We start from the raw sequence: 71,758 nt of genomic DNA, 5'->3' as shown, positions 1-71,758 counted from the left end.
CAGGTATGAAAGCCACGTTAAAACATATTAATAAAATAAACATGACACTGCACTGAGGTTATCTTCTTTCTTGAGTGTATTATAACTCATGACAAACAACATCATTGTTGTCATTGCAGGTAATTTAACAGCAGCTTTGCCTTTCATAAAACTGAAGTTTTTTCTTCTCTGAGTCAAGGTCTTATTTGATTTTTCTTGCATATATAAACCATTTAAACAGTACGAATTTTTTTATCTAATAGAGCTTTCCACATCAAAAGGAAAAAGTACAATCCTTTCTGCCAAGACTACACTCTAGCTGCTCTCCGTTCATTGTAGTTGCTTGCGTCCAACTGAAGGGAGTTTTATAGGTATAGATAGTCTGTAAGAATATTCTCATGGCTCTTTAACTGTAAGAGCACTGATCTCTTCTCAGAGACTGGCTGGCTGGGCTTCATATTTGTCACCTGAAACAGCACTGCCATCAACCCAAGCATGACTGAGTACCACATCTGAAGGACTTCGATTCATCATTCAAAGATCTGGCAAAATAACCACATGCTATTGGCTCAGAGGTGTTACTGATGTTAACATAAAACACAGGTTGGCCATATGATCATGGGGTAACTCTAGTTGGAAAGAACCACAGGGAGGTCTCTAGCCCAGCCTTCTGCAAAAGCAGAGCCAGCTGAGATCAGACTAGACTACTCAGGGCTTGGTCCAGTTGAGTTTTCAAAATCTCCAATGATGGAGCCTACCCACTCCAATTCTTTACTGTCCCCATGGTGTTCCTTATATCCATTCAGCTCACCTCCCCACAGGTACTGTGGGTCTGCAGTTGGCTCCCTCTGAAACTCTCTCTCCTCCAACCTGAGCAAGCCCTAGTCCGCCAGCCTCTTCTCACTGGGCAAATGCCCCTGCATGGCCAGTTTGGTAGCTCTCCCTTGGACTCCAGCTTGTTAACATCTTTTCTGTATTGGCTGCGAGCTCGAAGGAGAAACAAACCTAGATGTAGTATCCAGATTTGATCAACCAAGTGCTGAACAAGAGGAATAATCATCTCCTGGGTCAGGCTATGCTACTGTTAATGCAGCCCAGAATGCTGTTGCCCCTCTTTGTTGCTCCTCAGCTTGCCCAGCTTGCTCCTCAGCCAGTCAGTACCCAGTTTGTATCATTGCACGAGTTTAGTCCGTCTCAAGGTTATTTGTTGGGTTTTTTTTCATCCTTAAATGTATGGTGGCTCAGCCTTTGCTTGACTAGAATGTCTAAAAAAATCTTAAAAAAAAAAAAAAAGAAACAACAAAAAAACCCAACCAAACAAAAAAATCCGAACAGCAAAACCTCCTATTAATTATCCAGTTAGATCAATCAATAGTGCTGTTTGCATAAGAATAATTTTTATATGTAGCATTTATTCTGAAAAATAACCATTTATGCTAGAATTCCAGTGAATGTAGACTTCAGTGGAAATTCTCCTGCTTCAGACAGACATTCAGGTGCACCTCGAGCTGCTTTAGTAGGAAGTGCTTCCACACCTTCAGCCCACGTGGAAACCAAAGCTGTTCCAATATTCATTGCCTTGAGAACTGATAAGCAAGAATGCAGTATCTCTTTGATTCCATACCCCAAGAGGCCACACAGAGTGGCAAGGGGCGTTTTATTTTGCCTTTATTCCATATTAACCATACCATATTGTAGGCAGTTATAAGTACCTCTTAACATCTTGTCTTAGAGAACTATCAGCTGGTCTGTAGCACTTCAGCTGTGTGGACAGTTTGTCTTGTCCATAACCCTAAGCCATGGAGGAGCCTTAGTCATCCACCCCTTATACAGAGACACCATGCAAAACCACTTGCTTTTTGTATGGCCACGAGTAGGTTACTCCAGAGAAAAATCTTTAATAAAATTCCTTCTCTATACTTTGTATTAAACAGGGTTACTAAAGTCCCTTATTTGTCACCTTTCTAGTGGGAAGAAGCCTATGACCTGATTCAGAAATGACCCCTCAGTGCTGTTACTGCAAGGCTGTGGAACTCAAAGCTGAATGGCTTCTCCCCACCCTTCCCTTACTTAGGCGCTTACTTTCTTCCCCCACGCTTCCCTTACCTAATTAGACAGTTATGTCTTAGAAGACCCTAGACAGCTAAAATCATTTTTTTAGTCTCACAACCTGCTGCTCCTGGAGTGCATAGGGATGTTGGGGCCTGTCGTGGAAGTACACCTGACCCAGTGGGGTTCCCAGCAGGAGCTGTGTCTCTGCATCTCAAGGGCGGCAGGGAGTGCGCTGGAAAACAGTCAGCTCACTCCAGGGAACTTTTCCTCTTACAGAAGGGAATTGCATGGTCCTTGACCCATGGTGCCATTTTACAGACAAGAGTGTTAGTGATTCCTCTCACAGGGCGACCACATGTTAAAATTTAATAAGCTGCATCTGAAACCCAGATATGTTTGCAGATTGGCAAGTTATGAAGGCAGCTATAATCATCAATATAAACAGGCTTTCAAACAACTCAGTAATTAATGATTAAATATCATTAATAAGTAATTCACAAGGCACTTGTAGAAGGAACAGGCAGAAAGGGGTATCCTAATGCTCAGCAGGCCCTTTGTCATGAGCAAGAGATTCTGGCTCACTATATTTAGATCTCAGATGCATGCTTAAGCTGCCATATGCCATGACTAGGGTTGGAAACTTCCAGAAATAATTTCTAAGTACAAAGGATATGTGCATTTAATCAGTTCCTCAACATCTGTTTCATAACATTGCATAACATTTCTGTGTGGTTGAACAGTTTCATTTCTCTCTTTGCAGTAATTGATCAAGTTAATAACTTCGACAAGTTAATAACTTTGTTTTCTTCTTACCATACCCTGTTTTGAGTGCTTTGTTTTGACTCCTGTGACTAAGCAACTAATATTATGATTCTGCTTTGCCCCAGGAAAGTAACCAAGATCTGTAATTCCAGCTTTTGATGAGATTTGTGCAAGATGTTTGCAGGAGTCTCTGAGAGAACTCTGCATCAGAATTGACTTTTCTATTAAGTTAGTCATATTTCACTTAATCATTCCAAATACTCAAAATTAAAGTGCCACTCATTTGTTTACCAAAGGCCAGGTCCTTTGATGAGAACCAGCAGCTCTTCGCAGATATCAGAGCCAGAAGCCACAGGGCAGGCAGGAATGGAAAGGGACTCAGCAGAAATCTTCCTTTTCCAAGGGAGACAAATGCAGGCAGGCAGCTTGAAGAGAACCAGTCCCCAGGGAACCAGAGCTCACTTACAGATGCTTGCATCTGAAGTAATATTACCTTGTCTTTTGCAAAGCCAAGAATAATGTCAGAATCTAACGCAGGAAGATGTAACAAAAACCATGCTGTCAGAAGATCAACTGTTTCATAGAATATAATCACTTCAGTACTATCAAACGGTAACAAGTAGTTGAGAAGGCTGTTTCAGATTAAATTTGCATGTCATGCTTATTAACTTCATTAGTCACAAAATCTCTGTAGGATCTGCATGCAGTTTGACATCCCATCTGAATATCATCGGCTGTACAAACAGGGAGACAGGCTTTCAAGACCCTGACAGATTATGACTGCCCCTTCTTTCTGTCAGTGTCTGCTAACATTAAAGAGATAAAACACAAGATTGAGTTTCGCTTGCCAGCAAAGCCCCATGAGACACTTTCTGTTATCTCAAAGTGTGACCCTTACAAAGCAGAAGCAGCACAGTAGTTACAGACCAGTATTAAAGCGGGTCCAGCGGATTCTCCAGCTGTATACCTCCAAAACAGTCTTTCACACCAGCTCTATTTCAAATCCTCCTCTCCTCTTTCCTGCATCTTTATCACATCCTCTCTCCCCTGTATCGTCAAAAAAGAACAAGTCTAAGCATACCTCTGCAGGTTTGCAATGTGGATTACAGTATATGCTTTGGCTATAGCATCAAAAGTGTTTTTGTACACTTTTAGGTCACTTATCTGAGGGTTGCTAAAGAGCATGCGCATTAAAGAACATGATGGCATTTCAGTCAAGTTAAAGGATGGAAATTTATTTAACAAAAAAAAAAAATCTAAAACAAACAAACAAACAAAACCCCAAAACAAAAAACAAACAACCAAAAAAAAAACCCCAAGACAAACATGGTTTGTATATTGCATAATTCAGCTTCAGAATTTGTGCCCAAGCAATTAGAGAAATTCAAGAAGCTAGATGACTATGAATAGCCAGAACTTCCTTTAGTTACTTATTTAGTTAGAGCCATTAAATATTTTACACTATTACATTCTTCATTTCAAGGTTTAAGCTAAATCTAAAATTCAAAATGGTACTTAATAATGTACATCAGCACTTCAAATAGCTTCCAGTAAATCATTTGTACTGGTTAGATCCCAGGATGAAATATTGAATATTATGGATTTTTGGTATCATTAGCTCAGGCTTCAGGAATGCCATGATTTTCTATACATCAAAACATATGCACGATGTGGAAGCCAGAGGTATTCATTATTGCAATTTTCCATGTAGGAATATAGTTCACAGAAGTAAAAGAACTTTCACCTGCATGAAAATAAGGAGCAGGACAGAAGACAGAGGAGTTAGTTTTCAAACCTCTACTCTAAACATTTCTTAAAAGCGACTCAAAAGCACAGTGATGTGATGCACTTTCATACAGAAAATAATTTACATGACTGAGGGTCTGTTTCCAGCATGGTTTATGCACAACTTGTGCTGAAATCAGACTTCTGCAGCTGTCCCTAAACAGGACCACATTTCATTGTGTTTCGCTACACACAGAGTAAACTATCCCTCTTAGTTCTTAGGTGCTCTCTTTACTTTTTCTGCCTGTTACCTTCTAACATCAAATTAAAATACAGTTCCATTATTAATTGCCCCATGCTATGACAACATTTCTGTCTATCTTGTCATTTTAAAAGGGAAGATATTCAGAAAATACACTGTGATTGTGTTCCAAACATCACTACTCTTAAGGCTTTCCGAAGTTACCTGCAAGAGCAGAGAAAATGTGAATCTTTCCTACCTGCACATTGGAAGAGGAGCAGCAAGATGTTGTGGTATCCTGACAGAGAAGTGTTCAGGCTTTTTCAGCTCAACAGAACAGCATAGTTTGCATGGTGAACCCTGCCCTAAACAACTCATTCAAAATACTTGATTCTTGTCACCCTAATGAGATGAATCTGTGTTTCAGTTCAGCTGGTCACTCTGCAACAGTACTGGATTACAGCTGTGGCACAATGTAATGGGTACATCTGCTATTCAGGATCAAATGGTATTCAGGTGTGGTTAGAAGTGACTGTGGAACAGTTGCTAACCAAACTTAACTTACAGAGGCTTTATTTCTCCAAAGAGTAATGTAGACTTTATCCACTAGAGTTACAGTTCAAAACTCAAAGCCTAAGGCTTGTGAAAAATTATGAGTCCACTTAAAGAAGGATGGTAAGTGCTACTAGACAAACCATAATGCCAAGACATTATTTCTAGCAGCATCTAGAAATGCTTCTGCTGCCAGTTGTCTGCAATGCTAAGAAGAATAAGAACTTAACGTAGCAATACATCCTAAAGAACATGATGATCACAACATAGTATTTTTATGATAGGTAGGATAAACACAGTAAGAAGGATAAACGTACATCTCTTGAAAATGAGAGAGGGGAGGGGTAGATTTACCGGTGCTTTGAAGACAGCTTCAAAAAATGAATTCCAAGTCTGTTGGAATGGTTTGTTCAGCAGGCATAAATCATATTTTTTCTTCACCTTTTATAACTTTCAAGGAGCCACAGCTGGCTTCTGAAGATTTAAAATTGGTCCGTTCCCTGAGAATTGAAGCCCTTCAAAGTTAAGGTGTATGGACCTAAAGCTTTGATTTCATCTGGCTCAGATCAGCTGTTGCAGTACAGGTTTAATTAGTATGTGTGTTCCTAAGGGAAATAAAGTCCTCTATAGTTCTTATTTCACTGAAAACTGCATGCCAGATGCAATGGAAATCCATATGATCTGTGCCTAAAATAGGAAAGGAAAATAAAATAATAATTCTTATTACAACAGAAGTTTCAATGGGATCCTGGAAATCTCTGCTCTTTTGTGATTAATAAAAAATTAGGTATGTGCACTCATTTTCATAAAAATAACTAGTTACTTTTCCCTCATTTAAAATTTTCTTTAAGGGCTGAGGTTTGGCAAGGGCCTGAGCCAGACAGCTACGCACAGCATACATAAGCTTCCAGGACACTGTCATGAAGATCAAAGGTCCTGTTTCAGACTTTGTCAGCTGGCTCCATATTTCCATTTTGACTTGTACCGCATATAGCGCAGAAGTATTCCCAGGTCCCCTGAGTAAGTCAGACCATCCAGCTCATGGTCTCAGGGCTTGCAAATCCTAAGCAAATAAGGCACTATCAGGCTACTTTGCCTTGTTTGAGAGCACAAGGAGGCAGAGAAGTCTCATCTTTGTTGGTGACATGGACAGTGGGATCTAGTGCACCCTCAGCAATGATGGTGCTGATGACACCAAGCTATGTGGTGTGGTCATCATGCTGTAGGGAAGGGATGCCATCCAGAGGGACCTTGACATGCTTGAGAGTTAGGTTTGTGCAAATCTAATGAAGTTCAAGAACACCAAGTACGAAGTCCTACACCTGAGTCAGGGCAAACACAAACAGAGGCTGGGTGGAGAGTGGATTGAGATCACCCCTGAGGAGAAAGACTTAGGGTGTTTGTGGACAAGAAGGTTGACATGACCCAGCAATGTGCTCTTGGAAACCAGAAAGCCAACTGTATCCTGGGCTGCATCGAAAGGAGTGTTGCCACCAGGTCAAGGAGGTGATTCTCCCCCTCTATTCTGCTCTGGTGAGACCCCACCTGGACTACTCTGCCCAGCTCTGAGGCCTCCAGCATAAGAAGGACATAAACCTGCTGGAGTGTGTTCAGAAGAGGACCACAATATAACTAGAGGGCTGGAGCACCTCTCCAATGAAGACAGACTGAGACTGTTGGGGGTTTTCAGCCTGGAGAAAAGAAGGCTCTGAGGAGACCTTATAGCAGCTTCCAGTACCAAAAGGAGGCTTATGTATAAGGAAGCCAGAGAGGGACACTTCACAAGGGATGTAGCAATAGGACAAGGGGGAATGGCTTCAAACCGAGAGTAGGTTTAGATGGCATATCTGGAAAAAATTCTTTACCGTAAGGGTGGTGAGGCCCTGGAACAGGTTGCCTAGGGAAGTTGTGAATGCCCCATCCGTGGAAGTGCTCAAGACCAGCTGCACAGAAACCCTCAAATAGGAAAATATCCAACAAAAAAAGCCAAACAAGAAGATCCAGGGCATTGATTCTCCAGGTGTGGGTAACTTTACTCAAGCAGACAAAGACCATTCTAAAAACCTGTTGCAATTCTGCATCTGTAACCGCTAGTACTGTCTAACAACAAAAGTTAAACATAATTCAGAAGCCATTTCTCAGTACTCATGTCCATCACCCAATACTGAAAATAAGAGAAATTATCATAGTTAATATCAATTAATTTAAGGCCACTTATGCAAATATTATTAGGATTTTAGTAGAAGCACAGGATGAAAAAAGAAATAATTAGAGGATGCAGAAAACAGAGGAGGTAGTAGTCCAAGGATGCAACAAAAAGCAAGGAAAAAGTCCCAGAGCTCAGGAAGTTTAAAAAAATACAAACCCCACATCTAGACCGTTGGATCAGGAGTGGTGCCATGGCTTGGCAAGAGGGCTCACTGCCACTGTTAAACAAAGTAAAAATATATTCAGTCCTCTATCTGTAAATCATCAGCTTCTGATCAGTTTCTGCCCTTTTCCATGTACCTTTGCTAGCAGCTGCCTCTTATAGCTCCTTTGTTACGTTAATTACACCTTTCTGGTGCATGACCGTGTAAGCGAGACTCCAAGGTGCTCAGCTGGATCTAAATCCCCATCCTTACAGCGTTGCTCACTGCTAGAAAAATTGGAGTGAAAGGGCTTAGTTGATAACAGACAGCATTTGGATGTTGGATGTCTCCTTCATTCATCAGTTCCCTCAAGTGTTGAAAACTACATGTAGGGACTTTGTCCCAGATATATCAGAGTTGTCACTCATTATTTTATTCCTTTTCCATTATTTCAGAAAAAAAATATTTTTAAAAATTTTCAATGCAGATGTGACTATACCTGCAGAGGAACAGCAGTTCACAAGATTACCTCAGAAGTGACAGATGAATGATGGACAACTGTGATGCTCATTGCTCAAGGTAAAGGATTGCCATAGTAACTACAGCACACAAGGTAGGAAAAATAGGAAAAATATCCATTCTATTTTGGCCATTAACTTTACAGACAAAAGTTTGGTTCATACTTTATAAGCAGGCTTGTAGCATGAGGAATGAGATTTCCAGTTTGTTAGAAATTCAAAAAATCTTTTAAGTTTTCCTACCTAACTGGAATGAAGACTCTAGATTTGTCAAATTCCTGCATAAAGGAAGTGGTGTTTCAAAAAGTACAAAAACGTTCTTGCTGAATTTTCTGAAATCAGACTGAACAAGGAGTCATCTTGAGCCCCTGAGACTTTGCTCTGCCACATGGGAGATCCCTCCAGGCAGCCTCTCCTGGAGTGGTGAGATCAAAAACCTGTTTTGGTTCTGGAAATTTCTGCCTTTCTTTGGAGAGCTGAAGTCACTTCTGCAGAGCCATGATCTGCAACTCCATCTAAGAGTCACATTCATTTCTCAAAAAATCTCCATCCGCCTACAAGTTTATTTGAGCTCTAGCAATGTAGTTTAAAAAAAACCTGTTAAGGAGTTATGAGCTGTAACTATATGAATCCTTCTCTCTGCAGGATGGAATGTTATAAATAGAGTAGGAAATTTATAAAAGTATCATGTCTCACCCAAGTCCTTTAGCTGGCTAAATTCCATGTCCACAGAGAGGGTTTCTTCTTTCGTCTTTGACTCTTTCAGTGTGGAGCTGAAATTTAGCTCTTTCACTCTTTGTTCACATCAGTTGACAAGCTCCAAGTTGGCCAGAGCCAACGTGATCATATTTTGCTAAAAAAGCTTCCTCTCCACAGCAGTCAGGATGCTGATCACCTCATCAGTTTATCTTGATAGGCCAGAGGTGTCACAACTGCACTTCCCATCTGTCTAACTGTTCCTTCCCAAATAGAAAGGTTTATTGTACCTGGAAGTATTTTATCTGTTCTTTCTGGGGAACCTCCAAAACTCAAAGCTCTTCAGTCCTGTGAAGGCCTCTGCTTCAGTACTAGCCTTAACTACTTTTGCAAAACTCCAGGTCATTCACATGTCATTTCCTTCCTTTAGATCTTCATTGATTGCTGCAATCAGTCCCATTTTTTGTCCCACCTCATCTCAACAGGAATATCCCAAGAATATTCTAGTTCAATTTCTTTGCCACCTGTCTCCCCATCAATTTTCCTTAGCTACCCCTTTCTCCTTGTTCCCTTGGCCATTGTCTCATTGGCAGGTGTTGTGGGCTGCTGCTTACCAAGACCATCTTCAGACATAGCAATTGCTCCCTCCTGTGCTTCCCATCTCTTGGTGACAAAGATGGGGACTGCACTGGGGCCTGTCCAACCTTTCCGTACTGTGCTTGGAAAGTATATATTCCTGCACACTTTCCAGGGAGACAAAGACAGCTCTTGGAGTCAGACTTCCCAGCAACGGGGCTGTGTGAGGAAGGGCATGCACATGTCTGCACATTCTGCCCAACATATTTGCATGTGTGACCAAATGAGGGAAGAGGAAAATGGCTCTGTAGCCAAAGCACTGGGAGCCAGCTATTCTGAATCCCAAATCAAACCAATCCCAAACCAAATCTTTTCTCCTCCCAGGTCATTTCCCACTCTCTCAGAGGCTGTATGCTTCCTACACAAGCTACATTTTTGCCCTTGGACATGTGGATCTGCTGCCCATGCAGAGGCTGAATGCAGATGAGTTGAACACCTTGCAGTCCATAGGCAATAAGGGTATAACACATCTAAACATAGGATACTCACCCTAGAGAATAGATACGTTTTAAAACACAAAAATACCTGACTGCTGACTGCTGCAAACACTTTTTTATGTTGCCAAATTAAAGCAGCCATGGGAGCCTTGCATAGAGGCTTCTGGCAAGGCACGAGTCCAGACAGTCACTCCACGCTTCACAATACTGTGGGGACTGTCTGCCTCAGAGACCAGGATGCAAATGATCATAGGACACAGGTCAGCTCTTGCGCCAGGGCTGGTGGTGAGGAGCTGGCATGGAGTCCTTGGCTAGAGCCACACTTATTCGCCAAAGCCAGCTCAGATTAGATGCAAACTTAAACACTGAGGTGATGTCTATACAGCTGGGCAGATATGCTCACAGCCAGCTGCACATTCTCTACTGGCCAAAACAAACTAGGTAGAGCCTATCCCATGGGTACACTCTTTTAGACAGACCACTCCCACACTGGTAAGGCCACCTGGAACCCCTCTGAGTCTGTAAGGCTTCAAGGATATCCATACAAGTTGAGACTAGGGCAGATAACCCAGAGAAGGACAGCCTAGATTGTGATCTGGCCTTTAAGACAATGACCAAAAAGGGACAGCACAGTGTCTTAGCCTTGAGGTGCTCTGCAGAATTTGCAGCACACAGAAATGAGCACCAGGCCCCCAGACTCACTGCACATCGCCTTGAAAGTCTCTGTCGTCACAACATGTACAATTGTGGCTGCAACAGCCTACCCCAAAAAGGCAAAAGCAAAGGAAAAATAAATCACTCCCAGGATCCTCTCTCAGCCTCCACATCCACTAGCTTCCTCATTACCCAGATCCACCATTGCCAAGGGATTTCCTTGGGAGGTAGCCCTCCATAAGGGCTGAGAATATTATAGATGTTTCCTCATCCATCCACCAAAGGTAAATCTATCTGTTGGGATACCTTAGGAGATGATGAAATCAGGCAGTAAGAAACCCAGCATGCCCAGGTGTCTGCTTGGCAGAGATGCGGGGATCATCAGTTTGGTAGCTGGCAACCCCGCTGCACGCACAAGCCGCTGAGTGCACTGACCCTTTGCCAGGCACACTGCTCTGCAGACATCCCTGAGGGTCCCCATTCCCATTTTCTTTCCAGGTAGCAGCCATCTTGACTCCCTTCTGCTGCAGGAGAGAGTTCCCAGTATTGCAGATATGCCATCTGCTCCTCTGCCCCATTCCCCAGGCACATGCAGGAGGTAATGGGCAGCTTACTACCCTCCTCCATGGGGAAGCAGTGAAGAGAGCTTTGCTTTCCAACAGAGACCATCCACTCTGACCTGATAGCATCAAGGTGGGCTTACGAACAGGAACAGGTAGTTTCTGTATGCAGCCTGAGCCCCATGCACAGACTACAAGTGCTGTGTCCTTAAGCAAAAGGGTTCATGCTAAGAAAAGAGGTTAGTACAAGCTTAGGAACAAAACCTGGTCCTAGCAGCGTGCCCTGGGTTTGCCTCCATCCTGCTTGGGTGGCCAAAGGGCAGCACTGTGTTCCAGTGGGACCCTCTAAAAAAATAGCTCCTCTTTTCTTCAGGTATAAGAGATCCCAGTATTGACTCAGAAAAACAACTCATTGTGTCAGGTCTTCCTCTGACAGCATGAGTTTCTAGGAGCACATCACCCACAAAATCCTTGCCGTGTGTCATGCTAGCTGGTCTGGCAAAGAGAGACGACAGGGCTGACCAGCTGGCCACAGCACCATCCCTGCACACAGCAGTGGCAGCCTGGGACATGCTCATGAAGGTGTCTTAAAGAGCAAACACCAGACACGGCCTCTAATTCCTGCTCTGGTGCTCCCACCAGTGCTGGGACACTGGTGAAACTGCACCTCATAGACAAACAGGCCCAACTGAGGACTGAGTTAAAATAACACTTGATTTAAGTGTTTGTAGAAACTAAGTCTCCACATGCATTTAGATGATACAGTATACGTTTTTCTGCAGAATCAGAAAGATTTAAGTTTTTTAAAAAAAGTTAAAATATTGAAATAAGCTTTACGATATTCATTTTGGCCAGAAGATGAGTTGCCATAAGTTATTCAAAACGAACATGTGTGAGGAAAGGGAGCATATGCACCCAGGAAAAAAAAAAGGCATAGATAAAATCTTCATGATCTCATTTGGACCATCTTATGTGAATTACTGCCCTGGAAACTGGAAAGTCTTTGCTACTGAATATAGGAGGAAAACATAATTTGCCAAAAAAACCTACTGAAAGATGAAATAAAATTTCTTAAGCTAAAATTACTCAGATGTTAGAGAATTTGCATCCATTGCCTATTTTGGTAATAACTATATAGCTGACTAAAGCTTAAACAAACACTGAAGAAAACATAATATTTCTTTAAATATTCTCTTTCATGAAAAAGGGGGTTTGTTTCTATTTGGATTCCCAGATAAACATTTGCCATTGCTTAGCAAACATCTTTTCAGCTGCTTTTGAACAGCTAGGCATATCCGAGGAATTTATGTCAAGTTATACTTGTCCAAGTTTGCCTATGAAATATCTTCCCTCTCCATATGTCTAGTCACAAGAACTGCAATTTGCTTACATGTCCTCCACATTTTCTCACAGGACTAGCTTACCTGCAGAGGTTAGTTTCGTTGTAGGCTCCCAGAATCTGTCCCCTGCACTGAGACATTGGTGATTGCCACAGCACATGCAAAGAAAAGCCTTGTAGACTCTAGTCCTTGGGAACAGGAGATTAAGTCCATTACCGGAGCAGCCAAATCAGAGAAACAGCAAAGGTCACAGCAGACAGGCCCTTGATGGGTATCAGAGTCTAAGTGGGGACTGGTAGATGGTTAAGGCCACTTATGAGATGGGATCAATATCCTAATTTTTTTCCAAAGTGATTTCACCAAATATAAACAGGAGTATCTCCTCCTCTCAGTCTCAGACATTCTACAGAAGAAAGAAGGTTGTCAGTCTTTAGCTGTTGTAATTCAGTCACATATGACTCTTGATTGATCTCACAGCCTGAATCATTTCTGGTGACTATAACAGACTTTGTGATAGAGAAATTAAAAAAAAAAAAAAAAAAAAGTTAAAATCTAAAATTCCAGGAAATACTATATTCTCATTTAATTTCATGTTGCAAGATTGGTGAAGGAAGGATTTTCTTTTTTTTTCCCACATTGTGATGATCATTTAAAATAATCAATCCAACAAACAAGGAATCATCAAAATCCCATTAAGGTGGAATTCTCTTGCTTTGGGAGCCACCATGATATCTCAGTGATTTTGCTAACTTACTCCACTCTCTACTCCACATGCGGCATGAGCATGTCAAATTTCAGCTCCATCAAAATTTTAAACAGCAAAGAACCCCATCTAGGCAGCATTGCCTATATCATACTATACCATCCAAAATGAAACCTGAATTACAGATTGCTAAACTTTTCACTTTTCTGGGTAAAGATTTTCCCATTTCATCTCTTCTCTCATCACGGAGGTCATTTATGTCTTCCTGGTGTCTCCTCTGCAAGACTGGAAAATAACTAACTCCTATTGCAATCAGTTCGTTTTCTTCATACTCTGTGAATGGAGACTCCTGAGGGCTGCCGACAAGCCAATGTGTCTGCTCACAGCAGAGGCACTCCTGAAGGGGGCATTTCTGGCCGTGCTCATATCCTTCAGGTCCTTCTGCACAGTACCCTTCTGTAATGACGTCCTGTCTCCCTTCAGCCACAGTCTCACACCTTATTTTCTGATGTTCACCCTTCCAACCCAAGACCAAAACCTCTGTGGGGAGACGGCACAGACAGAAACAGCAGAAGTTCCTCCGCTCACCCTCCCGGCTACAGCTGACCCAAACTTGGCTACTAACCTCCATCCATCCTGGGGGATGTGATTAAAGCCAGATACCCTGCCAAGCACGTTGCCTACCTTGAACTGCACTAGCCACTTCCAGTCTGCTTTCCTCTGTCCTCTTTCCAGTCAGCAACAGGACCCTGCCATGGGCTTTTTCAGGAGGGATTTGCTGGCAAGGCACAGCTTGCATGGATAATTTAGGTACTTCTTTAATCAAAAGGGCTCACAAGTCCACTGACCTCCAGAACAGGCTGAAAACCTACTTTTTCCTCCCTCTGGGGAGCACAGTACAGCCTGGGAGCCTGTGGGCTGATGAGGTATTTCTGGGCTTCAGCTTTCCAGCAATTCACTTTCATTCAGAGATTGTCATCACTATGAACTCTGCATTTTGCTTTCTCTTCTTGCTGTTTATATTGGGTTTTGTGCTATCCAAAGAATCAGTGACCTGATTTTTGAGAGGCAGTGACCTCTCACGGCACTTGTGTTGCCTAGCACCACAGAAAATGTAGCCACTGAAGTCTGTGAGTTTTATTTACAAAAAGTGTATTCAATCTAAAAGTATACATAATAACTACTTCTGGAGTTCTCTGGCATCCATGTGGCTATGAAATGCTCCTTGCACCTGGAACATGTGAAAGTCTGATTTCAAAAGAAGTTACTACTCACGTATGGACTAGGTTGCTGTAACAGACTGCCCAATGAATTGCTTCCAGTCCACACTTCAGCTAAAAATAAAAGATGTCTGGAACAAATTTTTCTTCCACTTGATGTAGATTACTAAGTAGATGTGCTGAGGGATTATGCCTCTCTCTACAGGACCCACCTGAGCCCAGGTGGAGCATATTTTGAGTCTTGAGAATGACACCAAAGATTTAAATAGCGTATTATTCTTTAATTTGTTGTAGGACCTCTGAAGACCACCAAACTACATCACTCTCTCCTATTCTGGGATGCCTGTCTCCAGGTGAGACAGGCTCAGAGCCTTTGAGTGTTAAGTAGAGAGATAATCAATGTAGAACTAGAAGAGACAGGAAACTTCTGAGTGTGAAGTTTACTTATCCTTATCAAAAATGCCTTACACAAACCAGACCTTTGCCCAGAGCTCTGTCTCAATTCATAGTAAGCCCTTAAGAAAGGATATGTGCAGCTAATGGAAAACAAATGTCTGTTTTGGCAGGGCCTGCGGCTAATGTCAGTTATTTTCCCCCTCTTGCTAAAGAAATAAAAAAATTGTCAAAATGAAACAGGCTGACTGAAATGTTCTGGTTTTCTCTTAACCATTTGAGTGCTTCTCTGATACACAACATATGTGACAGAACTTATCTTTATGGTTCATGAAGAGGAAAAAGATGCTGAAGGAATCATGTTCATTTTCATTAAAACATATAATGTCCTCGGGAAGGAAGTTCAAAGTTGAAAACACAGATATGCTTCATGGCTTGATAGATCTCAGTAAGGACTGTTTTAATTAGAGTGTAACTTCTAGGCTTTGTTTTGCTGGAGTCTGGCCAAAAGCAGAACAAGAGCACCAAACAATCTTTAAACTGTTTTCTAAAGAAAACAAAAACCTAGAGAGGGCAGAATTATTAGCTGTGGCCTAATACCTCAAAGCAAATTAATATAAAGTATAGTTATTGTTCATTTCTCAGGAAAGAACATTGCTGTCAACACAAGCATAGAAACCAACAGAAAATAATTCATCATCAGGATTATGGTCACTAACTCATATAAACCATACCAAACCACAACCCAGAACACAATTAAGAGTCTGACTTTAACTCAGTAATGACATGAATTCCAGGTCACTGAATAGTCTATGGAATGTTGGCTCATACCATGGTTGAGAAATCAGTAATATGGAAATACCAGGGCTGGTAGGAGATTCCATGAATTTTACCTTTCTTAGGCCTGAAGGGTCTGATTCCCCAAAGCCTTGGCTCACCTGGGACAGCAGACTCCAAAGGCTGCAAGGGTGTACAGGAGAAGAATCACTCCACCACCATGCTCCCTTTCTTTAGGCAACTGCTTGAAACATGATTACAGGGAGACCAGACCAGACTTGGTTTCACCCAGTGGGGCAATTGTGGTCTTCAGCTTTTCCCCAAATAACTGAGGAGGCTCACGTAATCATAAAAAGCCTCAGTGATGCAATGGACAGATGCTGCTGAGTAAATCCATTCTCTCGTGTCTTTGTGTCATGACTGTGTCTTATGATGATGTTGAAGACAGTTATAGCATCTTGTCATTTAGACAGAAAGCACTGTTTCTGGAAATAAGTAGTCAATAGAGGTTGCCTGAAGTCTGAGCACGTATTCTCCTGCCCATGTAATGACATAGGAGATGCTAGTCCAAAATCTGAAACGTGGATGTAGGGTCTTGGCATTACCAGGGTGTTAACATCAGTAAAAGAAGCACGGAGAAAGGGTGCAACCATAATCATAGAATCATAGAATTGTAGAACGGCTTGTGTTGGAACAGACTTTAAAGACCATCTAGTTCCAACACCCCTGCTGTGGACAGGGACACCTTTCACTGGACCAAGTTGCTCAGAGCTCCATCCAACCTGGCCGTATACACCTTCAGGAATGGGGCAACCACAACCTCTCTGGGCAACCTGTTCCTGTGCTTCACCACCCTCACAGTTAAGAATTTTTTCCCGATTTCTCATCTAAACCTATTCCCTTTCAGTTTGAAACTATTTCCCCCTGTCCTGTCACTACATGGTCTTATAAATAGTCTCTCTCCATCTTTCTTGCAGGCTCCCTTCAGGTACTGGAAGGCCACAATTAGGTCACCCCCAAACCTTCTCTTCTCCAGGCTGAACTAACCCAAGTCTCTCAGCCTTCCCTCACAGAAGAGGTGCTCCATCTCTCTGATCATCCTGGTGGCCCTCCTCTGGAGTTGCTCCAACAGATCAATGTCCTTTCTGTGCTGGGGACCCCAGAGCTGGATGCAGCGCTCAGGTGGGGTCTAACCAGAGTGGAGTAGAGGGGCAGAATCAACTCCCATGACCTGCTGCAGCTCAGAACACAATTGGCTTTCTGGACTACAAGTGCACATTGCCGGCTCGTGTCCAACCTCTCATCCACTAGCACCCCCAAGTCCTTCTCGTCAGGGCTGCTCTTGATCTGTCCATTCCCTAGCTTGTATTGATGATACTGGGAGTTGACCTGACCCAGTTGCAGCACCTTGCACTCGGTTTTGTCAGACTTCATGAGATTCCCATGGGTCCATTTCTCAAGCTTGGCCAGGGTAATGCAGGCACAGTCACAGAACCACTGGTTTGTAACACTGGGAGAAAGCCACCAGAGATTTTTCTGGGGAAGGTGCTGGGAAATGTGGTTTGCTACTGTAAGAAGAGAAATAGTCATCTGGTTTTTGACTACTTTCATGTTAAAACCAATGACCCTTGTTGGCTCATTAAACATAAGGGGATTTCACCTGAGAAAGCAGCAAGGCAAGTAGACATTGTAGCTTTCCACATTCTGTTTCCAAGAAACAGAAGCAGCCAGGAGCTTTTAAGTTGATATGGAAGTTGCCAACATGAGCCTTGCTGGAGTGACATACCTTAGGCAGCCATTCCTCTACCTTTAATACAAGGAGTAATCCTCTGTAAAATAATAGCTCACAGTCAACAATGGCCAAATCAATTTTCTTGAAATTTCTCTGTCTGCTTTGCTTGTCTCTTTGCTCTGACCTTTCATCTTTTTCCTTCAGCCCAAATGCCTTTATGCATCAGACTTTCCTGATTCCACAGACTGAGGCTTTGTTTACCCTTTACTGCAAAGTCTAACACCCTGGTCTTCAGGTTTAATAGCCACTACCTCCTTGCTCTGTCCTTGAGCTCATGTCTCTCCTGGTCTCCCTGCTTCTGTCTTCATTACAAATTCAACCTCAGCCTGCCTGTATGCCGGTCTTCCCTGCACATATGCCAGAGAAGAGCTGCCAATAAATGACGGAGGTAAGAGGCATTACATCCACAAAGAAACTAAAGACCTCAGTCAAAGGCCACCACCCGGGTAATGAATTGGACCCCCCAGAAAACTTTGCTACAATAGGAATTTTGCAACCTTTTTGTAACCTGTAGAGATTCAGGAAGTAGAGTTCAGATTGTCTCAGCTCAAATAAGGAAAACATCTGCTAGTTTAAGAGGACTGTTTGCTAAGAGGCTTATTTCTCTCAGTTAGTTATCCAGCCACATAAATTGTTGGGAAGATTAACAGAAGAGTGTTTCCATCTTGAAGATGCTAACAATAGAAGATATAAAAAAATAAATAATATTCCAGGCTAGGAGCTCTCTGCATTTAGATTCAGTTTGTCTCAGTATAGCGTGGGGTGGATCTTTAATGCCTTCAACACAGCTTGAAGATAGGTTTTGTTTAGGAACTGTCCTTATCTCAGATATTATCAATCATAGAGAATCAGTCCAGAAAAGGCTGATGCAGAGAGAAGAGGCTCAATAAACCACCACCTCATCATTTGGTAATTGCAAAGGACACAATCATCTTACAAGCCATTAAAGACTGTTCCAAGAGCCTGTCACCATCCTGTAGCAAAGAACAAAGACAACAGAGACCATCTAGGGACTGGCCACAGAAAAGTAAGCAAAGTCACTGTGAAGGAATTGTATCCTGTATGACACATAGATGCTACCCTTGGGTGCAGAAGTGGACCCACTTATTTTTCCTTGCTGGATTTTAAAAGGAAAAATGACAAGTGAACCCAGGAGATAGGGGAAAGCCTATAGCACAGGGTCTGAGTCAACAGAAAAGATTGTGGTTGCAACAGCTTGTAGAACACAAAGATCACCTTGGAATAGGTGAGAGATCTCTCCAACCATCTTTGCTGCATCTAAATTGCAATGTGTTGTGTGATAAAAAAAACCAAACAACAGAGAAGCATAATCGGTAAGGATGGGATTTCCATCAACAAAAGCAAAATAAGACTGTGCAAAACCAGATGTGCAGGCTTTTGTAGTGCTCTGCCATGACAAGAAGTTCATTTGCAGCTTTTACAGGATCCCAGAAAAACTGCATACACTTAGTGGAAATGGGAGAGGATTTCTCTGGTCACCTGAATGCAATGAAACTTTTCTGGAATTTTAAAAGTCCCTTATGGCCCCTCCTGTTTTCTTTTTTTTGTATCTCAAAACTCCTGCATATGGTTTGGGCCACATTATGACACAAGAACACAAAAAAGACCCCACATAAAAACCATGAAAGAATGGTGGTCTGGTACGATAAAAATCTAAGACCTAGCAGATAAATATGTCACTCGTGAGAAGCATCTGAATATAGATTACCTTGGCACAGATTTCTTACGGCAGTCTTATGTTCAGGACAGGTTTTCTTTCCCTGCTAGGGTTCTATATCTTCAGGTGTACTAAGGGGCAATTTGCAACCTTGTCTGGAAAAGCTGTAGCACTTTGATTTTAGAGTCACATAAAGATCTCGGCATGAGCAGAAGCAGCCAGATAGCATTGTTAAGAGCTAAAGTTGTTTTTGTAGGAAGAAAGGAACCAATAGATTTCTCAAGGGAGCAAGTAGACTTGAGAAGAAATGGTCCCTCCTTCCCCTGACGTTATTTGTAGAACTAGAAATTACTCCTGGCAATTGCTCCTCTGGTGTTTTCTAGCAATCATGGGCTACTTCATAAAAAAAGCCTCAAACACAGAAATTGGGAAATAGAGACCCTGACAGCCGTTGAAACTCTCATGAATTAATGCTGTACCTATCCCAGGGTCTTCCATGCATTCTCCCTTGGACTGGGCATATGCTTTACATTAAATAGGATTGTAGAACTTAGTGATTCAGAAAACTTCATGATTTCTTTTTCCTCTAATCATTTTGCCTCGGAAACCCGACAATATATCCATAATCCAATGGGAAGTAATTGGAATTCAGATTGGAGTTTTAACTTCTTGCAATAACGTTTTTCAGGGATTTAGCTCTGCAACCAACATCTCTGTTCAGCTGGCTTGCAATGGATTTGCAAAGTGGTAACACCAAGACCTCTTCTGGCTCAGCAATGACCAAAATTTGATTACCTCAATGGTTTGATTTTCCTGGAAACTGCTGGAGCTTCTTAGGAAACAAGAAGATTCTCAGGAGCTTATGCTTTCCAGTCACCATCTTCCTGAGCTTCTGTGAGTCTTCCTGAAGTACCTGGCAAGTCAGTGCTTTCAGAAGGTGTTCTGCAGGGTTCAAGGCTGTAAGCGGTGTAACCCCACCATGAAGTACATAGTAGTGTGGGCACAAGGCAAAACTGCTCCCAACCCTGACTGACAGGACTGCTAAGAGCAGTGCCCTCAGTAGCACCTGTGGCTATATCTGACTACCTCTTCTGTTTACAACAGCCAAGTTTTTCAGTGGCAAACACTGGAGGTGACAGAGCTTTTGCTCAGAGAAGAAAAATAATGGGAAGGAATAGGTCAGTAAGTGTTTTGACTAAGCTAGCAACTCTATTCTTGTCAAAGATAAGACACAGGAACTTTTTCTAGGGGGAAAGCAGATGACAAAAAACCTGCACACCTCTTCATTCTTATAATCTGGAAAGTTTTATGGAAAAGACAAAAATCATTTTTTTCATGTTGCTGAAGCCAAAAAGTCTTTGTTCTTTTACTCCCCTGTCAAAGAGAGGACAGAATATGTCAAAAGATCTTTCTATGTTGTCTTCTGTTTACCACATCTTTCCCTGCCTTTCTGTCTGTGGTCATATGGAATCCTGCTAATCCATCTTTTTGCATGGAGGTTAAGAGATCATTTATAATGGTGCGCTTAGAGCAGATCTTTTGCTCTTTCAGAATTTTTCCAGCAGACCATTCACTATAGTCCTCTGAAAAAGATGTATGAAGTAATCTCTCCATGTTAGTGTTACATTATTTATGCTTCATTCCAGCTATCTCCTTGTTTCCTGTGGACAACATGTTGATTTATTCCTGCCGTCAGACACCCTCCACCGACTGTATTTCCAGTAAAAACTGAAAGGGAGATTTAGCTGCCTACTCCCCAGATGTGCAGTGGCTCCAGCTCTATGGCATCTGTGTAAACATCAGCAATAAACTTCAGACTTTGAGATTAAATATGGAGAGTTTTCCTTTTACCCTACATTCAGGTGCCTTGCATCAAAATCTTTTAGAGGCATCACTGGCATTTTTTGTTATGAAAGCATTTTTCATACTATTCATAAAGGAAATATGTCCCCAGGAACCCATCCAGTACTGGGAAACATCAAACCATAAGACAACCCCTACATTAAGGCTGTGATGTTCCCGTCAGGGAATATGCCAAGGAAGAGCACAGCTCTGAGCTACTCAGGTATTAAACAGGGCTGCCAAGGTCTTCTTGAGCTGTGGAGGTGTTGCTGCTGCAACAGAAATGAGGATGTTATAAGAGGCGTTATCCTAGGTTATTTAATAATGGCGAGTTAAGCATGCTATTTAACTAATGGGGATAACTTATATGTAGGAAAAAAATAAAAAAAAGAAGTATCACCAACTTGCTGCTTATCAACATAGTGATTAATTCCCTGAAATCAGTGATCTGTTTGAGTATTTTATAGGAGTAAAAGCAATGCTTCTGTTTACAAATATACTACAGAAATGGCCTAAAGGAAGGGCACCAGTAGAGCGTAGCTGCCTCAGTGAGAAGGAAGTGCATAGTCTGGAAAGCTCCTTTTCACATGAAACAGGTTCAGTTCATTGGCCCAATGAAATTTTTTTGTTCTGCTCATTCAACTTGTACAAAACACACCATTGAACTTGGGCCCACAACCTGCTGAGGGGTAGAAGAGGGTCTGTCAGAACAGAAGTGATCAGCACTTTGTGTCTGCCAGCAGGGTTGGACGAGGGCAGATCAGCCTGGTTCACACTGATCTCATCCTTTTCTCAATTGTGGTTTACTGCAATAGTAGATTTTGACCTGCAGGACTCTGACAAGGAAAGGGCCTCTGTTATCTGCCACATCATTCACTTTTGACTAGGTTTACAACTGCAGGCAAAGGGGGCTTTGGCTGGGGGCCGCACTGGTTTTCCTGATGCTTGAGTGCTGACTTCTCAAACATGGCAACATTTTAAATATATTTTAATATAAGAGCTGGAGCAGTTTCTCATTAAAATCCGCTGAAATTACCCCTTTTCAATGATGAATTTAATCCTTGATTATTAATACTCACCAATGAAATGCAGAAGATTGATGTTATTTCCCCGAGTTAGTAATGCTGCTTGAAGAAGAAAGCACTAGGCTAACAGACAACAGACAGACTGTAGACTTAGTTCGTGTGGCTGTTTTTTCAGTTCAGCAACAGCTGATTTCAATCACTTCTAAACAAACTTCTGAAGTATTTTGTGCAACCAGCTAATGCCTCTATAAATATCTTCTGTTAAACTATGGACAAATTAATTTCCAGATTGAAAAGCTAACCAGGGTTTTTCGAGGGGGCTGTTCCCATCATTTGTCTATGACAAATAATTATCAATAAGAGACAAAATGCTGTTTTGGAGCTTACCCAGCTGAATCCTACCATGTGTTCTCTGTAGCTATAGAATACAGAACCACAGTGTCCTATATAGATTTGTAGCTCTGGAAAACTCTAGCAGCTTTATAATTAAACTGCCTGCCTTGTCAGGGTGTACTTTCTAAGTCAAACCTTGAAACCAAGAATGCCCCAAACTTCAAGTTAAGAAGAGGGGAGTCTTTTGACCTTACTTCCCTTAGAGTGGAGCCCAAGATCCCAAGCAGTGCATGTCTCCTTGGGCCAGAACATGTCCTTGGCCAGCAGACTGTCCTACAGAAGGAGGTGCTCCCCACCCTCATCCCACCAAAATTCATTGGAAATTACACAGGATAATGCCCTTCTGAGTTAATCTCAGCTTCGTGGAGCAGCCCAGAGAGCTTCTGGTCTAAAACACAGGCTTCTGGGACTACTGGACATGCTTGTCCCTCAGATGTTTTCTATGTGTCTGTGTGCCCATCCCACGTGTCATGCCAGCACCAGCTGAGCTGTGGGCAGGAATTGCCCTTCGAAGCACAAAACAGGCAACCCAAGGAAGACGGGGAGTCAGGACTTAAGTGGCTGATGCAGGGCAAGGCTCAGAGCCCAGCTCAGCGGCAAACAGCCACGGTCAGGGATCTGTCACCCTTCACAGCCTGAAACCTGATGCTTGTATTATCCCCACAGGAAGATTACCACTGGGAAAGGGAAAATGATGTAACACAGGCAACATCCTCCTGCACTGCTTCACATTTCACCCTGGCCATCTCTCTCCCCTCCTGTGGCAACAGACATAACAGCATAGGTTGGGCTTTCTGACTCAAACACATATTTCTTGACAGCTTTTGTTGTAAGCAGGACCTTAAAATTATTTTCACAGAAGCCAATGTGGCTGTGAGTGTCGTTATATGTTATATTTGAATGAAAGCTATGTCTTTCTTTGGTAAACAAAATCTCCTTACAAATCCTGACGTGAACTACTGCAAGGAAGCTGGTGCATTGCACATATTAACCAAGGTGGAGAGAGCCTGCAAAACCTCAGCTCTGAACAAATGCCTCCTTTCATATTTTCACCTAGGAACTGTGGGTTTGCCATAGAACATGGCTCCTGACAAAGGAATTCATCCTTTAAAAAACCCAAACCATTACTGGGGCTAAGGTATAAGACAAAATGAAAGCATTTATATTTCTGTCTATCATAAATTCAAAATACATGGTGTTTTGAAAGTGCCATATCAAAATATAAAGGAATTGTTGAAATCTTGATTTATCCTACAGTTAAACACAGCTTTGGAACATCTGTCTGTCAATGACTGTATCATTATAAGCAGATGCTGTCTTCAAAGACTTAGACAATATAGGGGGAGGAGATATTTCTTTTTCTCTCTCTCCTTCGTGTTTGTGTATATGTACACCCATATACAGCAATCCAGAGAAATTGCACTTGAAGAAAAACATGGAGCTATGCCACAGCACACTGGTATAATAAATATATATATGTCTACAGCCATCCATTACACATGAGCACTATGGCATAGTTTCATAACTTTATCACCATGCAATTCTCCTTGATTATACTGACAGTCCTTGTAAGTTCCAAAGAGTTTGGCCTCCTTTATATCCTGCAGCTGAAAAACCTTGGCAAGCAATAACTAAGCAGTGAGCTTCAATTTTCTCCTATATATACCTCACTTAAAAAAAAATGGCATAATATCCAGATATAAAAAAATAGCATAGCAGCAGTGAAAGCTACATTTTGCTGGCAATCAGAGAGAGGTAGCAAAAATACAGTCTGTGTATTTATCACCTTCTGTTTTCTTCTGTAAGACAATCCTCCTAGTAAGATAATAAATAAAATATATCCCTGAACCTCCTTCTTTTCAAGCAGAAAATTATTGTACACTTGAAAGCTGCTGTGCACCGCTAATAACTAGAATTTGCTAATATTATCATTATCACAGAGTTATCTGAGGAATGCAGTGACTACCAAGCAGCAAGGAACACATCTGGAGTATGTCTACATAAAGAGTCCAAAAATCACATACCTTGATGCTTTGTGTCCAGAAGAAACCTTAACTGTTGTTTATTAAGCAACCTTTTATGAAAGGCACAGTTAAATGCTTCACTTATGAGGTCCTCACCAAGCTGTGATTTGTGGGTGACACCTAGCACCCAGGTGGTATTTACATCACCACAAGTAGTTAGGGGCCCTGATAAAGACTGCTGGCACCACATGCAAGAAAACTGAGTTTGGAGTTTGATATTGTGACTCAGATTTGGTACAATGGGAAAGTAGAAGACTATTTACACAAGAAGGGAAAAAAACTACCCAGACAGGATCTCAAAATCACCTACCAATGAGACAAAGAAATAATTGCTATTGCTGGCAAGGGGCAAACTGACTCACACTTCATTCGTGTGGCTGCACTCTCTTCTGCAGGATCAGGGTTTCCCATGAGAAGTAACTGAGTAAAGGAATAGCTAAATACAGGCCAAGAGTTTCTGGTGAATTATTATGTCTCTCTCCTTCATTAATGAACCTGCTCTCTCCGAATGACATAGATACACTTTTTTCAATGTAACCTGATTTAGTATTATTACTGTGTTTTTCACTATGCTGCCATTAGACAAGGCATTTTGTTTAAAAAAAAAAGCCACTTCCTCAGTTGTACAGAGAACTTGAATACTCATCATTAATACAAGTGCACAGGCAAAATTATTAATTTATCACTGAAAGGCAATTTAAAGATTGACTTGATTACTTTCTGTATAAAAGTACATAAAATGCACTTTTTTGTTTCCTCTCATAGAAAGGAAGGGCACAGGTCAGTGGGGTCTTCTGTGAAGCCAAGTGTATATGCATGTGGAATATTCTCCTCTGCACCCATTTTTATGGATATCCTACCCAGCCAACATTTTTCAAATTAAACCTTTAATATATTGAGTGTCATTCTTCCAACATTCCTGGAAAATGGCTTTTCTCTTCATATAGGCTTTTCATCTATAGGCTTTTTGCACTCCATGAGCCTGCATAATACAAAATTCCGCGTACAGATGTCTTCTGCTGTCTGAACTGCCCTAGCCTCTTGAGCAAAAGGAAGGCACCAGAAGCCAGGCTGGTGTTGAGCTAAGAGAAGCTAGTTCTTGTTGAGACTCTTCAAATATTGACCAAATTTATGCATAACGGAACACTACAATTTTAATAATCATTTCCTAGAAAAGCATTTCCATTTTATTCCAATTCAGTGCAACAGGCACCTTTAAACCCCCTAAAAGTCTATGCAATGAAACAGTAACATTATTGCTTCCGTCTGAGTAATTTTTCCTGTCCACAATGAAAAGTAGTCTTGCTAAAAAGCCATCCAAGAGGTTCCAATTACTTCATCTTCTACACAGAAAGGTTAAAAACCACCTACCAAATTCTGATGTTTTTCAGCCAGCTATTACTATCACTTTGTCTGTTTATAACACCAACATAAAAACCAGAAATTCCTGTTTTCGAGACTCACTATGACACCTATAAAACTGGACAGGCTGAAAGATTAAAATGAAAGCCTAAAAAAAGATACAGTATAAATGGTCTATCCAAAAATACTTTAAAGGTGGTTTCATAAATTGTCAACACATCCACATTTTTTAAAAAATGATGAAAAGGTAAGTAGCTAAAAGAATTTGATTTATACTGCATGGTATTATTCTGAAGCCAAAAATGGATATTACTCATAAAAACAAGAATAAAAGGTACTTCCATACTTTTAAAGTAGTGTTTTATCTATAGTCATCCATCCTTCCAAAAGCAAGTTATACCGTAACACATTGTGCTGAGAGACATTAAACCTAGAAAACCTATCAAATGGCTACAATGTATTTTTTTTAAATCAGTTATTATGCTCTGCAGAGAGCAGTGAAAAATAATGACTTCAAATCAAATACCTGGCCCATGCAGTTAACGACATTTGTCTGTGTGCTGGCTTTGTACAAAGTAAAGAGAACAAACAAAAAGAATACAACAAACAACAACAACAACACAAAAATAACCCCCCAAAAAATTCTCAGTTGAACAGATCCTGAAGCAAAATTGCAGATCTAGACACTGTGAGAGTTTGCAAAAAAACCCTGGTCTAATCAACACTGATGAAATAAAATTTCACCTTTCAGTGAGTTCAAGTCACTAGAAAAAAAAACAACAAACAAAAATGAAGTTTGTATCAGTTTTACATCCATCCAAAACACTCTATGGCTATGAAACATGACCATGTAGGAGACAGTGCGAATCCATGTCTTGATTTTGTTACTGCTTTCCATGGGAGATGTTCTCCTGCATCCTGTGCCAGATGGACCTCAAATACCACTGCATGTCAACAGCTCAATTTGATGTGTTCGGCACAACAGACAGGTGTATGTTTGTCGGACAAGAATTAAAAAAATATTGGTCTGCTGGAGCCCAAGCTTGTTTTGAAAGAGTCAGACAAAGCAACTGTTCCCTAGGGTCAGACATTTCCTTCCAAATCACTGGGAGACAGCAAAGGGGCAATGTCAAAAACCCCATGTCAATAATCACCCTTTAGACAAGATCAATGTTTGAAGGAATTTCAGCCAGTGGGCTGGAATCTCTCCTCTAGACAAATTGCAAAAGGTAATTGCAAATAATGTGGGGGTTTTAGGCAAAAGCAACCATCATTACCCTAAAATCACTAAGGCAATACAGAAAGGGCTAAATTCTGGCTTCAGCATGGAAGAGCTGATCTTTATTGAGTGGCAAAATGTTTAAGGAAACCAGGTGGACCATACTATACACACTGTGGCCAATGCTGGCTGTCTGCTAACAGATAAGATTTTCAGTCATGCAATAGGTGAACAGAGAAACTGGAAACACTGAAATCTAAATTAGACAGAAAAAACTCACAGTCTAAAGCTGCTTGATGTCTCTCCAGCTTCAGACAAACTTAATATCTTTGTTAGAAGGGGAAGGCTAAACAAAGTTACATGTCCTGGATGGGCAGAGGATTTTACCATTTCTCCAGCTTGGCCCAGTCCTGCAGATTTCCTTCCCCTTCCTCCTTGTTTTGGGCAGAATGCCTTCTGCTTGCAGTACCTCACCATCAGGTCCAGCCCAAAGGTACATCCCTGTTTTATCAGTTCAGCACCTCTTTTCACATTTCACTTGAAAATGAGCATGCCAGATAAGGAGTAATTTCTTCCAGATGTCAGGAACTGAACATGAACACATCCTTGTACAGAGAGAGGTGATATGATGTGATGGGAATACTGTGGGACAATTAGAAATAGAAAAAAGTCTTCTTTTAGAGGGCAGTGTTTAACTCGCTGTCAAGAAACTGTAAGTATTTAATGTCTCTGCAGAATTCCTTGCCCTAACTATAACATCCAAAATTCATCAAGATAAAGAAAGTCTTGTGGACATTTCAGAAATATGGTCTGTGTGTTGAACAATGAGTTTGTCCTGTCCAAAGGGAGCATCTTCCCTGCCTGCAGCTTCCCCTAAAGGAACTGGTTGCACTCACCTCGAGAGGTATCAACTCAGCATTCCCATCTGTGGAGACAGAAGTGAAGAGGCACCCTTTGTTTTGTAGCTACAAACTCCAAGTTACCCATGTGGAGCATTTTCTAGACGCAAGGCATGTTTACCTGTCTCCTTGACACTACAACTTTCCTCATACAATGGGAACAAAACAAATGCACCCTTTGTTTCAAAATCCAAGTGTGGTACATGCACATGATTGAATGATTGCTGCCATAGTAGTGGTTTATGACTTACTACATTTAGCCTGGTTCTTTGTAGCTATGTTAATATATATTATTCTACTTCGCATGAGAGTAAGTCTGGTTTTGATTAGGCTTGTAGAAAGCTGTCAGAAAGTCAGACTTGAGCAAATAAGCCCCTGTAGGTTCACTTGGAAAAGCCCATAAAATATCTACTGTTCATTTAAATTAGGCTCAGAAAGAAACACAAACCTCAAGGTTGCAAGTGTTTATACATTTGTTTAAGAATTTTTTTTCTTGTGAGGCAGAGAAGGCTGCGAGAGGAGTTATTCTGGGAATGAGCCTAGTCAGAGTGCGGCTGTGGACCCAGACCTTTGTTCCTGCACACAAAGCAAAGGAAAAATGGGCTTGTGCAGGCACCCTGAGCTGTAATATAGCCAGTATAGATCCCTCCCTTGAAAACAAAGCCCAGCAGTGGAGGAGAAGCACGACTACTTTGCAGTCATTTCTGAAACCATTAGGTTGTGGCAGGGGTTAGAGCAAGTTCTGAGAATACTTATATGTAGCTTGCTTATTTGCAGTTTTTCTACACGTCTCTGAGCCTCAGTTGAGGAACTCTGCCTGGGCTGCTGCCCAAACAGCAAGGCAAGATTTCTCATGGAACTTGAGCTCCTCCAGGTGTGGCTCAGGTCTTCCCACAGGGCTGCCATCCCTGGAACATGGTCCCTGTCCTACACTCAGATGCCCCTATATGCAGTAGCATTTTGCCCTGCTTGGAATGTATATGCCGACCAGCCCTTTTATCTTGTACTGTTATCTTCTTAAATGCTCACTGGTCTATATATCCATGCTTTAACTGCCAGGGGTGAGTTCTGCAGCCCCAGCCTAGATAATGGCATTGCTCTGTCACCTTCAACTCTCACTCTGTGCTGTTTGAAACACTACTTAAAGTTGGGTTTACTTAGGAGGTTTTGCCTGAGTCCCCTGCCTCTGTTGTTTCTGAGCCAAGCAGGCTGGCTGCTCCCTGCCCCTCTCCCTTTCATGCATGCACATGTGGATCTTCAGAGCTCCCACACCCACTCACTCATTCTCCATATGAAGTTAATAGGTTCAAAACTTCACGTTGCTCTGTCTCATCTGGGTCCCACAGGCTGCAGTGCATCCCTTCCCCATGTGTGGATCCACGCCTGTCCTTCAGAGCCTTCATCCAGGCACTTGCCTGAGTGTTTTCACACACAGCGCTTTCTCTCAGGTTTTGGGGTCATATCTTCTAATGCTGGACTGCCATAAATCCAGCATTGCCTCCCAAAGCCTCTGGCTGCATGCTTTTTCCTGGGGGATTCACCCAAGCACTGCACACATGCACACGTGTTTTGTCTGCTGCTTCTGCTCGGTGCTTTCTCAACATGCTTTTGGCCTTCCAAGCTGGGACATAGGAAAGGCACATCCTCTGAGGTCCCTGAGGGTGTAGAGCCTCCCCCAGGACCTCCACCTGCTGCTAGTCCCCACCTCTCCAGGGAAGAGTGTACCCCATCCTGCACAATTATTCTGGCCTTGAGGCTGCCACTCCAGGAGGCAGAAAGGACAGACTTTCTCAGGATTTTCACAACTGCTAATTCTTTAACAGGCTGAGAAATAAGTAGATCTAAACACAGCTTGGAGGCCCTGCACAGCTGTGTCTTCAACTACTCTAGATCAGCATTTAAGCTTCCAGCAAGGAAATTGGTACCTTGGACCCCAGAGGGAGGGAATTTCTCTTTCCTTTCTCTTTTTTTCTGTCTGGCCCTCCACTCAAATACTTACAGAGATTCATCTAAGCTACCAGAAAAACGTCCCTTGATGTCCACTGCAGGGTCCTGGGGACAGTTTCGAAGTCTCTCAGTGTTGAAACTTTCTATCATTGTTATCACTGTTAGCAGGAAGGTCGGAAAGCACTGGCCTGCTCGGCAGAGCAAGCAACAGGTGCTGTTCTCGTTTTGGTCTGAACTCTCCTTCCTGTCATACCAGGGTCAGGCTGCATTTGGCTGAACACACTCAGGTTAATTGTAGAAAGCAGTTAACAGGCACAAAGAATTATGTGTATCTTATCTAGTACTGGCATTTTATTAATTGTTCTCAAAGACTGAAGCTTTTCAGACTTTCATTTTAATTAGAAGGAACGGTTGCCAAAAGCAATTTCTCTCAGGCAACTTTCACCATTAGTTGAAGTATTAATATATCTGGTATTATTACAAAGATGGGTGAAAAAAATAAGTAAACTATAAGAACAGCCCATCTATTCAGGTTCTGGGAAGTCTCCTAGACAGCAGCTGGAGGGGAAGACCTTGCCTTGTGAGAAACCTCCTGTCCTTGGCCCAGCTGAATCTCCCAAGCAGCTTTGTTTCCTGCATGCACTCCATGCTTCAGGGAGATAAGGAGGAAGCTACCTTTAAGCCTGTTCAAAAATTAGAGAAAAGTGTACGATTACCTTCAAGAACATTTACAGATCCACTTACATTTCCAGGGTGACTTAGGGAGACTTTTAATGTAAGAGGCAATCTGCCTTTTGATCATATTCCCTCTAATCCTCCCTCCCTGCTTTTATTGCTCATAGGTATTTGTGCATGTAAACACTCATCCAGATGCCTGAGTTCTTTTTATTTATACTAGGTGACAGAGCTGTTCAAACTGCACAATACTTAGGCAGAGATAGCAATTGATGCTGTGCAACAGGAAGGTGGATGGATCCACAGCCATCTCACGGGACTAGGGAAGTACATTGCACCCAGCAGTGATAATGGTAAGGCTGCATCTGCTTTACAGTCACATCATCTGTGAAATCCAGCCCTGCTGCACATGAAAAGGTAAGAAATTGTCCCTGACCCAAAGATTTTAGTCTGCAAGAGGCAAAGAGCTGTACAGTAGATGAAATATGGAGGAAGAACCATGGGGGCAATCAACACGTCCTGTGGGTGCAGAGATTTAGATACATCAACAGGATCTTTCAATGGCAGAGGCAGCCCCATACATGTTGACTGCTTGGCTCTTACTGGTTGCATGATTCAGACAAGAAGCAATGGCATCAAATCATCCCTAGCCTGGGGAAAGTCTCATCTGATGAAGGGAACACATTTCAAAGCTCTGGATGACCTGGGACTTACAGATAAACAGCACAAATCCAGAAGCATGGCAGAATATACTTTCTCAGCGGTATTTTGTCTTTGACAAGTGCCATACTTGTATTGTGGAGGTGCCTATTATGGCTCTTGGCAAATTTAAGAGGTGGGCAAATATGATTGAGAAAAAAAGTATTTCTCAATAAATGGGAGCTGTGTTATCAATCATTCAAAAGCTAAGGAGTTAGACAACTTAGAAAATATTTTCAATTCTATTTAAAGCTCTTGCTGCAAACCATCATGTACACAAATTCCATTTTTTCGTGAAAATTTCTAGTATCTCATTCTGCTAATACTGACAGACCTGTCCATTGAATGGTACCCTATATTTCAACAAGTTTATAGTGGTACTCTTAGCATCTGTTTCTTCTCTTGACGAAATGGACATAAATAGAGCTAAGTAAGATATTTTCCTTTGTATCATCAAGCTCCAGGCAGCTCCTTTGAAACTCTGTAAGGCTGATTATTAAACTCTGCTCAGGCAGCTTAAACACAAAGCACCACCCTGCAGTAAGTTTTAGCAATAGAGGAACACACCATGATGCACTATGTCATTCACAGATACCGTTGTCATGTTATGTGTACAAACTGATGTCTAAAGTTCAGAATTTCTACAACAACCATGCCACTCATATGAAAAGCATTTAGATCTGGTAAATCAAGAGCTCACAAAAAATGTGTGGATGAATTGTGTTTTAGGGGAAAAAAGACTTGTTAGTTTGAAACAACTGAAGACAATAAAGCTTATTAATTGATCACAGATATTGACCCACTTTCCATAGAGAAAATACAATGGTACAATGAAATTGATAAATGTATGATACAAAGATCTTGTCAGGCCTTATCCTGAATACTGTGCACCATTTCTAGTCGTTTGTGCTCAAGAAAGATGAACTGAAACAGAAACATACCCAGAGCCACCCAAACAGGATAATCAAGGGAATGAAAAGCCTGTCTCCAGAGGAGATGGAAAGATTTGGTGGTTTTAATCAAGAGAAACAAAAACTAGGAGAAAATATCGTGCTCTCATCAGTAGCACAAATATCAAAGGGGGTAACAAGGACTTCTAAAGATAAAGAATCATACTGGCAGAAGAACAAAGAGATATAGCCTGGAAACAAATACTCTTGGGATGGGATTCAGAAGAGAAGCGAAATTCTGGAACAACACTGCAATACAGGATAGAGTGTGGTGCCAAAGAAACTTGCTTTTAAAACAGTAATTAATAAGATTAAGAACATTAATAAGATTAAGAACCAATGGCTGTGACAGCAGGGTTCCATCCAGCTGTACCCTGAAGGTTCAGCAGGTGCAATTGACTCTGTCTTTGAATAGAAAATGAACAGAAGGTGCAGCTGAAAGCAAGAAGTATGTTCCTGACTCACAAATTTTGCAGAATGTATTAAGAAAACCTCCATCTCAGTCATAGACAAAGGGAGTAGTGGAGCAACTTGCCAGTCAGCCATCACAACTGATCAATCACACAAAATATAACAATTTTGCAAGCTGACATTTTCTTGAACTAGATAAGAACTAGAAATAATTTTAAAAGAACAAATATTAAGAGTAGCTAATTCTCAATGTGAATTTCAGTTGGGGAGGTGTTTTTGTCATAGTAAAAGTTCTTCAAGAAGGTCAGTCAGAATATAAATACCATTCTCTTTGAATAGACTCGTGAATTTTGAAAAATTGACACCAAAACCTAAATCCAAACCAATTTCTCCAATAATGGATTGATAGTGATGTTCATCTTAAACACCATATGTCAGGATTTTCATGTCCATATCAGGAAGCAACCTTTAAAAGATCGATCAGCAAACCAATTTTCCATTTGGCATCTGTTGATACTGCTCGGATCTGTGACTTTTATACATTTATTTGGAAACCTCGCTTTGGTAATCAGGTTTTAAGACTGCAGTTGAAGCAAAAACCTTCTTTCTCTATTCTTAAGACAATAGTGCCATCTCGTGGAAAACATTCTGCTTCATGCAAAGGAGCCCGAAGCCTCTCTTCACCCAAACTCCTCGGGAGAGGATTTTTTTTTCTTTTTTCTTTTTTTTTAAGTTGGCTCCCTCAGGTTAACAAATAAGCTTTCAATTAAAATGCCCACTTTTCTGGGCACTGGGGTAAGGTTTCATAAGGTTTTTGCTCTGCTCCAAGGTGCTGTCCTACAACACATGGCTCAAGCACCCTGCTTGGGTACAGCCCAGAGGAGCCCAAGTCCTTCATCCTGGTGGGAAGATCCAATGGCCAGGAGGGAGAGCATGCAGCCCAACTCCAACTCTGCAGGCAGAGCAATGCTACTTTGCATTTCTGCATCATCCAGCAAGACCAGCCTCACTGTCCAAGTCCATGCCATGAGTCCTCAGTTCTGCTGCACATGCACTACACACTTAGTTGCCAGTCACATCTTAGCCCTGCTTCTCCTGTCAACATTTTCTGATCATTTAATATGATTTTGTGCCTCTTTACTTTTGTAATGGCTTTTTCCTTCAGTCTCTGCAGAGCCAAAACACAAAAAGCATCTCACACATCATAATCCTTTTTACATTTAAAATGCCATCTGTCTTACGGAGGCAAAACAAGAAGGATGCATCTGTTTCTTCCACAAGCAGTGGTAGAAGTGTGCCAGAAACAAGGCCCTTTTATCTAGCAAGCTCCACGTGCATGGCTCCTTGCTGAAGATGAAAACTAATTGATCCAAATCACCTTCCTTTTGCACAAGGCAGGTTTAAACAGAAACAGGTTGCCTGCTTCACACTCCAGCCTTTTCTGCAAAGTTTCTCCTCCTACCACCATGATGGTGTTCTGTGACTCCTTAAAGGCTTTAAGGGCTCTCTCATCAAAATCACAGGAGTTTGTAAGCCCATCTGGGCTCTGGTCAGTCCTCTTCTTTGTAAGAAATAAAGGTAAATCTCAGCACAGTTCTTTTTGCTAGATCCCTGATAAAGGTGGTGAGTTATGGAGCCACCAGATAGATATTAATCAGAAATAGGAATTATATAGGATCCTGTATTCACAGCAAGTTTCCTTTTGCAGTCTGCACTCACTGGTTCAAGATATGCTGAAGAATGAATGTCAGGCTGGTACTTCCATCACGCTTTTTGTTCAGCATTACAGAATCACAGAATAAGCTGAGTTGGAAGGGACCCACAAGGATCAAGTCCAACTCCTGGCCCTGCACAGTAGCATCCCTAAGAAACACACCATGTGCCCAAGATTTTGAGCCATTTATCCTCATTATCTGCTAGCTCTGCACAACGTTTGAGCTGCAAACATTGAAGAGCAAAGACTGAAGATATTTTGATTACATTGTATTTTCCCTGAAATAGGGGATAAAATATCCACGTTTAGACTGACTCCGGGACAGCTTTGAATTGAGACAGACAACATCAGCCTTCAAAGGGCTGACATGTAGGAGAAATTCTCCAGCAATCTCAAAATCTCTCACAAACATGTTCTACATTTACACCTTAGCCCAAAGGCGGTGCTTTTTCACATCCATGCAGTCTCACTTCTGCCAGTCCAATCTGCAAAGAGTTTAAATTGGCTCAAAATCTAGCCTTCTTTTTCCTAGTACTAACACTTTGACCACGATCATACTGTTCTAAAACTATTCTGTAGTAGAAGTCTTACTGGCTTTTTGACATCTATTAGAATTAATCCTTATTGTTTCTACTTTGCTGTATTTACAAGTGTAACATTATCCAGGTTTGTGATTTAGAGGGGAAGAAAAATGTTACTTAAGATAAAATAGCAAGTCATTGATTTCACATTCATGATCTGTCCTTTTATAGGGTCTTACAAGCAATTGCAGAAGTCTCTTTTTAATAAGTTATTTTGCATTTTCAGGTTAATTCCATGTAATCTTTATTTGATGCCTGCTCAGCTGGTGCTAAGAAAAAACTCAGAAGCAGTTAATAGAGGGTGAGATAAGGAAAGAGTTTAATTGTGCCAAGGCAAAAGATGTTACACGACGCGCCACCACTGTGCCTGAGATGTTACATTTTATAACAATATCTGTCCAATCCCAAGAGTGTCCACCCTGTTACTTTTGCCCTGATCCACCCCCTACCCTGCCCCCTGGGAATTGGGTCTGGGGGCTTTTCTTCATCATCTTCACCATCTTCAGAGCACAGAGGGCACAGAGTCACCTAGTTCTTGACTCTGTTCTGTGGTTTAGGTCAAGATACAAGCATTCTCCAAACAGAACAGGCCTTGCCTTGACAAGAGACTAAACATTTCTACTGGATTCGGGGGTAGGGTTGATATAGGGAGCATGGAATGGGGTAAGAGGCTTAAGGAATGTGTAAACTAAGGGGTGCTACAGAGTAGAGGGATAAGGGCTGCTGATTTTAAAATCTACCTCTACTATTTATAAAACTTATAAGGCTTACAAATATTAGAAAAATAAAAAACCATTAGGGGCTTAAGGCATCAATTGGTATGCATTCTCTGCACTGCTGAGAATAAAAAGCAGCATAGGAGCTGTTACTGTCTAACTTGACACCAAAAGCAATCTTCTATCTGACCTATAGATTTAATTGGCTATAAATAAGCAGTGCAGGCAACAAGTACAAAACAGTATATTGCAAAAAAAAAACAGACTATGGGCTGTAGAGCACAACTGAGAGGAGTAAGGTTTGTTTAACTGTTACTGGTTTGCTCTGCTTTGAAACATTATTGAAAAAAATAATCCTAGAGCTGTTTTCTCACTACCAAAACAAGTCACTGGCTGTCATTTCATTGGTTTTCTCTTTTACTTTGAGAACTCATTCTCTAGGTACTTGCTGGAGGAGTAAGATGAGATGGTCCACCAAACACTGCAAATTTGTATTACAGCAATTTTAGATCTTTGAGAATACTAGTTCTTAGTGGCATCACAGGTGTGTGCAAATCTGGAACTACCCTGCCTCTCCTACTTGTCAAGAAAAACATATACCCTTCATGTAGTCTGAGATTTCCATAACACAGACATGTCTTGGTAATTATATGTGGAAAACAAATATACACCCAATTTTTTAAAAAACTACATCTCTTTGGCCCTTGGTAATTACAAGGTTTAGAGAAAATCTTCCATTTTTTTCTCAAAACCATACTTGGGATATCTAATTGTCTTCTGTTACCACACAAGTTGCAGTTGCTCAGTTTTTCCAGAACTGTGGTGGTTTGTTTTAGTCATGAGATCAGTGCTGAAATATTGAGGTTTACTTCAAGACCATATCTGTGACCAACAGACTCTTAGAAGAGGAAATATATTGATTTCTATTTTCTCTTGTGACTTTCTTAGATAAAAACAAAGTACACCACATATATGCATGTGCCATTGTGCTCCCTTAGTTCAGTCAGAGTAGGTCTGTGAATAACTCCCTATGTACAGGATCTCTTTTTGCCCTTGTTGGTTACTAATGGGCCTAATTCCAATGAAAATATATCTGTAGAACTGGAGTCAACTCATGGGAAACAATGCTAAAGTCTGCCTGAAGTCTGATCCTGTGCCAAAGAGCCTTATGCCAAAGTCTTAAGCCACACAAGTAGAGAGGAAGTGTATGGATGTGTAAATCTGTATAAGATCCCTGAAAAGGGATCACAAAATCTGCTTCTGTAACTTAATTTCAAGGACTAAATAGTGTCAGAACTAATAAAAATATTTTTGCTCACGTTTTTACAGTAGTACTAATGAGATGTCCTGTTCCAGGGCATAGTCTGAATAAATGGATGCAGAAAGGAACTTTTCCTCTTTATATTCCAAAATTGTGGAGATGAATCTGTAGAAAGCTCCACATACCTTTGAACCATCTCACTGGAATGAGACAGCGGAATTGATGAATTACATATCAGCTCTGTTACGGGAAATCCTACGTTTCTGTGTAAAAACACAAACTCCCAAGAAGTTGCTTGTGTGGCTTGTACTTAAGGCTGGTCCTACAGATCAGGTTCTGAGAGAAAGACATTATCAGTTCTCTCAAAAACAAAAATACTGATATGAAAATAAACATTTATAATGGGAACAAACTATTTAAAGTGCCAGAATAAAATCACAGAATCATAGAATGATTTAAGGTTGGAAGAGACCTTAAAAATCATCTCATTCCAATGCCCCTGCCATGGGCAGGGACACCTTTCACCAGACCAGGTTGCTCAGAGTTCCATCCAACCTGGCCTTAAACATTTCCAGGGATGGGGTGTCAACAACTTCTCTGAACAACCTGTTTCAGTGCCTCACCACCCTCATAGGAAAGAACTTTTTCCTAAAATCTAATTGAAACCTGTCCTCCTTCAGCTTAAGGCCATTTTACCTTGTCATATCATTACATGCCCTTATAAAAGGTCCCTCTCCAGCTCTCTTGTATGCCCCTTTTAGGTACTGTAAGGCCACAATGAGGTCTCCCCAGAGCCTTCCTTCTCTTCTCCAGGCTGAACAACTCCAACTCTCTCAGCTTGTCTTCACAGAGGAGGTGCTGCTAAGCTCTAATCATCTTGGTGGCCCTCCTCTGGACTTGTTACAACATGTCAATGTCCTTCTTGTGTTGGGGTACCCAGAGCTGGATGCAGTACTCCAAGTGGGGTCTCAAGAGCAGAGTAGAGGGAGAAAATCACCTCACTCAACCTGCTGGTCATGCTTCTTTTGATGCAGCCCAGGATGTGGTTTGCTTTCTTTCTTCAATATGACACTGCAAGTGCACTGCTGAGCTATACTGAGCTTTTTGTCCACAAACACCTCCAAGTCCTTCTCCCCAGGGTTAGTCTTGATCCATTCTCCACCCAGCCTGTACTTGTGCTTGGGATTGCCCCAATGCAGGTGCAGGATTTTGTACTTTGCCTTGTTGAACTTCAAGAGATTCACAGAGGCCTACTTTTCAAGCCTGTCAAGGTCTCTCTGAAAGGCATCCTTTCCCTCCGGTCTGTCAACTGCACCACACAGCTTGGTGTCATTGGCAAACTTGCTGAGTGTGCACTCAATCCCACTTGTCCATGTCACAAAGATACTAAGAAGTGCCAGTTCCAACACCAACCCCTAAGGAACATCATTCATCACTGGTCTCTAAGTGGACATTGAGCTATTGACCACAACTCTGAGCGCAACAATCCAGTCAATTTTTTGTCCACTGATTAGTTCATCCATCAAACCCATGTCTCTCCAGTTTAAAGACAAGGGTGCCATGCAGGACAGCGTCAAATGCTTTGCACAAGTCCAGGTAGATGACATCTGTTGCCCTTCCCTCATCCACCAGTGGTGTAACCCCATCGTAGAAGGCCACCAGATTTCTCGGGCATGATATGCCTTTAGTGAAGTCATATGGGCTGTCACCAATCACCTTGTTATTTTCCATGTGCCTTAGTATAGTTTCTAGGAGGATCTGCTCCATGATCTTGCTGGGCACTGAGTTGAGACTGACCATGCCATAGTTTCCCAGGTCTTCTTTATTTCCCTTTTTTTTAAATGGGGGTTATGTTTCCCCTTCCCCAGTCAGTGGAAACTTCACTGGACTGCCATGACTTCTTAAATATGGTGAATAGTGGCTTAGCCATATCCTCAGCCAGTTCCCATGGATGTACCTCACCAGGTCTCACGGACTTGTGCACCTTCAGATTCCTTAGATGTTCTCAAACCCATTCTTCTCCTACAGCAGGCAGTTGTTCATTATGCCAATCCTTGCTTTCACCTTCTGCAACTTTGGCAATGTGGCTGGAGCACTTGCTGACAAAGACTGAGGCAAAAAAGTCATTGAATACCTCAGTCTTCTTCATGTCCTGGGCAACCAGGTCTTCTGTGTCCTTCCTGAGAGGACCCACATTTTTCCCTAGTCTTTCTTTCATCACTGATGCACCTAACAGAGCTTTTTTCTTATCCATTATGTTCTTGGCCAGATTTACTTCTGGCAGTGGTTTAGCTTTGGCTTTAGCTTTCCTAATCAGATCACTGGCTCTTGGGACAATTGCTCTGTACTCATCCTAGGTTACCTTTACCTGTTTCCATCCTCTATAAGTTACCTGTTTAAATTTGTTCAGGAGCTCCTTGTTCATCCATGCAGGTCTCCTGGTGTTGTTCCTCAATTTCCTCTTTGTAGGGATGCATTGCTCTTGAGCCTGGAGGAGACAATCCTTGACTATCATCCAGCTCTCTTGGACTCCTCTTCCCTCCAGGGCTCTATCCCACAGTACTCTACCGAGGAGCTCCTTGAAGAGACCAAAGTTTGCTCTTCTCAAGCCCAGGGTAGCGAGATTGCTTCTCACCCTTCTTGTTGCCCCAAGGATCTCAAACTCTACTCTATCCTGGTCACTGCAGTCCAGGACCAGGGCTTGGCAACACGAGGCTGCTCCTGTCTGTCTGTAGTGGGCTTCATCGGCTTGGTCTTCCTGCTCAGGTGGCCTGCAGCAGACCCCCACTACAAAATCACTTGGTGCTGTCCTTCAAGTGTTCTCCTGCTGACCTGCATACCCTCTCCAGGCCCTGGGCATCTGTTGCTGGCTTGGACGTCTAACTGGTATGAGTGGGATGACATGTGGTCCCACATCTTATCACTGTTAAATCTCTTCAGGTCTAATTTTTACACTTGAAGTTTAATAAATGCCCACAGTAAGAGATAACTGGAGAGGATTTTTTCACTGTATTTTCAACAATGACTAATCTATCAGTATGGTATGAAAGCCCATTAACTCTGACACTGAAAAGGCCTCAAGCAAATATTTCAAGCCTACAACTACTCTGTGGAACACTTTAGATATACTTTTAGTGCCAAACTATATTTTTTTTACTATATTCATTTCTAAGTAACAGTGGACACAAGAACTGTTACTGCCTTGCTAAAGCATGCACATATGCATTAATACATGCCAATAAAGTCCTGGGGACTGGTGGAGTATTGGTAGTTTATGACTGCTGTCATGTGAAAACAGGAGATTTCCTCAACCCTTAACAATTTATTTGTCTGTCAGTGCCCCAGGAAAGCCGAGACCCTTGTGTCCAATCAATCTGTCAGCATCCTGTTATTAGGACCCTTCACCAAACAGTTCCACTGGATCAGAGGGTGATTCGACTGCCCTTTTCAGGGGTCTAAGCCAACAGCATAAGGGAGTCCCCTCAGCAAGTCTTCCCACTTTATTTGAATGTGTTACCCACTGCTGGCAGCTGCCAGCACCTCTGAAGGAGTCACTCAGCTTACGGAACAACACCTTTTATTAACACAAAATTGTGACAGGTTAAGGTTCGAAGATTGCCAGTCATAATATCTGACTGCAAAAATGTACTTAATGCAATACACGAGCAAGCTCTAATCCAAATAAAAGCATTCAGCACACGTATAGTTCTTACCCAAAGACATCCCAATGGGGGAGAAGACAGGTTCAGCCCGTCGACTGATCTCAGCAGTCACGATGGAGTCTTCCCTGATTTTCTTCCCATTCTCAACTTACTTTTATACTATTTCTTTATGTTTAGGTGGAGCTTGAGTGACTTTAAAAGCAAAGCTTTTAAAGATACAGTAAAAAAAATACAGGGCACACGCCCAGAGCAGGATAGTCGTACCTTGGAGGTGGATAACTTTGGGATAGAGGTGTGTATTAATATTACAATTATGCTTTAATGAAACAAGTTCATCCGAGGAGGTTCATCCAAGGAGAGATATTTTGCCACAGGGCTTGGGTCAGCAGCAGGACATCTCCTTTTATCTCCCTTGGTTGACAGGTGGTATGTGGTCCTATCAACTACAAAGTACCACTATGTTCCTCTCTCTGCAAGGATTTCCATAGAGGGAGGTCATGGCATCTCCACTCCGCTCCACACTCCATTCCAGCCCTCGTAGCAAGTACTTATTGCTGTATGGGGAGTTATCATGGAACATGTTGACCACATTCCATCCAGGGATTAGCAGCTGCATTTTACCCTATAATTTCTGTACCATTGTAACCTCTTTTAGGATGTGAATATAACTTCTTAGTTTCCTCTAATTTCTACCCCCAGCGACTTCCACACAACTGTTCTGTGCAACTTTTGCACTGTAGTTAGAAAATGCAGTTTACCCATGGACATATTTAAAAGGCTGATGTGTGAGACCTGCACATCCTTAGATTATTGCTATTTTCTAAAATTGTAAAGAAGCACCAAATAATTACATAGTTTTCAAGTAACAGCTTACCTCAACATTCTGCAACATTCCCCACTTAGGTTATATTAAACATCAAGTTTAATCAAAATTATCACGGTAAACTGCAACATTTGGAATATGTGGACAACCTTCTAGATACAATAATTCAATCTCTACCTGCAGGATTACATCACGGGTTCCTCAGTGCTTTGCAAATTTTGCCAAATGATCATGATCATGTATTGCATGCACTTTTTTTTTTTAATTGGAAGGGTCAAATTAGTTTGTCAAATTATAAATAAGCCTTCTATAGTTCTAAAAAACACACTGAACACAAACTCCATTTGAACTGACAATTGCCATTCATATTATTCAGAGATTTGAGGTATTCCTGAAGAGAATAGGCACTAGTGAAGTTGTTGGATCCAGATGTACTGAACCACAGGAACATATTTAGTTAACACCCTATGGAAGAAAAAGGTACATTTTAGTACAACTATATTTTCTAAATCTCTAAATTGGCTTGGCTTCAAGATAGGTACACATTCATACTGTCTGAAAGCCCTCACTTCCATGTCTCCACTTAGCAATCTCTTTGGAATTTGAAAGGCATGTAGCCAGCAGGTGTGCAGCTAACTGCCTCTTGTGTAGGGAAGGGAGCAAGTTTTGCTTACTACAGAACTGGCCACAATGAAGGCAACCAGCAGAGAGAACTCATGACAGTGGTCTGAGTAGAGTGAAAAAACAAGCCCTCCTCCAAGTCAGAAATTTCAGCCTTTTTCCACACACACGAAAGAAAGGGACTGCCCATTTTAAAAATAAGACTTAGACAAGTATTTTAGAGTTCAAGACCTTCAGCATGTTATTTTGTCTCTTTGCTTAATCATTCAAAGACTTAATGCGAAAACCATGAGTCCTTATGAGCTAATATGCCCACTTACTTCTGCTCCTCAGTGGTGAAAAACTGCGGCTTCGAAATGACTGCAAGACAAAGAGAAAGGACACTCAGGTATGCTAAAAAACTGCACCCAAGAAAACCTCCTGGGGCCCCATCAACATTCAGAAAACTTGCACATGTCTATCAATGCAGCTCCACTGCTACAAAGTCAAGTTCAACAACTTTCTAGTTTTTTTCACACCCCACACACGCACAAAAAAGTGAGCCATACCCAAAGCCTCTCATATTTTCAATATTCACATTTTAAGTTGAGGGCACCCATGTCAATTTAATAAGATGGGCTAAAAATTAGAAAAATATATGTGTTTTTTACAGAAATAATTAAAAATGTTGTGTAACTATACCATACACAGAACTCTGCTAAGGTTTCACATATCTTATCAGCACCACCTCAGGTCTTCCCCTTCTGCTCACCCTATAGTTCTTTTCTGTTCCACTCTGGCATTAGAGAGTAAATTTAGGTTACTAATTCCAGGAGGCACAAACTATGTGCTGTATATGTACTGCAAGATGACTAAAACATTTCCAAATTACGCAATTAGTTATTCTGAAGGGTACTGAAGCAAGGGGGAGTAGGGGCAAATCATTCTAAGATACTGCATGAGAAGTAGATTACAGTTAAATTCTCAGAAGTATCAACTGTGTATCTCCACTGACCATTATACCAGGCAATAACTATCTGTCAGTTCAGCTTCACCTCATTCAAGACCTTCAAGCAAAGGTATTTATTCCCAATGTTAAAATGTACATGTGGCACATCAGCTTTTTTAATAGGTTGCCTACATTCCTAGTTAAAATACTTGATTTGTTAATACTATAAGCATTCAGCTGAGGCTTACGTGACTAGACAGGAGACGACGGGTGCTACAGCTGCAGCTTCTGCTTCTAAGTTTACTTCTGCGAAAGCACTACAAGAGAAGAGTTTGACAAATCTCTTTTGAGAGAGAGGGTTTAATAAAGACAGACTCTGCAAGCAGACTTGCCATGCTGGAGACAAGGCTTGAGGACAGAGAGGAAACACAGTAAACTTTCTCCTTAGAACAGGCTCTGCCAATAATCATACACCTGCATAATTAATACATTAAGGAAAATGGAACTATTCATCCTAAATAAAGGATGAGGCACTAAAACCTAACTGATATTTGACATACAACTCCACCCACACAGGGAACAGTTAAGAACTTATCTTTTTAAATTTTAAAAACAGTGCTGAAATCCAATGACTTCCCTTAACATAATCCTTAACAAAATACGTACCAGAGACACTCTTTTAGTGACTACCTCTCCCTTCACAATTACAATACCATCTTCCACCAGAGCAGGCCATACGTGATAGGCCACAAAGGCAGCTGTGAAATCTGAGTCAGGACTACGATAGTACCTGTTGAAACACAGAGTACAAGAAATGTCTGCATATAAGTGCCAAAAGATAAATATGTTTCAAATCATAAATGTTGATAAAAAGCAGAATACTAGCTATAGCTCTAATATCTTTCTTGACAATTTTTCCATATCTCAAAAATAAGTATTCTTTAAGTGATCCTGTAAAGGAAATGCACTTGTAAGATAGATTTATCAGGACCTATTGTTTACTTATACTGACAGGCACTCCAATAAAGCCATCTCACACTTCAGGAGACCAGCAGACCATATTTTTGCATAAGCCCAATACAAGCCAGGGCCCCTGTGTCCACTGATATAACAAATCTTCTGAGCAGCAATTTGGCAGGCATAGTCATCCCATCTTCCTGAAATATCTTGCTAAAACAAGACTCCTATAAAGGATATTATAGAAATACTCTATATCAACTATAAAGGTACATCTTAGTATCTTATGAGACATGAGGCAACTTTATTAGCAAGATCCTCAGATATTGACAATGAAACTGTGACATTTTAGCTAAGAAAAATTAATTCAAGGGCCTATGTTAACATACCAGGTATATATTACCTCAATAAGTCTGGAATATTGGTTAAATAATGAAGTCTCTGGCTTTGTGGATTCAAGCTCAAAACAAATACAAAATAACAGAAGTAAAAAATAGCAATGCATCTACACTTCAGCAATGTATTACATAGCAAGTTATATTAAAACAATATTGCTAACATAGGCATGAAGCAAGGCACAGGGTGTGATGAGGTTTGGGCAGCCCTTTATAGAATGGTATCACACATAACTAACAGAGATATTTTAATTTCTACAAGTTTTGCTCCATCTCTGTGTACCACATATACACACTATACATGTAAACATATATATGCTACATTTATCTATATAGATGGATAGATAAGAGTATGTGTCTCCTGCAGCAGTCCGTAAAAACATATTACACTTGTTTTTTGAAGGCCACACACAGCAAGTAGGTGGAGAAAGCATCCCCAGACTATACCATTGCTTTGTTGCCTTCTTAATTCAGCCAATAGCTTTGGGCATCAAGCAGCTAACTGCCCAGTATTCAGACAGGATCATTGAGCAGTCCTGTATGACTTGCACTTTCCTGTTGAAAGGCTACTTTCATCTTATCTATTTCTTTCGTTGGCTTCTCAAGCACTTCCTCACCTGTGTTCCATTCTATTTTAAATTATTATTAGAAACCTCTTTATTGATCTAGGGGATTTTTTTTTTGCTTTTGAGAGCATTTTTTGTTTGAGTTATCAATCCTATTAATTTTCTAGAAGGCATGGAAGCACCCTATAGTTCTCTGGCAGCTAACAAAGGAGCCAGCCCTGACCCTATAGAAAAAACAATGTTATGGTGTGATTTTTTTTTTAAACAAAATTCCCTTTCTTAAAGTCATTCTTCTTTCTGCTCAGCTCTAAACCAGAAGAGATGGGAGCATATTAGCATTCATATGCTGTACAGCAGCCACAGCCTGGAGGTCGCAGTAAACACATTGACGATCTTGGTAGCAGACACCAATTGCCAGATCTCAGTAAACATGACTTTTACACAATAGGCCAGAAAGGAGGAATAAAGATGCAAATATTTGTTAAAAGGCAGGTAGAGACTAAACATGGAAAGGAAAGCTGATAATAATTTTCCTCTTAAATGATAAATTAAATACGTTCTAGAGACTGAAGTTTATCCAGAAAATTGCTCTGCTGTTCATTAAAAAAAAACCTGTTAACACTTGTCTACATCCTGGCATTTACACACTATCATAAAACCTTAAAGACATACCAAATTAACTATAAATCAGGAATATTTGCCCAAAATTAATGTTTAGCAATCTTAAATCTTTATATTAATTAAGGAACAAGTAGACTATACAACCTGATGGATTTTTTTAATAATAAGAATCTAACTGAATTTTAAGAGTTCTTACTTGCTCTCATTGAAAAGTTCTCCATCAATACCAAAGGCAACATCAAGAGGAGGAATGAGTGTCTGCATTGAAAAAGCCAAACAGCACAACTCTTGAATCAAAGTGCTGAGCACGATGAAATCAATTTCTGGTGGAAATGAAATCTTTGGGTTGATGTTCATAGAGCGAATTACTTCCTGAAAATAAACATATTTGAGTAATTTTCACTCACAAACAATTTCATTCACAGGAAAGTATGGAAACCCATCCTAAATATGCCTCTCAGCTTTCTACATTTAAAAATCAGTATCAGAAGCTCACAGTAATTGCCTTAGACTATTTCAGAAAATAATAGCTTCAGAAAGAATGTACTGTTATTTCAGAAATTAAGTATGAGCTGCATTATTGACATAAATCTTAGGAAGGAGATGCAGCTTTTCAATAGAAAACAAAATTCAAGAAAAATGTGAAATTTAGCTTACATTTATTTGATTAACACAGTTACACTGTATCTTCAAAAATATTATTCTTGCAGACAGAGAAATTCTAGTCACAGAAAAATAAAACAAGCGATTACTAGCCCATACTTATACCAGTCCTAGCAATATTATTTTGGAAAGTACACTGCTACAAGACAAAATCCATATGATAACTTTTTTCTTCTTCAGGTTACAGTGCATTTCTAGTTTACACATTCTGAATTTAACAGCTCCTGAAATAGATCAACATGTCATTTCCCCACTGCCGTTGACCTACCTTGACACTGGCATGAACATCATACTCATCCTTGTGGCAAACTATATAATCCAGCACAGCGTCTTCAAGTGATTCAGGCCCCGAGTGACTTAGAGACAGAGCCTCTTTTACATGTATTTTGAACTTCCAGTAGGCCATCTTTGCTGCATAAAAAGATTCCTACAAACATAAAGAACATCTAGTTAAATCCAGAAGACTGAAATTAATTTTTTATCAGTTATCTGAGAAAATGAACTTAACTCAGTATCATCATCATAAGGAGAAATAAAAAACACTGCTGTAAAAGGGAAAGTTAACTCATCTGGAAGGAATTCTCTGATTGAGTGTAACTTCTTTGCAGAAGACAGGATTGAAAAGATTCCCATCTAACCATCTACATTTGCATAGGATTCCATCACGCACCCATGATCAATACAACCACATTCAAAGATATCAAGAGTAATAGCATTTTACATGCCATAGCCCAACACACCAGACAGGAACTCTTCTTGTTTGTCAGGAAAAAAGGTTGAATTAGAGAGTGTAAACTGAATGACAGTTGGAAAAAACCTCCAGTAAGTTAAATGTGCTTGGGATCACACATATTAAGAGACACAATGTCTCTCTGACTCAGGTATGTACTACATCATTTTTATAGAAAAGAAGATCAAGTACAGAAAAGATGAAAACAAATTTCTTCAGACTGAGCTCATAGTAAATATGAGGTATGTAGGTAGTTTCAAGGGACACAACAAAATTAGAAAAGCACACAGCTACAGGCAAGAGGAAAGCATGCTATGGAAAAATTCTTATCTTTGTACTGTTGTAGTATATAATGTAGTATTCCCAAAAGAATTCATCTAAATAAGGCAGTGTTAATCAGTGCAGGAATCAGCTACTTTTCAGAACTATTCAGTCATCTTATACACTGTAAAATAAGAAATATTATTTCTTTCTTACCACAGCTGCAGTGTATATTATCCTCTGCACCATCTCCACGTCACTGATGTAAGTCCTCAAAAGGGTCTCTGCATCGAAGCGTTCCTGAGCATAAATGAAACCAAAGCGAGCCACCAGGCAGGCGCGACGGGAAGCGTTGATGTGCCTGGCTCGGCCGGGTGACCAGCTCTTCGGGCGAAGGGAACACTGTGACTTGGCCCCACTGCGTCTGTAAGGAGAGCGGCTCCGTGCGAGCCTACAACAGACACGTAAAGAAGCTTGAGGTCAATTCACCGTCCTCAGACGTTTTTCCCTAGCATAGAGTTTTGAGTCAATTTAATTTTTATCAAGGTGAGCTAAGATTTTGAGCCAATGCAATTAGAGAAGCTGCAGCTGTTTAGTCTAATATGAAGGCATTTGTATCAACATATTTTATGGGCTAAAACATAAACAGTAAAAATAAAGTATTTCCTAAAGTGTGTACAGACAAGCACTTTGTTCTGGGGAAACACACTTCTAACCCGTAATAATTTGGAGATTTGTTCCTCTTTCCGTACTTTGACTGAAGTCAAACAAGTGCGAATATAACAAGTTCTGCCCTGTAATAGTACAGTGTTCAGAGGACTCATCAAAAAAAAACCCTAACCATTTCTTTTTATTCCATACAGTTGCTGTCAATGTATTTTTCAAAGCTGCACTATTTGCTGTTTTGTCTAAAACTTAACTGCTTTAAATTAAAATATTTGGGCACTAGGAGAAATCAGCCAGAGTTTATGTTCCCTCATAACAAAGTGCAAAAGCTCAACTTTTGTTTATTCTTCAGTTTCAAATGAGGAGGGAATTCATGCTACCTAACATGAACAATTTCTATAACTCAGTGACTTCTCTAATAACTCCTCTACCTGCTCTGGAGAACAGACTTTTGGGCATCCAGGATAGTAATCTCATCCCGCAGCATTTGAATTTGATGCTCATAGTCATTCAGACGCTCTAACTTCTTCAGGGCATCCTCCTCTTCGGTACGGGAAGTGTTCAGACTTAATCACACAGAATAAAGTCAGTCACAAGATGCCCTTCTATCAGTGTAAACCATCTATCAATTAATCCTCATCATCAAAAAAAAGGAGCAGAAAAAGAGGAACATTTTTGAGCAAACTCCTTATGCTGAAATACAGGAAAAATCAAGAATTCAAAAAAGCATACTCCAAAGCAGACTCTTAAAAATGTAAAAGTGTACTGTAGCAGGAGAGTGGATACACCACACTCTATGTAACAGGAGAAATCACTCAATAACACCGGGTGTCCTTATGCTAGCTCAGATGATGAGGTCTAAAAGAAACTGTTTTCTTTCTCATATTTAAGATTTTAACTAAACCAGCTCAGTTTTCTTTCCAAAGGAAGATTAAGAACCTAAGTATTTTCTCTATGGGGTACTAGGGCTCTTTTCTTCGCTGGAATGTAGTAGTCAGTCAAAGGGTATCACCAATGAAGTTATTCAAGTAATATCAAAAGCTAATGATTCTTCTCCTGCTGGCCCCAAGAGAAGCAGTGTTTCTTAAACATTGGCAGGCAACCAGTTAAACAAGTTTATCTTCTGTCCTTTATTCTTACTTAGTATTAAAAAGTATCTCAACGTCTCTGCTTTCTCTCCCAATACAGGTATTACTGTTGTTTCCTCTTTCCAAAAGTGTAGGGGGGAGAAGGATGCTTTCTATTTACTTGTAAGGTATTCAGTCTGTCCTTTTCTTTACCGAAGGATCCTGGTGAGATTTTTGGGGATCTGAACCAATGAAAGCTGTAACACTTATCAGTCAACAAGCTTCCTCTTCCGGCTTTTTAAGGAGCAGGCTGACTGAGAGGACCACAGTAATAAGATGAGCAACATCTGCTAAGAGGAAAGACTGTCCAATCCCATGGACACCCTTAGTCAGCTCCTTCAGGAAGGACTTCTAGCTAAGTACTAGTAAAAGAGGGCTAAAGAATTCTACTATAAAGAACAACTCAGAAAGAAAAGTAGATTTGGAAAGATGAGTTCTAAAGGTAGGTATGGGGAAAATTCAAACTGATAGTCTTGGAAACATTCCATAAGGACATGAAATTACATCACTTATTGTACTGATCCAAGACCTGTGAACATTTATTGTTCTCACGCTAATAGGATGCACAAGAAGCCACTTGGAGCTATCTCTAAAATGGCCCTGGAACTGGTATTAACCACACAAATTTGTATCTGAAGCAATTTAGTAATTTTGAGACTACAGTGCTCCACAAAGTATGTTTTATGTAATTAGGCAAAAACTGTTCAGTCCTAGTCACTTAGCAAAACCTAACAATTCAATTTATAAATGTGTGTATGACTGTAGCATTTGTAGCCCACTTTGGATACATACATACACAATATACAGCCTAGATACATTTTGAAGCTCTGATTGTAAGCCAGACATGAAACATTTTACAAATCTCCATCAGTATTTAGATGTCAAGAGAAAAATGTGGCTTGTTGAAAAACAAAAAGCAAATAAAAGAAACACAGTTAATTTCCCTACTCTTGTTCCATCTGGTTGATCTGCAGACGAGTTGAAGTCAGTTTTTCCTCCAGGTCTTGCAGTGGACAAGTCTCAGGTGTGGTGTCCAGTTCTCTCAGCTGCATCTCACTCCCAACTGAATCCTACCAGGAAACACAAAGTCACACTGTTTGAATGTACTACCTTACAGAATCCCTCAGCAATATACTAGAGAATTATCAGCAGATGTATTTCTAAAGATTTCAGTAATGACCATTTCTAGAGAAACTGAGAAGAAAAGCAATCACATACTGTCTAGAGACATAAGCAATCCCTTCCAGGCACACCAAACAGAGGCTCAATTATGTTAAGAAAAATATTTACTTTTTTTTTACCTCATGATAGAACTTATGGAAGGTCTGTATATGCAGATTTACTGCTTGTATACACATCATCAGAACAAAGCATTCTGCAGATGTGTTGCACAGTTAGTCAACTTCTGATTGGCTATATCACCAACTCAAGTAAACTTTTTGGTAATTCATGTTCACAAAGGAACAGAAAAAGTTATTAGAACAGAGGAGGCAAGTATTGTCATTCCAGAAAGCTCACTACTACACATGCAGTTCTGTCTTTAACAATCTACAAAGTTGCCTGATACTACTGGAATTAAATAAGTAATTGTGTAGCAGGCTCTTCTTTAAATTTTGAATGTCACATGCAATGACAAACCTGTTACTGGCACACCTGGTGTACTGTCATTTAATAACATCATTATTTTATATTTTGGGGTTTTGGCAGAATCTTGCTCCTGCATTATACTAGAATCTGACTCTTATGGGATATCACTTTTCATTTGTGCTTATTTTAACTGTGAAATATTTTGACAGAGGAGGTACAAAAATGAGAAATTAGAAAACATGGAGACATCACTGTTAAACCTCAGGATTCTGAGTATTTTCCCACAGTCTACATTGGCCAATGTTCCTATTTTCTTTCAAAGCAGAAAACCACAACAGATCTATCTTTTCTGCCAAACTGTTAATACTACAATCCTTTCAGTAAATATCAAATACATACTAACTCCAAATATCACAGCAGGAATGTGGTGGTATCATGATGGACATGAGCACTTTTTATTTAACCCTTCTGGAAATAATGTTAGGATAGCCCAAGACTTTTTCCTTCAAAAAAAAATAAAGGGAGTTCACAGACTAATGTATGCACACTTTCAGCTTACATGTGTATTTTCACATAGTGTTAGGTTTTTCTAATACAGATATGGCCTAAATATTTCTATGATGTCTCTGCATATGTAAACATAGCAAATCTTTACTGATGAAAGGAAAACAGTACAATAACACAGACTTCTTTTACAATGCAAATTCCTATATAATAGCATGCATGTCTCCAAAGGTGTCTCCGTGAGCAACTAAGAATGTATTACATTAAGTAAAATCTGGTAGGGAGGTTATTATTAACAGAAGTCATTAAAGTTCGTCTGCAGGTATAAATTCACATGGTAATATGCATACCTGAGTGACGGAGAGATTGTTCTCAAAGCTCTTTCCTGAAGTAGCACAGTTAAAACAAGTCCCCAGCTGTGGTAAGAGACGGTTTTTTATTGTTTCTGCACCTTCATTATTACCATCTAAGAAAATACATACATTAAGAAATTGTGAGAATACTTACAGAAAGAGCCAGAGTTTGAAAAAATGTCACATGTGAAAAGTGTTAGTAATTAAACAAGGCACTGATTTACCTTCTCGAGATGTTTCATTGAGAATTGTGAAGAGCTGTTTTTGAATCTTGGTGTTCAATTCTAATATTTCACAACATCGGTTCAGATTCTCACCAGAGGAATTAATCTGTAAATTAATGTGTATTACTATATCTGTGGGGTTTTCTTACTTCAAGTTATTCCTGTTACGATCATGACATTTTTTCCCCTATAATTGCATCTTCACAACCTTTTCTTACTACATCCTCTAGAATACTCATCTGTTTTAAGGTTCACATTGTTAACAGGCAAATGAACAACATCAAACTTCTATCACTATCAGGACTTATATCACCCAGTTAATTCACTACCTGAGAAAACTTCTTTATGAATGGGGAAGGAAGTTGCAATCACAAATGCCTCTAAAAGAAGAATCATTATAATTGTGGATCTGAGTTGAAACCATTCAACAGTTATTAAAATAACAATATAGCAGATTGTTGGATGAAAAGTAAAACATATTAGTCCAAAATCTGGTTTTCCATATTAGCTAAAATAATACATATAAGGCTATTATCTTGCTTTGTCAGCAGTCACATGAGGCCTCCATGCAATTTCATCTGATTTTTAAGAGTTACGAACTGAAAAAAATACTGAAGAAGGGGCAAAATCCAGCACTATGCCTAGGAAACAGCAAAATTACACTACTTTCAAGAAATGCAATTTTGAAAAGGAGTAGGATACTACTGCACCTGCCAGGAGAACACATAGTTTGTACCTGCTTCCTTAATCTTTATCTGTAGCCTGCATAGCACCTTCCACATAGATCACCCTGTAGGTTTTCAGGCTCTAATGACACCATATGGGTTTTACAAGCTTCCAAAACAGCTGAAATTCTCATTCATGTCCGTGTCAGCTTGCATTTTGATTGCTGCAACATGCTTTCCTCTGGCCTTGGGGAGCACAGTCAACCTGCTCACCTCCACCAGAACACGGCTGCAAAGTGCATTTTTCCAGTTCATTACAGCGACATAACACCCATGGTGCTTCCATCTGCCACCTCCTCTTTTTCTGCACCAGCAGCCTGAAGCTGTTCATGTTCATTGCCCAAGACCTCAGAGAGTACCTACAACTCACTTATCACAGAGAATTCATCTCCCACTACTCCTCAGCCCTTCTGAGGTCTACCTGCACCATCCATTTGCAAGATTGTAAAATGCATTCCACTGCTCTTCCTGCTCTGGCATTCTCTGTGGTAGCTTTATCAGCTACTCTCAAAATACTTAAAACTCTTCTTTGCCACAAATCCCACAGAGAGTTACACTGGCTATTAACATCCTGTAACTCCTACCTACCACAAAGTAAAAAAAATATTTAATTTCCCTTGAAAAGGCTAGATCTCTGCTCAACACCTTTTCTTATCAACAACAGTACGCAGTAGGTGGTTAAAGGTTCGTGACCAAATCAACTATCCGTCTCCTGAAGCTAATGAAACCTAGGGATGCACGAGTGAGAACTCTGTCAAGATTTTTTCCACTGAGAAAAGTCACAGTTGTGAAGTCTTGGGTTCCTTCAACTCATCTTTCGCTAAGTTTACATCTTCTCTACTGTTTCTACTGTTGCACTTCCTCAGTCCCCTGTTATCGCTGACTCCTCCGTGGAGGAGCCACCAGCAGCCTTCTCCTCACCCACACCCGAAACTCTTCCCTCACTCCCACTTCCCTCCTTCAGAAGCCCTTTGGAAGCCGTGCTGTCTTGCAGGAGCCTCTCAGCTCTAAGAGGTTTCCCATCCAGAACAGCTGGATGCCGGATAACCCGTTCTCACTTTCAGCACCCTTTTTCCTCACGTTCTCCTGACTGTTCCCGGGCTAAGAGCGATTCCTTTTGCACACACCCTGACCCGCGGTCCTTCCACCTGCTGGTCTCCACCACAACGTTCAGCTATGCTCCAGACACAGCCAGTGCCGCTCAAACCTTGCTTTTAACCTCCAGCTCTTGCTTTCACGGAACCTTGTCACGGGCAAAAAGCCAAACAGCTGAAGCTGGAAGTGCTTAAAAAGTGTTGGAACCGTGGTAACCAGGTGCGCGTGCGGGGCAGCACTCCCAAACCGGCCTCTGGGACACCGAGCGGCGGCCGCTCCCCGCTCCGCGTCCCGCCGTCACCGCGGGAACCCGGCCCCGAGGAGCGGCAGGACCCACCTCATAGTCCTGCTGCCAGCTCTCCAGCTTCTCCTGCAGTGCCCGGGCGCTCCCCGCGCCCACCAGATTCCTTAAGTCCTCGGCCATGGCCGGCGGTCAGCTCGCTCCCGGGAGTGGGGCAGGATGTGCTGCGCTGATTTTTCTGTCCCTCCGGGAGCGCTTCTCGGGCGGCGCGGGTGGAACGAAGATGTTACAGCCGGCCCGGACCCTCTGCCCTGGGCTGGGCCGCGGCAGCCGCGGTGGTGACGCGCGGGACGGCCCGTGGCGGCGGCGGTGCCACGGCAACGCTGCGGGGGGGGCGGTGGCCGCCCTGGAGCGGGCCCGGCCCGCGGCCGCCGGGCGGCGCCGCCGGGTAACGCCTGAGGGCACGGGCCGCGGGGACCCGCCCGCTCAGCGGCACCAGGGGGCGCCCGCGGCCTCTCTGCAGCGGCGGCGGCAGCAGCGGGGGAAGATGGCGGCGGCCGCCCCCGAGCAGGTCCGTCAGCGCCGGGACACGGCCCGGGGAGGCGGCGGCTCCGTCCCGGCGGAGCGAGGGGGGAGCGGGGCCGCGGGGAGCGGCCGGTCCGGCCGGGGGGTGCTGCTCGCGCACGGGGCGCTCTGGCAGGGGCGCCATTTTCGCAGCGTGTGTGGGGCTGGTGCGGTGCCGGAGCCCGCCAGCCCCGCCGCCTGCCCGGGCCGGGGAGGTTCAGTGGCGCTTGGGGGGGCGCTCCCGCCCGGTGACCGGGGCTGTGCGGGGCAGGACAGGCTCGGCCATGCGGGGCCCGGAGCGGCGCCATCCTGGCCGCAGGCGCGGATCTGTGACAAACAAAAATACTTTCTGCCTTGGGAATAAAGCGCGTGGCATTTCTGCACTGCTGGAATGGCGCTGCCTTGCGTGAAGGAGGTGCTTGGCACTGAGGAGCGGTGCAGGAGGCGGCGGTGGGTGCGTACGCGGCCGCGCGGTTTGTGCAGGATCGGAGTGGTTCCGGAACATCGCTGAGGCAGCCCTCATAAACTTGTCCAGGTCAAGCACCTTTCTCAGCAACATTTTTTTGTGCTTCGGCAACAGAAGAAAACAAGATATTTTTACCCTTTACAGCAATATAGACACGAGCAAGTGCAGTAAGCTTAGGGATTCATTTCAGGTGAACAAAATAACATCAGAAATATCAAGTCCCTTCTGTGAAGATCTGAATCCTTAAATAGCGATCTATTCAGTTCAAGGGAGGTGGAACAAAATTGTAGACAGCTAGAAAAAAACATCGAAGGTTTATTTTCTCTGGGAATACCTTCTGGAGTTTTCTCTAATAATTTGTTACATTGACAGGATATCCTTTGCAAACTAGTAACTTAAGATTATTAAATTTAATTAGGCAGGCCAAGTTTCCCATGACAGGTTTGAAGCCTCACAGTATTTTTCTCAATGCAAGCAATGTAAGTTTAATGCAAACCCTATGCTATCAATCTAACTTAAAAACTATTCACCACACTCCTTTTGAATAGACTAATTGAGAGTCTGTCATACGTGAGCATGAAGGGAGCTAAAATCCTCTATATTGGCGAATGACCTGCAGGATTATCTCCTGTATCTTCCCTGAGAGGTAAAAACTTGATTAAGTTCTTTTACAGCTGCTTTGGGTTTTTTTACTGCAGCAGTGTCATTAATAATTTCTATCTGCCATAATAAAAATGAGATATAAAACCATATATTGTCTGAAAATACCTGGATTTTAAACTTAGTCATTGTGTTAGCAGAGATTGCTGTGGTTCTAGGCATGTATGCTAAGTACAGAGTGGCAGACTGAAATCTAATGTTGAATATAACATCTAGTGTGTTACACTAGTCAATTCAGATTTATATTTTTTGCATACGTATACATGTGTCATTTTGGTGAATTGACATGCCTTTTAAAACTAATCCATGCTTTGTGTTACAGCAAAGTTCTAATGGCCCAGTGAAGAAGTCTATGCGAGAGAAGGCTGTGGAGCGCAGGAACGTTAATAAGGAGCACAACAGTAACTTCAAAGCAGGATACATTCCAATTGATGAAGACCGTCTCCATAAGACAGGGTTACGTGGCAGGAAAGGGAACTTGGCCATATGTGTGATTGTTGTTCTTTTTATTTTGGCCGTCATCAATCTGATTGTGAGTATAATACTTACACTGTAAGCAACTTTAGGTCATACTTCATTGTGATGGTTTATTAGAGGAATAAAACTTTTCTAGTATGGCTGAGGGCTTAAAATGTACTGAAGGAGATTCTCATTTTTCTCCTTCCTTTCTTGTTCTTTTGTAGCCTGAACAAGATTAGATGGAAGAATCTTGTAAATTCAGCCATGTAAATTCAGTTACCAAGATCCCAGCAAGGAACTTACTGTTTATGCAAGAAAGAATTAGGAACCTTCAAAGTGTCACTCCATGCAAAGTATTATTAGTACAAATGCATTCAGGATATATGTCAGGAACATTTTACATAACAGAGCTGCACGTGAGCATTCAGAATTAACCAGCCACTGCAATCTAAAGCTTCATTGTTGTAATTACCACCTCTTTATTGCTTGGTCAAGGAGAAGTAATGTATTATTTTTTGTAACTGGATGACCACCTGGGAGGGTACATTCTTCTAGTTCAGGGTTAAGTATATACTGAGCTGAGCTGTTCAGGAAATTTGCTTAGGCAATACTATCATGATTACCCTTAAACAGAAAAAAGATATATTCTGGATTTAATATTTTCATATATATATATATAAAAATCATTTTAGTTACTGTTCCAGATAAGTCTAAAATTAATGTAAAATGCTTTTCATAATTAAATGTGTTATGATGGAATTAAACAGACTAAAGTAAATTCACACCTAAAGCTCACTTCAACACTAGCATTAATAATTTTTTCAAATAAAACATATAGTTAATACCGTACTTCTTGTGGGAAGATACAAACAATCAACTTAATCTTTTAAAATATGTTTCTCTTTCAGATTACCCTGGTTATCTGGGCAGTGATTCGAATCGGTCCCAATGGTTGTGACAGTATGGAATTCCATGAGAGTGGCTTGTTACGGTTTAAGCAAGTGTCTGACATGGGTGTTATACATCCCTTATATAAAAGCACTGTAGGAGGGAGACGGAATGAAGATTTGGTGATCACTGGGAATAATCAGCCTGTAAGTTTTACCATGAATTGAAAGTTTATGAGCAACACTAGGGAATTACACTTACCTTACTAATAAATGTTATATTTGAAACTTTATTTAACCTAATGGCTTTTTTTCTGAAGATTGTATTTCAGCAAGGAACAACCAAGCTTAGTGTGGAAAAAGACAAAACTTCTATAACCAGTGATATTGGCATGGAATTTGTTGACCCACGGACACAAAATACCTTGTTCAGCACGGACTATGAAACTCATGAGTTTCATCTGCCAAATGGAGTTAAAATCTTGAATGTACAAAAGGCCTCTACAGAGAGGGTATGTCTCTCTTAACTTGCTTTTTATAATTAATGAGAATACAGTGCATACTTTGTTTGTATAACAGGAGAGTAGCACTAGTTATTTTATAGAGGGTTAAGTGTGCCTTACGAAGCATTGAGCAGCCCTGTTCCAGAAAAAAAAACCCCAAACCTATAAATACATAGAAGGAACAGATTAAGTGAAAACAGAGGGGTAAGTTTACATAATCAGTCCTAAAAGGAAGCGTGTATTTGCAACAAGTGTTAGCTGTGTATGCCATGAAATTGTCATATGAATTGTTATTTTTACCACAAAAATAAACTATTTTACATGCCTTAAAAAATTAAGTCATTCTGGTTTTAAATGTGAATATGGAAAATAATAAATAGGCAGAAGGTTTGCAGGCATAATGGCAGAAGGGCAAGAAGTACATTGACATTTTTTATTAAATTGTGTAGCAATACTTTTAAGGTAATTAAGCTACTCAGATAAATAGAAGTGACACATTTTCATTGATCTGTAATACACTTTTTTTGTGTGTTATGTTCTTAGATTACCAGCAATGCGACCAGTGATCTAAACATAAAGGTCGATGGCCGTGCTATTGTCCGTGGAAATGAAGGTGTTTTCATTACAGGCAAGACCATTGAGTTTCGAATGGGTGGTAACATGGAACTTAAAGCAGTAAGTATTTCAAATCAGCATTTTTTGAATAGTTTAGTTTCAAATTCAGGCTGGTAGTAAACTGACGTAGCTTTATATGATTTCAGATCTTATATTAAGTAGTTATGCATAAAAGTTTAGTCAGTATACCTGGCAGGATTTAAATAGGTGGCTTATTACTTTGCTGTTAAGTAGTGGTTCATTAGTTTTCAGGTAACAGTGATTTACTACTGTTAAGACACAAAAAAACCCATAATACAATTAAAGCCAAGCTATTGGCCTCTGCCCTGGAAAAAATACCAAAAGGAATTAATTTTCTTTTCTGGAAGCTTTTCGGGGGTCAGTAACCTTTGCCACTGTAGTTAGAAGCACTACCTTCTGTGCTGCCACAGTAAGACTCACTAGCATTCCTTTAAGATTTTTGGAGACTGCAGGACGTATGGAATGATGAAAAAGGTTAAAGGAGGATAAAAAATAGAGGTATATGCACTTTCTTTTCAAGTGTGAACAAATTTCCTACATGAATTCAAACACTGATTACCATTTCACATCCATATTTTTAGATTTACTGCATTTGCTAATAGGTCTGTAAAGTGAAAAGCCACACTTCTGCTGTCTCAATAATGATCTACCACTGGAACAGCAAAGTACATTGCTTTGCATAGTTGAGAAATATGTGAGAAAAGCACAGTTGCTTTGCATAGTTGAGAAATCCATGAGCATTATTATAATTTCCATTAAAAAATTAAACCTTTTCATACATACCTATTTTACTATGTTGGTTCTGCAGCTGTCCTACAGATGTCATTTATTTGTTAAACCAGCTTGTCCTTCTCAAAAATAACCTGCCTTGTTTAAATTAGAAGCTGTACTTTTTTTTTCTCTCCTCCTTAATAGGAAAACAGCATTATCCTGAATGGAACTGTGATGGTCAGCCCATCACGACTGCCAAGTTCTTCCTACGGGGAACAGTTCAATAATGGCAACTGGCTGCGTTTCAAGCTCTGTATGTGTGCGGATGGGACACTGTTCAAGGTTCAGGTGACAGGTTATAACATGGGCTGTCAGACCTCTGTCAATCCATGTGGAGCCACACACTAAAGCAAACCACTGCCAGGAGAGTTCTCTTTGGTGTTTACATGCATTTGTATGAAGTAATTGCATGCCTTCAAGGATTTCTGTTTTTACAGCAGTTTATACTAACATTTCTTACATAACATTTTTAAGGAAAGGCTGTTATGGTCAGAAGTATTATGTTATCATCCTGCTAGCTGCAAGAGTGGCACTGATTCAGTAAGCTTTCAGGGTACGTGCACACTGAAGTACCTTCTTGAATATATTTAAAGAACATGATCTTAGCAACAACATTTACTGCCTTCAGTTGCCTTTAGAGGTTTTTGTCCTACGTCCCAAGACCTCGAGGACTGCTGACAACATGACTGTGATCTGAAGTACTTCAAGAGGAATGTCAACTTGTTGCTGGAAGTGAGTTTGCCTAGGATGGCTGAAGTGGCAGATTTTTGTCTCCTCTCCATTTCCTGTTGATACAATGATTTCTCCCAAACTTACGTGGTTTACCAGATGCATACTAAGTGAGGGGTAATGGCAGATTCACTTTAAAATATCGTATTATTTCTGCCATTTATTCTCATGTGATTAAAAAATCATAAATCATATTTGCAAAGTAATACCGAGTGTGCAAATGTCACTTGAATTTTGAAACAGTCTTGCAGTTATTCAAGTGTTGCTTGAGCTCCCATTCTCTCTGTACTGTTAAGGCATTCTGCAGGTGCTTAATTTATGTGAAGTATTTATAAAACATGTTTATATTAGAAATACATTTTTAAAGACATAACTTGCTCACTACCCAAAAATAGTGTTTTCCTGGGTGCTTTAATGTGAATAGTGTCTTGAGTAATAACCTAAAGCATGACTGTTGCAGCAGTGTCTGAGATCATTTCTCTTTACCCATAAAGGTCAGTACAGATGCGTTACTCAAAACCTTAGAGTTAAATTCTGAAGTTAAACTGCAGGTCTGTAATTCTAAATGTGATGGTATGACAGCAGAGTATATACATGTGTATTGGAATCTGTCAGCAGTGGAAGTGTGGTGAACTGGGGCCTATTGCAGCCTTGTAACTGCTTTTGCAGCAGTAAGATGTTTTGTGCTAAAAAATAGACCAGCTATTTATAAGACTGCTCCTTTCCCCATCCCACATATTTCTTCAGTTTAAAATAGCTTTTTAATGTTTTACAGTAGCATCAAATAACCTTAATAATGGAGGCCACAAAGGTGACTTTGCAACAAGCTTTTCTAGATAAGAACACATTTCTTTTTCTAAATGTTGTGCGAATGTTACAAGTTAACTTCAAAACTGGTCATTTGTTCTGCGAAGATAAACTATCTACCCTTGTTTTACAGCACTCAAAGTACATAGAAGTCCATAAAATACAAACCAGCTTCTGCTGTAACAGGAACTTCACATCTAAGGTCCCAATTCCTAAATTTACTGGAAGTCAGCAAGTCTTCAGGCAGGATGTGTATGGGAGAAAGTGATTTCTGGAGGGGGATCCTTAAGTCAGGTATTATACCACAGGAAGTCAGAGTGGTTGTTTCTGTCACTGCTCAAAGGCAAAGCTGGATTTTGATGCTCAGTAATTGTTGGGGTTTTGAGGCTGCACAGCGCTGGAGCTGTTCTGACAAAATCAGAATAAGCAGAATAAAATGTAGCAAAAGACACTGAGTTGCTCACGTTAAAGATTATGGGGAAGTACTAACATTTTGCGTAATGCCTTCATGAACTTCATAGTTTTACTAGAGTTAATAGTTATTAAACACTTTTCACACCCATTTTGCTGAAAACGTGCACTTATCTTTACTGCGAAGCAGTGCCTCATTTAGCATTTAGTTACAGTTAAGAGGAGGAAATAAACATTTTTTATAATTCTCACTCTCATGCTAATGGAAGTTCGTCACTTTATTTTTATATATATCTACATACATATATAAATACATTTTAAAAAGATCAGTATCCTCAAAGCCGAAGTAGATCTTGCAAATGACAGATACTGCCTTGGTCAAGTAGGTTACACACAAAGAGCATACTTAAGCTCTTCCCTGATTAATACTGACATGCCTATATGCTAGTATTGGATTCTTGTAATTATCAAGAGTTCATTTTAAAAGACTGTATGCAGTGTAGCTTACAGATTTGTCACAAAGGTACTCTTAAATCATGGTCTGGAGAATTGATTTTGAAGTGTGAATATTTTTGGTTGAAGTGTAGCAAAACCAATAATACAAATAACAAATGAAATAAATTATCAGTTTGCTACCCACTGTTTATGTATTGCTAATACGTTTAATATTTATATTACATAGTTTGAGAAATGTTGGCAACACACACGCCTTGTGTTGTCCATTTACTTGTACGTCTTGTAACTAACTGCCTAAGGTACATTTTTTTATATGTATTTAAAACATATCATGTGGCACATTATTTCAGTCCCACAGATGCACTCAAGATTCTGTGTGTTTAAAGTGCATTCTACATGCCTCTGTAAAATGCCATACTGGGTACGCTGAAACAACTTGCATGTGAAGAGTTCTCAGCATATGTAAAGGTGGTAGTTGTTTCAATGGGTGAAAGACAATAGAATTTCTAATCTTTGTTTTGAAATGAAACAATAAATTCTAAGATGCAGCTGTGCTTCAGAAGTCTTATTTCTAAGAATATAGTTTTTCATTAAAAATACATTGTTGTGTTATTGACAGGGAAACTGGTATTTTATTAACTGTAATTATGAAAGTCAATCCACACCTATTTGTCATGGATTGTATCCAATGGACTTTGTTCAGTGGTAATTGTGTATGATACCTGAAGCAGAGTTCAAAAGTCTCCACTGTTGTTAGTTCACAAGCTCCTGAGAAGTTGTGTTTCTTGAACAGAGGGTTGGAAAAGAAAGAAAAGGTTCTAATTGTTTTTTGGGAGAGGTGGAGGGAGGGGAAAGGTTACCAGTTTATGCATGTTCTTTCTGAAAAATATGTAAGACTCCAAGACTGAATGTTTAAGGCAGAATGTTGGTAATGCTTTGGTTATTTGCTGTTGATTTTTTTTAATGTCAAAGTATTTCCGCTTTCTATTGAATTCTTGTTATGCTGAATTTAACTATAATTTTACGTTTTACATATAGATACTATGGATAACCTTCACTTGAGTGTCATAGCTGTGGTCCTTTATTTTAATCTTCCTGGATCAGTGGGAACCAAGTCACAGCAGATTCTTCTTGCTACACATCACCATTCAGAATGCCAGTGGGATGGGGAGTTCCTACTGAATTGTTCTTTTACCGGAATATCTACTATTCCAGAAGATATATCACAAACAGCAATAGTGGCTGATTTTAGTTACAATAATATTAAAACTTTTCTGTGCACTAATGGAAGAAATGAAGAATGGATGCTGAAACACCTAAACCTCAGTAACAACCTGATTTCTGAACTCTTCTTAACTACTTGTACAAATTTACCTGTTTTAGAAACTCTGAACCTCAATGGTAATGCCATCCACACCCTCACACTGGACACATCTGTGCCTGCACCTGGGTCTAAAACGCACAGAATTGTTGATCGCGTCCTGCCTGCTTTGAAACTATTGTCAGTTGAAAGAAATAATCTTAATACAGTTCCAAGAGGTAAGCATTTCAAAAATCTTTAAGGACCTGACTTCCCAGGGGTAAGTTGGTTTTGGATATAATTCACACATTTTACTGAATTCAGAATGTGACTTTCTCATTTAGTTATACTTAAGGTGAGGGAAAGTTCCACCTGCAAATACAGAGCAAATGGATTGTTCCGGTTTAGGTTGGGGATTTTTTTTATACAGTTTTTGCAACTCTAATGCCTTAATATCAGTCAAATATAACCAAGTTTATCCTGTAAGAGCCCAAGCAGTATTTTTGCTTTTTGTATAGAAAGGGAAGTAAGGATCTTTGGAAAAACACCAGCCTCACCAGTCGTGAACCGTAACATTAAGAAAATTGCAGAAAATTAATTTTATATTGCCCTTCAGAAGAAAGTCAACACTCCTAAATAAAACTTGCTCCAATTTTAGTATTTTAGGAAGACAGGAAAACATATTTTGTTCAGTCAAAACAATTTTGCTCTATGCCATCTGACACCCAATGGAAGTGACACCTTGGTGTAACAGGAGAGGGCTGCAAAGTTTTGATAGACTTTTAGAAAGGCTTTGCTGGTCACTGAGCTGTGCAGGGCATCTTAGCCTTTATCCTCATAAAGGGATGATTCCCATTGTCCTAACTCTTTAAATGAAGCAGAAGGTGCTGAATGAGCAACCCTATCCTATATAATGTGTTGAATTTATTGATCTCTGATAACATCATCAGATTCATTAGCTCTAGAGTTTGAAAATAAGGGAGGACGTGGGATGACAAACAAAAACCCCACTTATGCCATAATGTCAGACAAAGGCAATAAATGTGCACCTACACAGGGTCCTGAAAGTTCTGGCTTTCTCCTTTTATGGTATTAATTCTCTGGCATGCAGGAAATCCATTTCACTTAATCATTTTGTAGTATCTGTAAGATCATACAGACAATATAGAAAAGCTTACTTTATAAAATACATTGATGCAAATTTAGATAGATATAACTACACATTAGAGGATGCCTCAGTGGGTCAGACAGATCAATCTTTTCTATAAGAGACTCAATTTTTAGATGTTAAAGGTCAAATTGCTTTGCATGGTACCACAATAATTCAAGTTAAATCCCATATTCATTTAAATACATGTTTAGAACTTTATTTTCCTCATCCAAAATACTTTACTAACATTCTAGTTTTTAAGATCAGGTAAGAAAACACACACTGCAGTTCTAAAGCAAAGGTTTCCCTCAGAAACCCTTCTCACAGCTGCCACCCCAGGAGTCAGGCTGCTGCCCACTGCTACCCTACCAGTATATATTTTTAGCACAAGTTTAGCTTCAGGGAAGAATCCAAAGTACAATTCTTCATGCAGGTGCAAGGAAGAATTTATGAACTGCCAGAACTTCTGAATACCTTTCCTATCAGCTACCTCTAGTTTTACTGCAGGAATGAATCATTCCCTCTGCTTTTCACAATAAACCCAAAGATCAATTGCTTGGCAAACAGAACTGCAAACCGAGAAAAGAGATTTCCAGTAAAGCAGCTGACACCAAGGGCAAAATTTTTAAGAACAAGTAGCTCTCAACAATGCTGTATGATCAAAAATCAGTTCAGGGTGACCGTCAGGTGTTACACACTGCAGTGATGCTGAGTGTTCAAGGGTCTACCTTCCCACTGGAACTTGCAGGCTGGAGCTTCAGGGGCTGCCTATACAGCACCTAAGAAAAATGAGGTATCTCCAGCATTCAAAAAGGCTCCTTGTGTAAGACAGATGCTATCATAACTAGGATACACTGAAGAATATACTGCCATGCTGGATAATTCACAGGCAGACAAGCATAAGCAACACGTTTTTGTTTTCAGTCAGGTTTTACATCCTATGAATATGGTTCAAATAATTCCACATATTAAAAACTCCCATGAAATTGCAGATGGCAATGGATAGGAGACACTGTATCACCTTTTGTATCTCCATCTTTTACCTAAAATTAACATATTTGGATCTTGTAAACTGAATATATTCCACCCTTTTCACACTCCTCCTTTTCTACCTCCAGTTCTTCAGAGAAGTATGCTAAAGTACAGAGATCACAGGAATGTTACTGCTTTTATGAAAGTGTCAATTTTTAAAGCGTGCATTGACAGTGGATGTATTAATGTGCTTGCTGTTGATCCTATGCAACTTTTAGAATAGGACAACCACTGACTAGGAAAGGCATAATAACATAAAGGCTGCAGCCACTCATTGCAATACACAGGAATGGAAGGAATTTTGTTGCAAAGAATTTTATAAAGACACTTGATGTAATTGGGAAAACAAGAACATGAAATGTAACATAGTTTTGTTCTTCCTAGGACTAGGCCTGCTGCAATCTTTACAAACTGTTCATATGTCATCCAATAGCATACAACAGATTGACCCAAAGGATTTTCAAAACTGTTCAGAGCTGAAGGACATTGACCTGCAAAACAACAAGATAACTAAAATTCATCCAGATGCCTTCAGGGATCTCAACAAATTACAGGTTGTAAAGCAGTATTACAACTGCTTCAATATTTTATGTTAATCATCATTAAAGATATTAATTATCAACTGTTCAGCATGATTATATTGCTCTGATTATAATATTAGTGTACGATTATAAAAACCAAAGCAAATGGTGACAATAATATTTTTATATATTTGCTTTTCATGTATAGGAAAACACACACACATATAAATATACACAATATAAACATAAATTCACTATTTATCTATGTCACAAATCAATCCATATTTGCCTTAAACACACTTTTCTACCTCCAATTCCTTCCATGGCAAGAGCCCTGCAGTTTCTCATTCACACAGAGGTGAATGGAAGAATTCTAAACATACCACAATTTATCATTTTCATGTACATTAAAACCTTAAAACAATATTATTGAAATCCTAAATAGATGTATTGTTCGCGTAACTACAAAAGTGCTGGTATACTAAAAGAAACATTGTAGATGTTGTAATAAGGATTCCATTTTAAGACTAAACAAATTAATTATGAATTATTCCCAAATAGGTTGTGGATCTCCGTGAAAATCCTCTGACAATCTCTCTGCCACAAATATTGATCAATTTGAACTTCTTTCGACTTGAAGTGTATTTGTCAAATAATGCCTGGATACTTAACTGCAGGCTAAATGCTTTTAAACATTTAATTCATTTTCCTTTTGACCCCACAAGGAAAAAATGGAGCCTTTCATACAATAAGTTTGCCAACTCACAGAAACCTCTGCTGTATCTTTCAAGTTTCCATTTAAACTGCAGGGACAGTGTTTTGCTCAAGAGGGCTACAATCCCAACAGGGAACACAGCAGTGCTGAACTGTAACTTGGACAACACAAGGGGTATGTACATCAGGGACTCCATCTAAATCCTCTAAAATCCAAATGCATGCAGAATGATCAAAGAAATCTGGGTTTAAAAGTGGGGGTTTAAAGATACTGTTTAAAAATAACTGAACAACAATTTAACATGCAATTAATATACTGGTTAGAATATTTGAAAGTCATGTTTCCCAAAAAAGGCTTCATCTCCTTCCTTACATTAAACTAATAAGGATGCCAAGTTATACACAAACAAATTTCAGTAAGTAGTATGTTGCAAATGTATCAGTTCATTTTGGACTGAAACAAAGTACCAAATAGTGAGATGGCACTTCCAGGGCACGCAGAAAACTGAGAAGGATGCAATAGTTTTCAGTATTCAGCTAACCGCAAAAGGGAATGAAAGTTTATTTGCAAGGGAAAGGATTTCTATTCCTTCTTAAAAAGTACAGCTACTGTTGCGCACTTCACTTACATTTACAATTAATGCAGAGCACTGAAAGTACAAGAGACAAAACCTACAGAGCCAAGACTTCCCATGCAGATGGAAAATGAAGACCAGACTTAAGAGTAGAAGGTGTATGTGTCATATGCAGTGAGGCAAAATGGTTTAACTCTAGTGGAATAACAGCACTTGGGGGTGGTAAGGCTTTCCCCTGGGAATTATTCCCCAAATGAAAATATGTTGGGCATATTGGAAATGCCACCTACTTTGTCTATTTACAAGAAAAGTCACAGCAACTTGGATTAAAATCAACAAACTGGATCGCACCAAAATTCAACTGGGAACAAAACCTGATCCAAAGGCAAAGGTGAACATATGACCTTGAAACATATTCCAAAAGCCAACAATGATCAGCCATGGCCCACACTAGCTAAAGTTTGGAACAATTGCTCAATCAATACAAATATCCTTGATTTAAGACCTTTTTGCTGGAGTTAAACCAGTAACAGGAAAATCACAGTGGTTGAAACCCTGACAGTCCACAGGTGAAGTTTTATCCCACAGCTGCATTCGGTGACCATGGCCATGCTGGAAAGCAGCTGGTTGTTAGTATGTCTCTTCCACAAGGAAGATCAGCAGGTGTTTCTAGTATAACCCAGAACATACTTAAGATGATTTCAGTGACCTCCTCCCTCACACATACCAGTTTTCTTGTAAAATTTGCTATTAAGACCCCATATATACTGTGTTTTTAAAGGGTGTGTGTGGGGGGGTGTATACATAAAAATATATTATGGTTTGACAGACTTTGTACCATGTAAAATGACAATGGATGGATAAAAAGAAAATGGATTTTATAATAAATTGTCAAAATTATCAAAGATAGATCAGAGTATGTTCTTATAGTAATAACTGGACCCTGCAAACCAAGTATTCTATGTTTTTAAGAAAGACTGAGTTTGTATTTTCTTTTATTTCAGATAATGGAGTCTCTTGGTGGACACCTAAAGGTAGAATTTCAAAAAATCACAGTCTTCCTCATATGACACTGAATAAAAGGAATAATTTAGTGATATACAATGCTGAGAAAACTGCTGAAGGATTATATTTCTGTATTTTTAATACAACCAAGGAGAAATATCTCATTTACAATATAGAGGTGAAAGAAAAGGTTTCAACATTTTTGGTTAGAAAAGCCCGGAACACTAACACTGTTTTTAGACAAGAAAAAACGGAGTCAAACCTTGCACTGGCTGTCTCTCTCTCAGTGCTCATTACGTTTGTTTGTGCTTTTTGTCTGGGTGCTTTTGCCAGACCCTACCTGGTGAGCCTGTGGAGACACATGCACAGGAATAAAAATTCAAGTTCAGAACATACATATTCTAATCAAGCTTTTTCAGATGAAACCTTGAGCAGAGAGTTTTCTGCAAGCAAATCAACAAATACACAGCGTAAGGTGTTAATTTGTGATGAGAATTCTTCAAGAAACACACACATTTTTCCTACAGAAACTTCTACTTCATATGAAAATGTCACTGGTAGTGGTGCAGAATACCAGAAACAAAGCAATGCTGAGATCAACATGGAGAAGAAACCAGTATTTTCAGAAATCCAAACTAATATTGACAATTATGAAAGTGTAGATGTTTACCATAATGGACTATTTTCTGTAAGGACAAAGTACCAGAACAGCAATGAAGTAACACCAAGACAATTAATGAGTAATAACACTGCATTATGGAAAGATTCAACATATACAAACAACCAAGACTCAGAGAAGAGCAGGATCCCTCCCATACCCAGGAGGCTGAATGCTGACCCTTACTCAAATCACGACTCTTCAAATTCAGAGAAGGGAGAAACTGACTTTCCATTTTCCACATTACAAGCACATTCAGTTGCACAAGACTCTAGAAACAGCAAAGTAAGCAACAACTCTGGTCTGTTGGATTCCGAGATCACAAAGGCTACACCAGATCCTCCAGAAAGAAAAGGTATAATTTCGCATAATGAACCCACGCACACTACAAAATTTATGCATGGAAGGCAAGGCTGTGATGAACAACTTGGTCTAAACAGCAACTTAAATATACCTAGTGACGTGGGAGATTTTACTTTACCCGATGTCTCCAAAAGTGATACAGATATTGAGAATTTAAGCAGCTGTGAAACAAGAGAAAACTTTCCTGTTACAGAGTATGACTGTAAAAGGATATGTTCAAATGAAAAAGATGCTTCAGCAGATATATTTGGTGATAGTTCTTCAGACGAAGGGACTCCATTCTCACTGAGTGACTGTAGTTCTTTAGAAGACTTTGAACTGGAACAACCTGATGTCAGTGTTGGTGTCAGTGACAACCTGCCAGTTTGTCAGTTGTCACTAGAGGAAGCCAATACAAGTAGTGGAACAGAGAAGCTCTCAACACTGCCAGAGTCTCCACACATTGCTGCTGAAGTTCGGCATATTGGGAAAAATGAAGATGAGAAGACTGCATATTTTGAAACCACTATTAATTATGGATCAGATACCACCACATGTGAAACAACATCCCCTTATGCTGATAAACATGGTGGCCACATAAGCATGTCAGATCCAGACACAACTAGTTCTTCAGGTCAAGAAGTTCCAGGGGCATTTGATTATTCTACTAATGCAGAGTCAACAGTACAAAACTCTGATTCTCTCCACAGTCGAAGTATGGATTTTGGTAACACGGTACTTTCACTAAAACATTCTCCCACGTATGACACAGAGAACGCTCCTAAAGAGGCTGAATTGCAGCTGTATCCGCTTCCTGCCAGACCACAGCATTCCCTCAGCTTCAGTCCCACTGAACAAAAAGAAAATGCACCAGAGGGAAGTACAGATGAGAGCATAGCCAGGAACTCCCCTGAAAAGAATCATGGTGAAGCAGATATTACATTAAGAAGAGACATGCATACATCTGAGGACAATGACTTTATTTTTGCTCCCATTGATATTGGTTTGAATGAAATTGTTAGAAAAACATCGCTGCTGCATTCCAGCAATGAATCATCTCTTCAATCGCTGCCTGAACATGGAGCTGAAAAACATTTCATGGTCATTACACAGCAAGAAGACTTGTTACCACAGGGGAAGCAGGAAAACACAACTAAGGCTTGGGCAGACAAAATGGAAAGAGGTTTTGATGAAAAAAACTGTGATGGATACACAGAATTACAGGATACCAGCAACTGCAGTCTGCCTGAAGAAACACAATCTTATAATCTTATAGCAGATCTGCTGCATCTTCCTACTTCTGGGAAAACACAGTCAGTGTTCACAACACATGGTCATTTCCAACTGGATCAGAGTGACAAGGATGCATATTCCTTCTCAGTCCCACAGGGTTTCTTCAATGAAAGCACACAATACAGTTCACATTCATTCCCACAAAAGCCTACAGGAAATATAATGTCTAAAAGCACTGATTCCAGCAAGATGGAGGATGACACCACTTTGACAGAACTGGGAAATAATTCTACAACAGCTGTAGAACACCTCCAAATTTCCAGTGAAAATCTCAGTCAAGAAAGTCAGACAAATTTAGGACAGGAGCAGTTTTTTGTTAAGAAGAAAAGAGCATTCGATGGATTCACTAATATTTTGCAAAGCAGGAAAACAAACTTCAATAGTGGAGACACAGAATTGTAATACTAAGCTCCCACAGTGTTTATGTCATTACAGCAAGTGCAAAAATTATTTTGTTTCAAAGTGAAGAGGCTTTTGTTTAAAAGGGTACTTGCAAAACAAACAAACAAACAAACAAAAAACAGTAACAGATTTTATGAAAAGCAACTTTAGAACATTAGATAATAAAAGTTTTTGCTGAGTTATAGTATATATTTACTTTCTCATTGTTGTTAGTTCTAATACATTATTTTCCATTTTCCATTGCAATTTGCTTCATATATGCACTGTTTTGTCTCTCTTTGTCTAAAATAAATGTAAACATTGAATTTATCGTGACATCATTACTATTACTGTGTTTTCCTGTGAGACTCACCCTATACAGTGAAGGAGTACATATTACTTTTTGAGCCAAATTTGTGGATTGTCTATGAATTCCCACAGTTTTGCAAAGATAGGTAAGTCCAAGCAGTATTCAATTACATTTAAAAAATTACTTTTTAACTTGGCAAGACATAAAGAATAATGAAAACCACTTTTCTCAAAGAAACACTACAGAATTCAATCCTCACAGAAAAGTCAGTTATAGAGATGTAGCTATGACAGGACATCACTTGTAGTCTGCAGATGAGATGACATGGGCAGGGTAATTTAAAAAGAAGACAAAGGATCCTACACCCACTTCAGAATTTTACTTAAGCGGGGCAAATCAAGAGCAGTTCCAAAACTGCTGTATTAGAATATTAGTAGCTTGATATAGAGTAACTTTATCTAAGCAAAAAGATAACAACTGTAAAATTTTCTCTGAATATGGCGCAAAGCCCTTTCAACATACACAGTACCACTGACACAGTCCTTGAAGGGAAATGTCACCATGAGGGGGAGCGGACCCAAGTTATGAGAAAATGCAAGAGGCTGGCTAGCAACTCTGGGGAAGACACAACTCACTAAAAACACCAAAACAAAGGAACACGAAGGAACACGTTTCAATTCCATCCAATGAGGAGCAAGTTCAATGGCATGCTACATCACTGAAACTATCTTTAAAGAGAAAACTAGGCAAGAACAAAGAGATGCTGACAGAAGCTAGTAATTTTTGTTAGCTTCACATGCTTGGAACTAAAAAAAAGCTATTGCACAAACCTTATGAGGCAAGTAAAAGCAACTGAAGATGACCAGTACTTATACTATTTGACCTTTTGAAAAGTATTTTCTTTAGAGCCTTGAGTTCCTGTTAAATAATTATTTTACATATCGAGCATTACAATTATCCGTTATAAAATTACTGAGCCAAATCATCTATGCTTAAATCTCCTGTTGATTTCTTTTGGGTTTTTTTGCTGGTCAATTTACTCAAAATCTCTCATACAACTCAGACTAGATTATATGGCAATTTCAGGTAGGTATTTTACAGATTTGATTTAGGTCACCACAGTATTTGCAAATAACTGCAGTCAGTAACATCTGTAATTCAATTACACGCAATGAATCTGCTGTCATTCACACAGATGAACTTGTTTTCCAATTAGTTCCGGGAGGATTTCTTTTTGCTCCAGTATTCAGTGATATGTAAACTGGTAACTAATAAGTTTATTTAGAGTAGGTACCATTCCTTTGGTAGAAGTCTGCTCGGGAACCATGGACGAAATCATCTTCTGAAAAAACCTGATAATTTATTATCAAAATATTCATTATTTTAAAAGATCTGATTTTGTTTTCTGTTTTTCAAACACAGGAAAAAGTTTTACACATTTAACTGTCCAGAATTGTTTGTACACTATAAGTAGACAAGAATTAAATGACAAAACACTCAAATCTGCAAAAAAAAAAATCCCAGAAAGGTTAAAAATACAGTAAATCTGAAATAAAGTATGTTTCCCAATACAATCCATTCCTTGATTAAGTGTC

At 40.3% G+C, this 71,758-nt stretch overlaps 3 protein-coding genes across 5 annotated transcripts; 2 read left to right on the top strand and 1 right to left on the bottom strand.

Moving 5' to 3' along the window:
• Nucleotides 1-41,608: 41,608 nt before the first annotated feature.
• Nucleotides 41,609-53,920, bottom strand: SPATA18 (spermatogenesis associated 18). Its single transcript, XM_027676373.1, has 12 exons — nt 53,630-53,920; nt 51,473-51,578; nt 51,246-51,361; nt 49,753-49,874; nt 48,109-48,243; nt 47,228-47,462; nt 46,289-46,447; nt 45,554-45,729; nt 43,485-43,608; nt 43,067-43,135; nt 42,211-42,250; nt 41,609-41,734 (listed from the first exon to the last, which is right to left on the bottom strand). Exons 1-12 carry the CDS (start codon nt 53,714-53,716, stop codon nt 41,727-41,729), a joined length of 1,377 nt encoding a protein of 458 aa, XP_027532174.1. The 5' UTR covers nt 53,717-53,920; the 3' UTR covers nt 41,609-41,726.
• A 106-nt stretch (nt 53,921-54,026) lies between these two features.
• Nucleotides 54,027-61,430, top strand: SGCB (sarcoglycan beta). Of its 2 annotated transcripts, none has more exons than XM_027676372.1 (6): nt 54,027-54,104; nt 55,546-55,755; nt 56,591-56,776; nt 56,890-57,081; nt 57,616-57,747; nt 58,624-61,430. In XM_027676372.1, exons 1-6 carry the CDS (start codon nt 54,081-54,083, stop codon nt 58,825-58,827), a joined length of 948 nt encoding a protein of 315 aa, XP_027532173.1. In that variant the 5' UTR covers nt 54,027-54,080; the 3' UTR covers nt 58,828-61,430. The 2 variants fall into 2 exon arrangements, with proteins under 2 accessions (XP_027532173.1, XP_027532172.1); XM_027676371.1 differs by lacking the exon at nt 54,027-54,104 and adding an exon at nt 54,983-55,042.
• A 127-nt stretch (nt 61,431-61,557) lies between these two features.
• On the top strand, nt 61,558-70,128 carry LRRC66 (leucine rich repeat containing 66). Of its 2 annotated transcripts, XM_027676359.1 has the most exons (5): nt 61,558-61,697; nt 61,921-62,421; nt 64,749-64,918; nt 65,447-65,774; nt 67,179-70,128. In XM_027676359.1, the coding sequence occupies exons 2-5, from the start codon at nt 61,926-61,928 to the stop codon at nt 69,872-69,874; spliced, it is 3,690 nt and encodes a 1,229-aa protein (XP_027532160.1). In that variant the 5' UTR covers nt 61,558-61,697; nt 61,921-61,925; the 3' UTR covers nt 69,875-70,128. The 2 variants fall into 2 exon arrangements, with proteins under 2 accessions (XP_027532160.1, XP_027532159.1); XM_027676358.1 differs by having other exon boundaries at nt 61,558-62,421.
• The last annotated feature ends 1,630 nt before the right edge of the window (nt 70,129-71,758 follow it).

This window comes from Neopelma chrysocephalum, unplaced genomic scaffold, assembly GCF_003984885.1.
Source record: "Neopelma chrysocephalum unplaced genomic scaffold, ASM398488v2 Primary Assembly neopelma1_42, whole genome shotgun sequence".
NCBI lineage: Eukaryota > Metazoa > Chordata > Aves > Passeriformes > Pipridae > Neopelma > Neopelma chrysocephalum.
Note: the sequence above shows the minus strand (reverse complement) of the source record. Positions and strands in the feature narration are given on the sequence as shown.

Coding starts and splice junctions, on each gene's coding strand:
- SPATA18 (XM_027676373.1), bottom strand. CDS start 53,716: ATGGCCGAGGACTTAAGGAATCTGGTGGGCGCGGGGAGCGCCCGGGCA. Junction 51,362..51,472: donor CAATGAAACATCTCGAGAAG/GTAAATCAGTGC, acceptor GTATTTTCTTAG/ATGGTAATAATGAAGGTGCA. Junction 45,730..46,288: donor ATGTTCATGCCAGTGTCAAG/GTAGGTCAACGG, acceptor GTTTATTTTCAG/GAAGTAATTCGCTCTATGAA.
- SGCB (XM_027676371.1), top strand. CDS start 54,998: ATGACAGGTTTGAAGCCTCACAGTATTTTTCTCAATGCAAGCAAT. Junction 55,043..55,545: donor TTTTTCTCAATGCAAGCAAT/GTAAGTTTAATG, acceptor TTTGTGTTACAG/CAAAGTTCTAATGGCCCAGT. Junction 55,756..56,590: donor TGGCCGTCATCAATCTGATT/GTGAGTATAATA, acceptor TTTCTCTTTCAG/ATTACCCTGGTTATCTGGGC.
- LRRC66 (XM_027676359.1), top strand. CDS start 61,926: ATGGATAACCTTCACTTGAGTGTCATAGCTGTGGTCCTTTATTTTAAT. Junction 62,422..64,748: donor TCTTAATACAGTTCCAAGAG/GTAAGCATTTCA, acceptor TGTTCTTCCTAG/GACTAGGCCTGCTGCAATCT. Junction 64,919..65,446: donor GGGATCTCAACAAATTACAG/GTTGTAAAGCAG, acceptor ATTCCCAAATAG/GTTGTGGATCTCCGTGAAAA.